Here is a 72,089-nt window from a genome sequence, read left to right as displayed (position 1 = left end):
GTTTGTTGGTAACATTCACAGTATAGGATTATGGTAATTTACCAAGACAATACCTTATAAAAAGTGAACACTGGAGGATAATCAACCATTGTTTCAGTGCATTTAGGAGTTTGTTGGTAACATTCACAGTATAGGATTATGGTAATTTACCAAGACAATACCTTATAAAAAGTGAACACTGGAGGATAATCAACCATTGTTTCAGTGCATTTAGGAGTTTGTTGGTAACATTCACAGTATAGGATTATGGTAATTTACCAATACAATACCTTATAAAAAGTGAACACTGGAGGATAATCAACCATTGTTTCAGTGCATTTAGGAGTTTGTTGGTAACATTCACAGTATAGGATTATGGTAATTTACCAAGACAATACCTTATAAAAAGTGAACACTGTGATGATAACCAACCATTGTTTCAGTGCATTTAGGAGTTTGTTGGTAACATTCACAGTATAGGATTATGGTAATTTACCAAGACAATACCTTATAAAAAGTGAACACTGGAGGATAATCAACCATTGTTTCAGTGCATTTAGGAGTTTGTTGGTAACATTCACAGTATAGGATTATGGTAATTTACCAAGACAATACCTTATAAAAAGTGAACACTGGAGGATAATCAACCATTGTTTCAGTGCATTTAGGAGTTTGTTGGTAACATTCACAGTATAGGATTATGGTAATTTACCAATACAATACTTTATAAAAAGTGAACACTGGAGGATAATCAACCATTGTTTCAGTGCATTTAGGAGTTTGTTGGTAACATTCACAGTATAGGATTATGGTAATTTACCAAGACAATACCTTATAAAAAGTGAACACTGGCTGATGATAACCAACCATTGTGTCAGTGCATTTAGGAGTTTGTTGGTAACATTCACAGTATAGGATTATGGTCATTTACAAAGACAATACCTTATAAAAAGTGAACACTGGAGGATAACCAACCATTGTTTCAGTGCATTTAGAAGTTTGCTGGTAACATTCACGTCACATGAACTACAGGGCATATCTTACTTGGTCTCTCGCATCGATGACTGCATTGTCCATTGATAAATGGATGAAGCGCCAGATGATCTGTGGACCAAAAAATATCCAATACATGCTTCCAAAGTATATAAATAATAGGCCAATGGACTGCATTAGAAAAGTGTGGTATGTTACCTACAGTATATACTTTTTTAAACTGGGTGACTGTCAGCAACCATTGGTTCTGTGCAAACGGTAAAAATGAGGGGGGAAAAAGATAAATAAAAAAAAACTATATACACACACAATGCAAATTATGAATGGAGTCGATACAGCTAGATCGCTAACATAACGTCTCATCTGCAAGTGGTCCAAACATGCCTATGCAATATCGACAACCGTGGCCCAAATACATGTGTTCAACGCATTTGTCTTGTACAGAAAACAGTGCAACTACCCATACACTATACTATACTATACTATACTACAATATACTATACTATACTATACTACACTATACTATACTACACTCAGCTAGCTATACTATGTACCGGTACACATGGTTCTGTCTGTATCACACAATGATGGATTATTTAGAAGTAATCTGTACTTCTGTGTGCCGGATTATTTAGAAGTAGTCTGTACTTCTGTATGACAACTAATAAAGAAACTATTTAGAGAAATCCCTCTTTGTGTGGTACAGAGCGAAGCATTTGTCACGATGCAGGGGGACTTTGCACGATGTGCAAAAATATCTGGTCTCACTCCTGATGCCACGCCTACTGCAGACACGACATTTCCTACACGGTAGCTTTCTCTTCGGGGTGGCTTTGTATGCAACCATTACATGCTTCACAAAGCCACCCACTAATCTGCTCTGCGGGTCCCCCAGTGGGGCCCTAGGGTCGACACGCCCCACCTGCTCAGCCCCTGCCTCCTCCTCATCCCCACCCCCTGCCTCCTCCCCTGCCTCCGCCTCCGCCTCCATCTCCGCTGTCACCCCAGGAATCTTCTTCTCCTTACCGTCTGTGTAGGTCCGCGCCACAGCCCTGGTGAACCGGAAGAGGTTGGAGTAATGCCCTTGTGGGTGCTTTTTTTTGTACAAGACAAAAGCGTTGAAGATACATATTTGGATCAGATACATCACAAACTTTTTGGTCCACTTTCCAGTCTTACGTGTAACCGGATAGTACGATATATTCTGATCCAGCTGATCGACGCCGTTCATGAATTTATTGTACTCCAGGATTGATGATGGCTTGAGCATCTCCACCCTCAGCGCTTTGCCCTTCTTCTGCTTCTTCCACACCATCGCCTTTTCCATGGTGTCCTCGTGGAAGCTGCTGATGGTCTTCACGATTCTCTTATCGCGCCATGCCACGATCAGGACCTCCTTGTTGTTGACCGCAATGCGCTCCCCCACACCGATGTCACGTTTGGTAATGTTCTTGATGATGGCTGGCTCGCCCCGGTGCTTCCTGAGGGTACCACAGACGTCGGTCCTCAACTGTCGGAGCCTGGCGGACATACGTACCGAGTTGTAGAAGTTGTCCATGAAGAGCGTATAGCCGGCCCCAGACAGACGTCCAAGCAGACCGACGACCGTGTCCCCCAGGAGCGAGCCTTCCCGACAATATGGCTTAAATGAAAAGCAATATCCTGTGCGTGATTCGCACAGGAAGTAGGACTTGATGCCATAGCGGGTGGGCTTGTTGGGGTTGTAGACCCGGAAGGTCAGGCGGCCTCGCCATGCCATCACCCCCTCGTCAATGGCGAGCTCGCGTTCAGGCTGGTACAGCTCCTTGCACCTCGCGTTTACATGGTCGACTACAGGGCGTACTTTGCACAATTTGTCTCTAACCTCCAGGGAAGTATTGTCCGCAAAGTGGAGGAATCGCCAGATCAATTGGAACCTGTTGCGTGGCATGGTATCAGAGTAGTACGGTGTGTACATCATGTCGTCAGTGGTCCACGCGAGGCTTCCGCAGGACACTGCTAAGGAAATGGAGTCCGAGGAACTTCTTCAGCTCCTTCAATGTGAGGGGCTTCCAAAGCAGTGCCCTGCTACTGGTTAGCGTGGGGTCCAGCCGGGCAATGGACTGCTCAGCGTAGAGGTTGGACTGGGCAACAATAGAGTTCAGAAAAGCATCTGTCAGGAACAGATCCATCCATTTCGCAGGCCGGTAAGATCTGAGTGCCTTGGCGTCCTGGAGCAACCCCGGTTGGGCTGTGAAGGGGATCCTTTGAGGCACCCAGCCCTCATGAGACCAGGCATTCTCCTCTTCCTGGCGGATCGCAGCCCTGCTCTTCGCTCCTCCACGACCTGTCAATTATACAAATATACTATAACACCCCTACTGTAGACATTCATATGCCACGTAGTTACAAACTGTGTGAGTGAATGAGTGAGTGTGTGTGGGGTTCAGATGTCAGAGCTGGACGTGGTGTGGGGGTCAGAGGTCAGAGCTGGAAGTGGTGTGCAGAGTGAGGCCAACTTACCGCTCTTAGATGTGCGTTTCCGCCCTGCAACGGGTTCCGGCATGTCCAGACTAGCATCCAGTTCTAGAATCACATGATGTAATACATTACACTAGGGCAACGCATTGTCATTGTATTTACCACCATCACCACCAGACCAGGCCCTGCAGCAGCCAGTCACCACCAGGCCCAGGCCCTGCAGCAGCCAGTCACCACCAGGCCCAGGCCCTGCAGCAGCCAGTCACCACCAGGCCCAGGCTCTAGCAGCAGCCAGTCACCACCAGGCCCAGGCTCTAGCAGCAGCCAGCTACCACCAGGCCCAGGCTCTAGCAGCAGCCAGTCACCACCATGTACAATTACCTGCAGGAGTAGAATGTGATCCTATGTCGTTGCCAGTCTCAGCGTCACTATCTGCAGGGTCTGCGCCAGAATCTGAATTGGATTAAATTCATTCAGTAAGTAAGTCTCACAAAACACAATAGTAATACATTTACACATACATAAATGTAGTTAGTACATACCCAAGCATGTTGGTGTATTGGCCCCGGATTCGGTTTTCGGAGTGTTCTGCTGTGTGAACACAAAATAAATCAGCGGCCATCAAAGCATGTACATGTGTGTGTGTTGTAATCAATGGAATTTTACATATGCTACACAACCATGCATTTAAATATAGGCCTCGCCATGTGCCCATGCCATTGTGTATGTGTGTGCTGTAATCAATGGAATTTGCATATAGAGGCCTCACCATGTACTGCGAAGTTCAAAGGTGTTGGAGAGGATGCATGTCTTTTGATCTTGTGTGTGTGTGTGTGTACACACACTGCACACACACACACACACATACACACACACATCAAATGGCATGGGGTGAGGCATCTACACACACACACACACACACATCCATGTAACTAAATGTAGTGGCCTGTACATGCCTACTATATCCTATATCATTCAACTATCGATTTGAACATGCACAAAACAATATTCACATTGCAACATACCAATTACCACGTCGACCACCACCACCACGTCGTATCATGCCCAGCATGCAACTATTATCACTTACATGATAGCTACACACTTCAAAGAGCCACTTCAAAGGGCGTGCACATGCACACACACACACACGCACACAAGACAACCTAACTGTAGCACATGGTAGCGTGGCCTGTACTACATGCCTACTATATCCTATATCATTCAACTATCGATTTGAACATGCACAAAACAATATTCACATTGCAACATACCAATTACCACGTCGACCACCACCACCACGTCGTATCATGCCCAGCATGCAACTATTATCACTTACATGATAGCTACACACTTCAAAGAGCCACTTCAAAGGGCGTGCACATGCACACACACACACACGCACACAAGACAACCTAACTGTAGCACATGGTAGCGTGGCCTGTACTACATGCCTACTATATCCTATATCATTCAACTATCGATTTGAACATGCACAAAACAATATTCACATTGCAACATACCAATTACCACGTCGACCACCACCACCACGTCGTATCATGCCCAGCATGCAACTATTATCACTTACATGATAGCTACACACTTCAAAGAGCCACTTCAAAGGGCGTGCACATGCACACACACACACACGCACACAAGACAACCTAACTGTAGCACATGGTCGCGTGGCCTGTACTACATGCCTACTATATCCTATATCATTCAACTATCGATTTGAACATGCACAAAACAATATTCACATTGCATTAGTAAACATGACGTACCGTTGCCCCGTCGACCACCACCGTGTCCGACTCCCACGTCTGAATCGTGCGATGAATCAGACTCATACCTCCGACCCAAGCCGAGATCATCGTCAGATGATTCCGGAGCTAGAATATAATAAATGCATATCAGCGTTAGGTTTGGCAAACTAACGTTACATAGTCACAGAATAAGCGGTAGGTAAATCATCAAATACACGTTTCACACACACACAATCACATGCATATCGCCGGCGTTGGTTTGTCGAACTAACGTTACATAGTCACAGTATGTAAATCATCAAATACACGTTTCACACACACACACAATCACATGCATATCGCCGGCGTTGGTTTGTCGAACTAACGTTACATAGTCACAGTATGTAAATCATCAAATACACGTTTCACACACACACACAATCACATGCATATCGCCGTTGGTTTGTCGAACTAACGTTACATAGTCACAGTATGTAAATCATCAAATACACGTTTCACACACACACATATATATATATATATATATATATATATAAGACCGTGTAATTACCTGGTGGTTCCCAATCGGCGCTCCCATCAGATTCGTGGGCGGTCGAATCGCTGTCCCCTGACTCGCATGAAGAAGCTATGACCACAGCGGCAGCCTTCCTCTTCCTCGAACTGCGTCGGGTAGAGCCGCTCCCGGTCCCGGGGCGAGACGCGTTACTGGGCCCAGCAACGGTCTCACGGCTCTCTCCGATCGGAGCTACCAAAGACGTTGGTGCTGTTGGTGCTGCTGCTGCTTGAACAACCGCGGGTCCAAACGCCAGCTTCGTCTGAACAAAGCGACCCGCCGCCGGATTGTCCCCTCGCTTTCCTACACTACGTCTCTTCATACTGATCTAATAATCTAAATGAAACTACTAACTGATCAAACTACTATTACTACTACTGAAATATACTACCTAGACTACACACTAATCCCTCGAATAGTACTACTACTTAGCACGACTAAGTACTTTCTAAAGCACAGCTGAAACCTTACAATTAGTCTGATACTACCACTATACTGTATAACACTATAAATATAGACTATAGGCTGATCTCAATTCAAATATCTCTCTCAATCTCTCTCTCTCTCTCTATCGCTCTATCTATCTCTCTCTCTCTCTCTCCTCCAAAACCTCGTAGATTCTGGGATCGCGCTAACGTTTTATACCTGTGGTTACATTGGCCAGGTATGCTGGCCAATCAAATGCCAGATTCATTGTGGGGTACAATATTCCCCCTATTGTGATAGTGTTAGAAAATAGGGGGACACTGCCACCTAGTGAAATTTGAGAGGAAATGCAGTTTCCGGTTAAAATTTTCTTCCAAAAGCTCGGCGGTGAAGTTCAGACGGGGAAAATCGAAAAAAGATGTAAACAGATCAAAGACGCTGTACAGCGTCCTCGGCACCTTGAGCATGGCCGGGAAAGACGCTGTAAAGCGTTTCCCGGCACCCAAAGTGTTAAGAGGAGGGGCAAATGCAAGGGAAAAAACAACACACACACATACAGTAAACAAAAACAACAACATTTGAATGACCACAGCAAACAAGAGGTGGACGCGGGCAAATTCTGCGGCATGGTCATTGTAACTGAGGGGTACAATTCCCTGACTGTATTACTAGATATGATACTTACTACCACTACCTTTGTACTTAATATTCGGCCACCCAGTACACGGCATAAATATATTATCATGAACACTCTCACGTAGATGAAACGGATCCAACACAAATGTACGAATTAGAAACAGGTCTTTATTTCTACACAGCGATGGTGTGTAGAATAAGCACTTAATCACTTAATTACATTTATGAATTGAAATAGTATGCACTTTTATGGCAAGGAGTATTCGTCGGTATATCAATAGAGAACGTCCAATCTCTGAAGGCGCAGGTGGTAAATATACGACCTGGAATAGTTAAGGAATAACAGCAATGATACTTTAATGATTATACTAGATACACTAGAGGGGTTAATCCGGTCGCTTGTAAGCCGACAGGAGTAGGAGGGGGGGGGGGGTAGAATCCGGCTGCCTCGTCCGGCCAAGGGTATCCCAGGTGAACCCACTGTAGTGCCGTTCAATGCGCCGGCGATCCTTGGACCACAGATGAAAGCAGGTGGACTCTTTGTGGGCCGGCTCTCTCCGGTCCACGGGGGAGAGACGTGAAGCGACCTCGTCTTGCAGAGCGTCTCCTCACCTTGCGTCCTCTCCAGGGGGGGGGTTCCAACACACGGCAGTGTCGGGGGTCTTTATCCATGGAATAATCAAAGTATCCAAAGCATAATCCGTGCCTGGGAAGGCGGGCTGTCGTCGGTAGAATAATCCGGTATACAGGTCCACTCGCTCGTCGGCTCTGGGGCTCCTCGGGTGCAGCTTCACATAGGGTCAACCACCCTGGGTAAGCAGCCAGTTCTCTGCCCGAAACGATGGGGTACTGACTACGGTAGTATTCTCACCGCACGAAGCACTATATATTAACAGACTATTATTAGCTTAATAGACTACGTCCAACTCGACGATATAGTGCCAAATATGACTATTCAAATATTAATATACACGATGTCTCAATACCGATGGTAGGCGAACTTGGCCTTACTCCCACACGTGGCGTCGCGGGGAGGCTTTACGTCTGTGACTCTATTGGAGGGTAAGAAACTGGACTGAAAAGGAAGTCCTACTTTAGTAGCGCAGTATATATACGCACTATGAACAAATAGTCCCATTAGTGGTGCGGTAGCCAAATTCCTACGCGGAACTAGGACTTGTTCGTACATGTCGAGCGGTACGTTTGAACTGGGTCTGAGGGGTATGGCAGCCTGGCACCAAGGTCTCGACCAATAGTAGAATGGAGACTATTATGGGATGTTCAGTAGGCTAGAATGGATATTCAATGCATATTGTACAAGGAATATACAAGGGATATCAGGGAATATTAGAGAATATACAAATACAATTAAATATATATATATAAATAAATATATATATTCGGTTTAATCTGGCCCTTCACAACAGCCACCCCCTGAATAGGTCCCAGACCTAATCAGTTAAACAGAGACAGATTAATCGCGTTGTCTATTTACACATAAGGGTTTGCTGTAGGGGTCAGTCAACTTCACAAAGTCATAGGGTTGTAGGGTCATGGTCATCATCGATTGTGTCTGGGAGTCGAGGCAGTTCTATGAGCCTTGCCACGGGACGGGTGTAAGTGCGACCCTGGACGAGCACTTCAGCTGCTCGGACCTTGCCGTCGGCACCGGTGATCACTTTGCTTACGCGGCCGGCCGGCCACATAGCTCTGGGCAGTGATTGATCAATAATCATGACGACTGTTCCTTCTGTCAAATTGTCTCTCTCCTTTACCCACTTCTGGCGGGTCTGTAGAGACGGTAGGTAGTGCAGTAGGAAACTGTTCCAAAACTTGTCGGCTAATACTTGGCTGTACCTCCACATTCGTCGGCCGTTCGCTTCTTCAGGCCGGTACATTGTCTGGGGTAATGCAGGATCTAGCCGCCCCATCAGGAGTGTGTTGGGGGCTCTGCGTAGGCGACCACCCACTCTGATGAGGGTATGAGCGTCGCTCTCGGGGGCCAGATGAATTAATCTGCTGTCGGATGGGACGGGCTTTCCTCCCTGTAGACAGGCCAATTCATCGGGGAACGAGTCTCTCTGGGCTCGCTGCAGTAGAAGCAATTCTGCTTCCTCGTAGTTAGCTGCTGACATATCAGCGGGGGACTTGCACTCCGGGTGGTACCGCAGGAATGTTCTTTGTTGTGCACTCTCTATGGACGTGCAATCGTCTATGTTAGGGTCGGTGGAGGCTACGGTGCTCAATCCACAGAACACAGACTTCTTAATTTCCACCTCCTCTGGACTTGCTTCCCTCGGGATAGGCATGGGCCACTGTCCTTCCGGGAGTCTTAGGAATGCGGGGCCGTCACTGTAGACATTGCGACGGGTGAGGTCATCCAGGGGCATCCCCCGGGTGATGACGTCAGCTGGGTTCTGTTTTGTATCAACGTAGCGCCACTCTGTTTCTCCGGTTAACTCTTCGGTTAAGTCTTGAATCTCGGTGACTCTGACTCCCACGAAGACTTTGTACTTGCATGAGTCCGATTTGATCCAGGCGAGTACCGTCGTGGAATCTGACCACAGGATTGTTCTAGACACCGGTATGGTGAGCTCACGTTGGATGAGCGTGGCTAGGTGCGCTCCGGCTAGGGCTGCGCAGAGCTCTAGACGTGGGATAGATTGTTGCTTGCGTGGGGCTATTCTCGAGCGGGCGAGGACAAATGCTGTGTAGATCTCTCCCCCCTGGTCTTGGGCCCGCAAGTAGGCTACTGATCCGTATGCGACCTCTGAGGCGTCACTGAAGACGTGTAAGTCCATTTTACATGTCTCTGGCCTCACCGTGGGTGGGAAGTAGCTTCGGCGCACATTAACGCCTGGGAGTGAGCGGAGCTCCATCTCCCACTCTCTCCAGGTGGATGCAAGGTGTGCGGGAATGGGGTCGTCCCAGCCCTGGTCCTTGTCCCACAATGCTCGTACAATCATTTTTGCCCTGGTGGTGTACGGTAGAATACATCCTAGCGGGTCATATTGTCAGGCGAGTGTTGTGTACACACTCCGTCTGGTGGTCGGCGCCACCGCCGGCCTTCCCTGCTCCGTAGTCAGGGGCTTGTGTCTGTAGTGAAGCGAATCTGTTTTGAATCGCCACACCAATCCCAGGGTCATCTCCTGGGCTTCTCCCGGGATTGTAGCCATCCAGGTCTCGCTGCTGGCTGCCTTGTCCTCGGAGGAGAGGCTGCGCAGTACTTGCGGATCGCTGCTGGCCCACTGCCTGAGATCAAAGCCGCCTTTGATCAATGAGGCGCGGAGTTTAATCAGGAGAGCCTCGGCTTCTTCCTGGGTTGAAAGGCTTTGTAGACAGTTGTCTACGTAGAAGCTGTTCTTTACGCTGTGTCGGACCTCTTCGTCCGCTGCTGGGTCCTCTGCTACATGTTTCTGTAGTGCAAATGTCGCACAGCCGGGGCTGCACGTCGTTCCGAAGGGGAGGACTTCCCATTGGTAGATGGCTGGGTGCTCATCTCCTGGCTTCTCTCTCCATAGGAACGGTAACAGGGGCTTGTCCGCCTCTACTAATCTCACCTGCAGGAACATTCCTTTAATGTCCCCGCTGATGGCCACCTTTTCCTGGCGGAAGCGGAGTAGAACGCCGAGTAGGGAGGGGCCGAGTGTGGGACCGGGCAGTAACTCTTTATTCAGATTTTGGGATCCGATCTGGTAGCTGCAGTTAAATACTATGCGGTCTTTACCGTTGTGATGGACCTTGTGGTGGGGCACGTACCACGATTCAGTGGTCTGGTCAGCCTCTTTAATGTCCATCTTTGTGACGTGTCCCGCTGTGATGAGCTTCTCAATCTCAGCGCGGTATACACTCTCTTGGGCGGGGTTCTTGGCTAAGCGCCGCTCCGTGTTCAGCAGGTACCGTTCTGTGGCGTCTGTCTTGGCGTGGAAAGTAGGCATTCCTTCTCGCCGCAGGAGTGGCGTGGCGTATCTCAACACGCCGTTGACCGGGACTCTCTTGGTCCCTGTCTCGAGGAGGTGAATGGCGTAAATGTCATCTTTAGAGCGAATGTCTTTCTTTCCGTTCTTAAAGGGCATTTGTTCCAAGGTCCATAGCCGCTCTACGTGTTGCAGGAGTGCGGTTTCTCCCTCTGTGACTCGGGAGTGGAGACATCTAGTGGCTGTACTTCGGTTGAGAGATTTGGCGAGCGGGCCTTGGAGAGTCCATCCCAAACGGGTCTCGACTGCTGCAGGACAGCCTCGGGGTCCGGTATGAACCCGGTCTATCGGGACAATGAGGTCTGCATGGTCGGAGCCTATCAACAGGGTCGGCATAGCATTGTCTATGAGCGGGATCGGTAACTTGCGCAGATGTGCATATTTCTCCATCAGCTTGGCGACGGGGTATGTGTACCGCGACAGTCCTATTTCTTGGCTGGTGAAAGCGTCTGCAATCTGGTACCGTCGCTCAGGCTGGCCGCTTGCTGCGATAGAGAATGAGACATTCTCGCCCTTTATCGTCTTCAAATCTCGTCTTATTGTCCGAATTGTCATTTGGGTTTCGCTTCCCCGCAGCCCTAGCTGGGCCGCAGCGGAGGCGAGCAGCAGGGTCTTCTCTGACCCGTCATCGAGGACGGCGTAAGTGTCCAGGACTTTATTCTGGTAGCTTAGTGTCACACGCACTACTTTTAGGAGTACTCGGGCTCCACTGCTGCTGGCGGGATCGATGTACATGACGCTCGCTTTGCGGCTGGATGGTGCAGGTGAAGGGCGCCGTCTGTTACTGTCGTGAAGTATGTCCAGATGGGCTCCATCGCACTTGGTGCACCTTTTCTTTAAGCGGCATTCGGCTGCCATGTGTGAGCGCGCACAGCGAAAACAGCGCTTGTTGGACTTTATCCATTGACCTGCTTCCTCCGCGTTCAGCTTGGGGAAGGAGTCACATTGCGCTAGCCAGTGTTCTTTCTCACAGTAGGGGCACACTATCTTCCACTTCTCCGTTCTGGAGGGGGTACTGTGGCTCCTGCTGCTCGGTACTGACTCCGATTGGTGCATCACAGTCACCGATCTTCTTCCATCATTTAGTCGTCTGGTTCCTTCTCTGGAGCCAGGGGTGCTCCGTCCGAATGTATCTAGCCGTAGGCTGCTGACTTCTCTCGCCAGGAAGTCTGCTAGATCGAGGAGGTTCGGTTCGGGGCCATTCGGGTCTCTGTGGTCCCTCTGCCGCCTAAAGCGCTCCTGACGAGCGGGCGGCAGCTTCTCCAGGATCCTTTCCACATTTGAGTTGGCGTAAAGTTCATGCCTCCCCTTCTCTCTTTGCGCTCCCAACATCCCTACCAGGGACTGCACTCTGATGGACAGGTCGTCCAGTGCTCGATTGTCTATTGCTGGGGGTAAGCGGTCGATGTGTCGGATCTCCTGGATCACGTAATCCCATATGCGCCCATACCTCTGGTCCAATGCTACCAGCGCTGCTGTGTATGGGGTGGTGGAAGTCGCGTAGGCGAGCGCTATATTATGTGCGCGGGGTACCTTTAAGTGCTTCAGTAGGATGGCGTATTTGTGGCGTTCATCCAATACATCCACCAACATGGTCTCCAGACACATGCGGCGTTCTGTATACTGGGCCCGGTTCTCTTGGGTGAAGTCGGGTACCATAGGCGTGCCAATGTATGACGCTGACTGTGGATACATCGGCGAGCGTTGGGGGAGAGGCCTCCTAGGCGAGTCTCCTCCCGCTCCTTGGTATGGGCTGGTACCGGCAGTGTACCATGGCCCGCTTGTCCAGGTGCTGTTCCTCGGTGCGGGTCGTGCGTCGTGCTCACCCGTGTATAGAATCGGGGGTCTGTAGCGCAGCTCCGCGGGAGTATAGCCTGGGCTGTACCGGACCTCCTGGTCCGGTAGAGTACTGTGCTGTCTTCGGGCGTGGTTCTCCTCCTCTTCCTCTTCGTCTTCAGTTAGGTCATCCAGTGCTTGTAGTCTCTGGTTTAGCCTCTCCACAGGATATGCTGCTCCTTCCCGGTTGCTAGGTCTCGCTTGGACCGGTGGGGGGAGGTGGTCTGTGGGGGTTATAGACCTCGTCTGTTGGTCAAGTTCAGGGTTGTTTACTCGGCTAGGGGATGCCGCCCTGGAGGTGTGTCTAGACGAGTTCCTGGAGCCTCTGGCGGAGGGAGAGGGTGTTGTCCGTCTGATCAGCTGTTCTATTAGTTGCGACTGCTGTCTGTCGCGCGCTGCGTCCCGTTGAGCACCGGCTCGTTCTCGGGCCACATTCTCTTCCATCTGAATGCGTCTTATTTCTAGACGTATCTGCTCGTGTTCGCTTCGCTGCTGGATCTGCAGTCGGTCGCGTTCAGCAGCGGCGTTCAGGCTGATGAGGAAGGCCTGCTGTAGGGTCCTCTCTGCCTCTGGAGAAGGCGGTTGTATAGGGGAGCCTTCCCTCGGGGTACTCCTTGCGGAGCCTTGGAGCTCTATCTCCACGGTGCTCTCCCCGTCTTCTTCCGTGCCGAGTTCTCTCTCGGTAGCGTTGTATTCCTCCCGGGACTCATCGGGGACTACTTCTTCAGTACTGGCGGGATGTGAAGTCATGTCTGGTTCCCACTGGTCCCCACCGTGAACTTGGTCAGTTACATTAGAGCCCGTAGGGGCCTCTATGGTCGGGGTAGTCTGGGCGTTGGGGTTAGACATACTTTTACTTTCTAGTTTTACCGTGTTTACTGTTAGTAGAAGACTAGGTTGTTGACTGACAGCGTAAGCCTCTAAGTACTGAGGGAGCCGTCGTTCGCGCTGCGGGCGTTGGTTAGGAGGATCGTTTCGTGGAGTGTTCATCATAGGCCATTTCAATATTAATAACACTATATTAATATTACACTGATTACCATCCGGCTCGAAGGACCAATTGTAACTGAGGGGTACAATTCCCTGACTGTATTACTAGATATGATACTTACTACCACTACCTTTGTACTTAATATTCGGCCACCCAGTACACGGCATAAATATATTATCATGAACACTCTCACGTAGATGAAACGGATCCAACACAAATGTACGAATTAGAAACAGGTCTTTATTTCTACACAGCGATGGTGTGTAGAATAAGCACTTAATCACTTAATTACATTTATGAATTGAAATAGTATGCACTTTTATGGCAAGGAGTATTCGTCGGTATATCAATAGAGAACGTCCAATCTCTGAAGGCGCAGGTGGTAAATATACGACCTGGAATAGTTAAGGAATAACAGCAATGATACTTTAATGATTATACTAGATACACTAGAGGGGTTAATCCGGTCGCTTGTAAGCCGACAGGAGTAGGAGGGGGGGGGGGGGGTAGAATCCGGCTGCCTCGTCCGGCCAAGGGTATCCCAGGTGAACCCACTGTAGTGCCGTTCAATGCGCCGGCGATCCTTGGACCACAGATGAAAGCAGGTGGACTCTTTGTGGGCTGGCTCTCTCCGGTCCACGGGGGAGAGACGTGAAGCGACCTCGTCTTGCAGAGCGTCTCCTCACCTTGCGTCCTCTCCAGGGGGGGGGGGTTCCAACACACGGCAGTGTCGGGGGTCTTTATCCATGGAATAATCAAAGTATCCAAAGCATAATCCGTGCCTGGGAAGGCGGGCTGTCGTCGGTAGAATAATCCGGTATACAGGTCCACTCGCTCGTCGGCTCTGGGGCTCCTCGGGTGCAGCTTCACATAGGGTCAACCACCCTGGGTAAGCAGCCAGTTCTCTGCCCGAAACGATGGGGTACTGACTACGGTAGTATTCTCACCGCACGAAGCACTATATATTAACAGACTATTATTAGCTTAATAGACTACGTCCAACTCGACGATATAGTGCCAAATATGACTATTCAAATATTAATATACACGATGTCTCAATACCGATGGTAGGCGAACTTGGCCTTACTCCCACACGTGGCGTCGCGGGGAGGCTTTACGTCTGTGACTCTATTGGAGGGTAAGAAACTGGACTGAAAAGGAAGTCCTACTTTAGTAGCGCAGTATATATACGCACTATGAACAAATAGTCCCATTAGTGGTGCGGTAGCCAAATTCCTACGCGGAACTAGGACTTGTTCGTACATGTCGAGCGGTACGTTTGAACTGGGTCTGAGGGGTATGGCAGCCTGGCACCAAGGTCTCGACCAATAGTAGAATGGAGACTATTATGGGATGTTCAGTAGGCTAGAATGGATATTCAATGCATATTGTACAAGGAATATACAAGGGATATCAGGGAATATTAGAGAATATACAAATACAATTAAATATATATATATAAATAAATATATATATTCGGTTTAATCTGGCCCTTCACAACAGTCATGCTGGACCTACAAAAGGCCTTCGACACTGTCAATCACTCCATTCTGATTGACAAGCTAAAAGCAATTGGTTTTGATAGTCTTATCAGTGAGCTGGATGCAATCCTACCTGGAGGGGAAAGAACAGATGGTGGAGGTAAACGGTACCCTACCCCCCCCCCCCCCCCCCCCCCCCCCCATTGAGCTGTGGTGTTCCACAAGGAAGCATACTAGGACCGTTACTGTTCCCAATTTATGCAAATGACATGCCGTCAGCTTGTGATTGCAACTTGTTCCTTCTCGCGGACAACTCAGCCCTGCTGGTCTCTGACAAGAACAAGTTACAGGTTGAAAAAACCCTCAGCTCGGAACTCTGCAGAATCTGCACCTGGCTCGCTGATAAACTATCATTACACCTGGGTAAACGGAGTCCATTCTCTTCTGTTCAAAAAACAAACTCAGCAAGACCGACGGCTTCTCAGTTACAGTGGGTGACAATATTGTCACATCGCTGGATGCAATCCTACCTGGAGGGGAGAGAGCAGATGGTGGAGGTAAACGGTACCCTATCCCCCCCCCTCACAGTAAGCTGTGGTGTTCCACAAGGAAGCATACTAGGTCCGCTACTGTTCCTAATTTATGCAAATGACATGTCGTCAGCTTGTGACTGCAACTTGTTCCTGTTTGCGGACGACTCAGCCCTGCTGGTCTCTGACAAGAACAAGTTACAGGTTGAAAAAACCCTCAGCTCAGAACTAGGCAAAATCTGCATATGGCTCGCTGATAACAAACTATCATTACACATGGGCAAAACAGAGTCCATTCTCTTCGGTTCAAATAACAAACTCAGCAAGACCGACGGCTTCTCAGTTACAGTGGGTGACAATATTGTCACAAGGAAAGAAGATATTACCTACCTGGGTTCCATCCTAGAGGCAAATCTTTCCTGTGACAAAATGGCATCCAATGTAATAAAAAAAGTCAACCAACGAACTCGATTCTTGTACCGGATCTCCTCACTGGTAAACAAGAATACCCTGAAGACTCTAGCAGGAGCACTCATTCAAGGGTACTACGACTATGCTTGCACCTCATGGTACCAAAGCACCTCAAAGGCGCTAAAAACAAAATTACAAACATCTCAAAACAAACTGGTCAGACTACTGCTTGACCTTACTCCTAGAACCCACCTCACCCCTACCCACTTTGACAACCTAGGATGGCTTAGAGTAGACGATAGAGTACAGCAACTTGCAATGGGCCTGGTCTACAAGATACACTACACGACCAAGGTACCCATGTACATGACAAAATACTTCCCAAAGGTCAGTGAATACCACGATCACAACACCAGAGGGAGCTCCACTAATCATGTTAAACCCAGATTCGGCTCAAACAAGGGACTAAACGCGTTTCGCAATTATGCCACATCAATGTGGAACGCCCTACCCAAAGCTGTAAAGGAATGTGAATCACTACCCACTTTCAAAAACACTCTCAAAAAACACCTAAGGGAGACTGCAACTCGAAACTGGCCCCTGTAAATGTCCGAACACAACCCCCTCCAATGTACAGTAAATTACCAAGTATGGTCTTGTCAATAATCCAATGTACAGTTGTTTGTACAGTTGTACAGTGTCCCCCACCCACCCCTCCTACCCAACCCCCCACCCCACCCAACCCACCTCCAATGTACAGCCCCCCCCCTTTTTGTAAATCTGATATGTCATAAATGTATAGATGTAGCAGTACTGTCTATCTGTATGTCGTGTATGTCATATATGTCCTGATGAATTGAAAATGGGGGACCCTTATGTAAACAAGACGAAAGTCTTTCTCTGGTCTGCATCCCCTTAACAATTGTGTGTATTGAGCTGTACTGTACTGTACCCATTCTGCAATCTGTTAATAAACTTTTCAATCAATCAATCAATCAATCTGATTAAACAAACCTGCTTTGTGTTTCTTCATCTCACTTTCACAACACTCTGAAGTTTACGGCGAGTCTCGACTTCAAATGTGTCTCCAGCAGCTGCAGTTAGTCCGTTCTTTACACAATCACTGCATCTAGATCTGTTCAGAGAGTTAACGTTAGAGATTAGCAGCATTAGCTCGTTATAGCCACAGACAACGAGGTGAATTGAAAATGGGGGACCCTGATGTAAACAAGACAAAAGTCTTTCTCTGGTCTGCATCCCCTTAACAATTGTGTGTATTGAGCTGTACTGTATTGTACCCATTCTGCAATCTGTTAATAAAGTTCAATCAATCAATCAAGCCATGGAGTGTGGTGCCCCTGGTGGCGAGGACGAGATACTGCATGGCATTTCCGTATTGCCTGGTGACGTCAGGGAGGGCGGGACCAATCAGTTACGTCCGCGTCACGCGGCACCCCACGCCGTGCATATAAAGTTTATTGATTGATTGATTGAAAACTTTATTAACAGATTGCAGAATGGGTACAGTACAGCTCAATACATACAATTAAGGGGATGCAGACCAGAGAAAGACTTTCGTCTTCTTTACATCAGGGTCCCCCATTTTCAATTCATCATAACATATATGACATACATTTAGTACTAAGTACTAAATACCTATATGTCCCTATGCCATAAATGTCATGTATGTTGAGTATGTCTTAAATGTCAATATGAAATGAAAATGGGGGACCCTGATGTAAACAAGACAAACGTCTTTCTCTGGTCTGCATCCCCTTAATTGTATGTATTGAGCCGTACTGTATTGTACCCATTCTGCAATCTGTTAAATAAAGTTTTCATTCATTTATTCATTCATTCATTCATTCATTCATTCATTCATTCATTCATTCATTCATTCATTCATTCATTCATTCATTCATTCATTCAAATCAAATCAAATTTATTTATAAGGCCCGACAACACACGTTAATGTCCCCATGGGCCGTACAGGTCTTCTTTAAACAAGTCAAGAAGAAAACATAACAATAAGTCAAGAACAGAACAAGAACACCATAAGGTCCAAAAAATTTAAGATAAATGCAGATAAATGAAAGAATGCAAACACTCCCAGACATACCCCACGCGAAGGTAAGGAAAAACTCACTAAAACCTAACAATAGGGAAAAAAGCTCCACAGGCAGTGTGGAGGAGAGAAACCTTAGAAGGGCCATTCAAGGGGGGATCTCCCTTCTTAGATGTCTAGTAGTGTTCATTCATTCATTCATTCATTCATTCATTCATTCATTCACATGACATACAGATAGACAGTACTGCTACATCTATACATTTATGACATACCAGATTTGCAAATACAGTACTCTTTGTGATACGAAAAGAGTCCAGAAAAGAGAGTATATACATTTGACGTAGAAACTGTTAACAATTGTTAATAATTATTACTTAACTTAAAAGTTGCAGTGCAGAAGTACCATTGCATGCATGAGGACCCATACAGTCAATAACATCCTATACTTATTTTTTTTTCTAGACAAACAAAAACAATAACAAGAAATAATAGATAACAAAATTATATGTTATGGTACCTCTCCAATACATCTGCATCTACCATAAAGCAAACAAATAACAAAATAATATGTTGGGGTGCATCTTCCTGATACACTCCTCCATTTACACAAGTTTCACTTAACAATTATCCCGAATGATCATTTCTATATACCTTAAACAAATGAAGATCGTAACGGTGTAATGTACATTATCCATCTTTCCCATTTCTTCCGAAAACGTATCCTGTTGCAACCTAAAAGAAAAAGTAATTCTTTCCATCTTAAAAATATCATAAATAATATCAATCCAATCATTCACTGTAGGAATTTCTGTTCTTAACCACTTTGATTGATTGATTGATTGATTGATTGATTGAAAAAGTTTATTAACAGATTGCAGAATGGGTACAGTACAGTACATCTCAATACATACAATTGTTAAGGGGATGCAGACCAGAGAAAGACTTTCGTCTTGTTTCCACCAGGGTCCCCCATTTTCAATTCATCATAACATATATGACATACATGACATACAGATAGACAGTACTGCTACATCTATACATTTATGACATATCAGATTTGCAAATACAGTACTGTTTGTGATACAAAAGTGTCCAGAAAAGGAGTGTATATACATTTGGCGTAGAAACTGTACATTGGAGGAGGTTGGTGGGGTGGGGTTGGGTGGGTTGGGTGAGGGCTGTACATTGGAGGTGGGGGGGGTTGGGTAGGGGACACACACACATTTTACACTGTACATTGGAATGTTGACAAAGCCTTACTTGGTCATTTACTGTACAACTAGGTTAGGACATTTGTAGGGGCCAGTTTCGAATTGCAGTCTCACGTAGGTGTTTTTTGAGAGTGTTTTTGAAGGTGGGTAGTGATTCACATTCCTTTACAGCTTTAGGCAGGGCGTTCCACATTGATGTGGCATAATTGCGAAACGTGTTTAGTCCCTTGTTTGAGCCGAATCTGGGTTTTACATGATTTGTGGAGCTCCCTCTGGTGTTGTGATCGTGGTATTCACTGACCTTTGGGAAGTATTTTGACATGTACATGGGTACCTTGGTCGCGTAGTGTATCTTGTAGACCAGGCCCATTGCAAGTTGCTGTACTCTGTCGTCTACTCTAAGCCATCCTAGGTTGTCAAAGTGGGCAGGGGTGAGGTGGGTTCTAGGAGTCAGGTCAAGTAGTAGTCTGACTAGCTTGTTTTGAGATGTTTGTAATTTGTTTTTTAGTGCCTTTGAGGTGCTTTGGTACCATGAGGTGCAAGCATAGTCGTAGTACCCTTGAATGCGTGCTCCTGCTAGAGTCTTCAGGGTATTCTTGTTTACCAGAGAGGAGATCCGGTACAAGAATCGCGTTCGTTGGTTGACTTTTTTTATTACATTGGATGCCATTTTGTCACAGGAAAGATTAGCCTCTAGGATGGAACCCAGGTAGGTAATTTCATCTTTCTTTGTGACAATATTGTCACCCACTGTAACCGAGAAGTCGTCAGTCTTGCTGAGTTTGTTATTTGAACCGAAGAGAATGGACTCTGTTTTGCCCATGTGTAATGATAGTTTGTTGTCGGCGAGCCATATGCAGATTTTGCCTAGTTCCGAGCTGAGGGCTTTTTCAACCTGTAACTTGTTCTTGTCAGAGACCAGCAGGGCTGAGTCGTCCGCAAACAGGAACAAGTTGCAGTCACAAGCTGACGACATGTCATTTGCATAAATTAGGAATAGTAGCGGTCCTAGTATGCTTCCTTGTGGAACACCACAGCTCACTGTGAGGGGGGGGGATAGGGTACCGTTTACTTCCACCATCTGTTCCCTCCCCTCCAGGTAGGATTGTATCCAGCTCACTGATAAACTATCAAAACCAATTGCTTTTAGCTTGTCAATCAGAATGGTGTGATTGACAGTGTCGAAGGCCTTTTGTAGGTCCAGCATGACCATGCCGCAGTATTTGCCCGCGTCCACCTCTTGTTTGATGTGGTCGTTCAAGTAGAGAAGGCATGTGTCAGTGGAGTGGGATGTTCTGAAGCCAGATTGGAATTCGTAGATTAGATTTTTTTCCGCGAGGTATTTTTCGATCTGTTCGTATACTATTTTTTCCATGACTTTCGAGATGGATGTAAGGATAGAAACAGGGCGGTAGTTACCCGGGTCTAATTTGCTGCCCTTTTTGTGCAGGGGTGTTACTCTCGCAATTTTGAAGTCCTTGGGGACGTGTCCCTGTTTTATGGAGAGGTTTATTATGTGTGTGATGACTGGGGTGATGGCTGCTGCTGAGTCTCTGAGGAATTTGGAGGGGATGTTGTCATGGCCAGTGGCCTTGTTTGGTTGGAGGGCGCTCAGTTTTTTGAGTACCTCATCTGTAGTTACTATTTCCAGTTTGAAGTCGTCTTTGTGGACGCCTAGGTTCATGTAGTATGCTACTATGTGTTCTACCCCATACTGCCCTGAGTGGGAGGGTAGTTTGTTTACCAGTGTTGTGGCTATGTTTGTGAAGAAAGTGTTTAAGTAATTGGCTACATCCAGCTTGTCTGTGATGAGCGTGTTGTCCGTCTTTATGTTTATGTTTGAGAACCTGGTTTTGAGTTTTTTACTGCAGCCTAGTTGATTGTTGAGTAATTTCCAAAGTTCACGTGGTTTATTTTTGTTTTCCTCGGTTTTGTCATTGATGAAATTTTTTTTTGCAGTTTTGATCATGGAGTTTACGTCATTTCTTAGTCTGTTTCTTTCTAGTTTGAGTTCAGTCACGTGGTCTTGGAGTTCACTGCTCGTGCTTTTGGTAAGCTTTGACTGACTTTTACGAAACTCAGAGCATTTTTTGTCTCTGGCTTTCATAGCGGTCAGTATTTCAGTGTGCATCCACTTTCTAGTAATGGCTTTCCTGCTAGCCGCACTTAATATCTGAAATATATATCTATCCCCATTTTCTGATCCCTTGCCAGCTCTATTTGTCTATGGAGAAGTTCCCCTTCTTTGCAGGGCTATAACTTTTTAAATTCTATTGCTGAATTGCCATTATTATGGCCCATTCAATGTCCTATATGTATTGTTCAGGGTGTATCAATGTTAAACTTTTTCATTCACATATTCATACTAAAATATGGTCTAAAGTATAAGTATGTTTTTAATCTTTTTCTGCAGCTTTCTCCAGAACGTGATTTATAGCCCTAAATGCATTATATTGATGATCAAATACAGTTTGGTAGGAATCTGTGCGAGATGAAAAATTTCAACTGGACGTGGTTCTAGAAGTTACTACATATCATCTGATGTTGACCGGATGGGCGGGGGGTCGTTTATAATTCCGTGGGCAACGTTATACCATTCATCTAATGTGGGTCATATGTTCATCAGATCAGTTAGTATATTAGACATTAGAAAATAACATTGAAACTCACCGTGGCTTCCTCGCGCCGCTGGCAGATGAGCGTGGAACAGAATTGTTTCTATTATGGGATGGAGAAATGCCCAATCTATTTCCAGGTTGTATAATAGTATATACGTCCAAATCATGTTGTTTTTTCGAGTTATTTCCACCGATCGATGTTCACTAGGGATGCCCCGATCGATCGGCCACCGATCGCTATCGGCCGATATTCAGTATAAATATGCGATCGGTGATGGGTGATAATGCTTTATTTTCACCGATCGTCAAACCCGATCTCACACGCTGTCGCTGAGTTCTGTCTCAGACACCGGTGGTGCGGCGTCTGCTCATTCCTCCAGCCCCTCCCGTACGCATGTAAACACGGGTCTAGTCTAGTGAGACACGGGACACGGGAGGACGCGTCTCCTTGAGCTAACGTTAACTTAGCTACCGTTACAAAATGAGCCAGTCAACTATTCACTTTTAGTTTAATACATGATGAGGCATTGTCTAACCGAACGGTATCTAGCCGGCCAGCTACCGATAGCTCCTGACATAAACAAACGCTCCACAAAGTCTAGTAGAGTGTATGATACCTGTTAGCTGTTAGCTCACGTTAGCGCAAGCTAGTTCACTGTTCAAAGCGAAATGTCCCATTGAACTAAATAATTCACTGAGGCGTTGTATTAACGTTATATATCCGGCTAGCAGTAGCTACAGATAGCTCCTGATATCAATGTCTTATAACACTGATTTGATGCGTATTCGAGCTGAGGGCTTGTGAATGTGATTTAACGTTATACCAATACTAGGGTCCAGCTGCAGCGCCGGAGAATCCTAGCCGTAGCTCGAGGCTACTTGAGTATAGGTCCAGCTGCAGCTCCGGAGAATCCTGGCCGTAGCTGGAGGCTACTAGAGTACACACAGACAGTGGAGCTTGTTGCGTGGTGGCGATGTCTCGCAGATAATACAAGTACAAGTCTAATTATATAATATATATATTTTATAAAAAAAAATAAAAAAGATTATATAAAATACACTTTAACACTTTGGGTGCCGGGAGCCGTCTTTAGACGTCTTTGCTGGCCATGCTAAAGTTGCCGGGGGACGCTGTACGTCGTCTTTATATCAATATTTCAAAAATCTGCGATCGGATTCATAATGTCCCTCCGCTGGCCTGAGATCCACCAGCAGGACCCACTGAGCTCTCTGGCGGTTCAGGAGCGCCATCTGGTGGCCGATCGGCGCAAGCGCTTAACAGGAAGCGCACTAGAGGTTTTGCTAGACGTCCGTATTGCTTCCGGCCACTCGGTACATGTCCCGTGACTCTAGCTCGTCACTCTACATAGCGATCGATTGCCAATAACTCGATAAACAACATGATTTGGACGTATATACCATTATACAAGCTGGAGATGGACCGGGTAATAATATATCCCATAATGATAAAATTTCTACTCGACGATGATCGCCCAACGGCGCGCGGAGACTGGGGTGAGTTTCAGCGTGTAACGTTACCGTCTTCGATAATAACTGATATTATCAACATTTGACCCACATTAGATGATTGGTATAACGCTGCCCACGGAATTATAAACGCCCCCTCGCCCATCCGGTCAACATCAGATGACGTGTAGTAACTTCTAGAAGTACGTCTAGTTGGAATTTTTTATATCGCGCTGATTGCCATCAAACTGTATTTCATCATCAATATAATGCATTTGGGGCTATATATCACGTTCTGGAGAAAGTGTTACTTTGGTTGCCTAAGGTTAAATTAATGATATACCATAGATTGCCAGCGCTATTTGTCTATGGAGAAAGTCCCCTTCTTTGCAGGGCTATAACTTTTTAAATTCTATTGCTACATTGCCATTATTAGGGCCCATTCAAAGTCCTATATGTATTGTTCATTGTGTAGCAACGTTAAACTTTTTCATTCACATATTCATAGTAAAGTATGGTCTAATGTATAAGTCTAATGTCATCTCTTTCTGCAGCTTTCTCCAGAACGTGATATATAGCCCCAAATGCATTATATTGATGATGAAATAAAGTTTGATGGCAATCAGCGCGATATAAAAAATTCCAACTAGACGTACTTCTAGAAGTTACTACACGTCATCTGATGTTGACCGGATGGGCGAGGGGGCGTTTATAATTCCGTGGGCAGCGTTATACCAATCATCTAATGTGGGTCAAATGTTGATAATATCAGTTATTATCGAAGACGGTAACGTTACATGCTGAAACTCACCCCAGTCTCCGCGCGCCGTTGGGCGATCATCGTCGAGTAGAAATTTTATCATTATGGGATATATTATTACCCGGTCCATCTCCAGCTTGTATAATGGTATATACGTCCAAATCATGTTGTTTATCGAGTTATTGGCAATCGATCGCTATGTAGTGTGACGAGCTAGAGTGCCGGAACCTATACCGAGTGCCCGGAAGTAATATGGCCGACCAGCAAAACCTCTACTGCGCTTCCTGTTAAGCGGTTGCGCCGATCGGCCACCAGATGGCGCTCCTGAACCGCCAGAGAGCTCAGTGGGTCCTGCTGGTGGATCTCAGGCCAGCGGAGGGACATTATGAATCCGATCGCAGATTTTTGAAATATTGATATAAGGACGCTGTACAGCGTCCCCCGGCAACTTTAGCATGGCCAGCAAAGACGTGAGAAGACGTGTCCCGGCACTCAAAGTGTTAATTTCTTTTAATCAAAAACAATCGGTATTGGATCGGTATCGGCCGATATGGCTCACGACGATCGGTGATCGGTATCGGTGGCAAAAAACATGATCAGGGCATCCCTAATGTTCACTGTGTGAAGACGGAGTCTCTCTAACATTAGCGAGTGCCCGGACCCCATATGGAGTGAGCCCTTCCGGTTCAAAGGGTGATTTCCGGTTGGCGATCTGCCGATCGGCCACCAGATGGCGCTCTTGGACCGCTAGAGAGTTGAGTGGAGCTTTTCAGTGGGTCTCAGGGCTGCTGAGGGGAAATATGATTTCGATCACAGATTTTTGAAATATTGATATCAAAGACGAGTTACGGCGTCTTCGGCAGAATGAGCATGGCTAGGAATGACGTCTAAACACGTTCTCTGCGATCATAGTGTTAAGGATGGGCCGATGGGTATAGATGTTTTATAAAGTATGTACATTTACATTTGTACAGATTTATAAAATAATTAAAATGAAAAATTATCAAAAGCATGTTTTGTACAGCCTATTTTTTTTTATCAGGATTTAGCATAGTTGTTTACATTACTGTATATATATATCCAGAATTTCTCTTTTCATTGAAGCATCATGGGACATATATTTACTTATGTTTATGGGGTCCATTTAGTAGTAATGGGGAATTGGAAATGGCTGGAAATTGAAATGGCTGGAAATGATTGATGGGCCATTTATTTTGGTGATATAATGCAAATCTTATAATATACATTTTTTTTTGCATTTCATGTGAGGTTTAAAATAAAGTTAGATGTATTGGAATATAGAGATCTTCTTCAGATTAATCACAGTATTATGTCACCTTGAAAATGATGGTAATGAGAATCATGGAAAAACATGCATAAAACAATTGGGGATATAGTTTGAACGATCGCCTCATCTTTGCATGATTTATTTCAAGCATCTGTATGAACACTGAAGATGGATTTGCCCTTTAGAGCCTTACCTGGTGTTTTAATGCAGTCCACCAAGTAGACATATAGTTCCTTTAGTACCAACAGAGAGAGGTGACTGCAAGACGCCATCTCCTCCACTGTACTGGATATCAGTGGGGCTGTGGCCTAAAAATACCAGATAAAAACAGTAACAATAAGAGTCTTGCAAAATACAACGTTCACTCTCCCCAGAGTAATTGTAGATTGACAGGTTTGGCTGAGTGTTGTTTTTTTTATGTTAGACGAATAGACATGTCTTGTCACTGGTACTTGATGATGAGAGTGTCACCTTAAAGGGATAGTTCAATAGTTTTGGACATCAAGTGGTATGAAATACTATAAGGTCCAGATTAACACTGAAAGTCTGCGTTTATTATTTTGTATAACTTATATATTTTCACGTCATCTGTTTGCCTAACAGTATTCGTCATTCGCTCTTTGTATATGTCCCATGCTTCACGCCGTAGGCGCCAGTGCGCGCGCCCCTCTAGACATGTTTCAGAACATGTTCAGACATGCCTGGACAAATGAGAGAACGCATTGATCTGTGTGGGTGAACAGGCTGAGTCCACAGGAAAACTAACAGAGTGAGAGAGAAGTAACGTTTGGCAGTTGTAAACAGGACGGCCAGGCAACGTATCGTTATAGAGAGCCGCACTGCTACTTAGATGCAGCCATAATATTGTCGAGCCATTATTGGCACAGTATGGTGACTTGTGTAAGCGAAGTAACGTGGAGAGACTTATAGTTGAACCCAGCGACGTTCTGGACATAACTACTCATTGAAGACCTCATGCGGGTTCGCTTTAAGTACAAACTGAGCTAACTAGCTATCATCCATGCCAACGGGCTTCTTGGACTAATAGCTATTAATCCTGCCATCGGGCGCTAGGAATACAAGGACCCGGTCCGTACGAGACCCCTTTCCCCAGCGACAACAGGATTATCCCACCAGTCTGCAGTTTCTCTGGAGCCGGAGCTCCAGAGAGAATTATCGTCTCCAGCCACCATCTTGCTTTTCCCTGTGCCACTTCGTCTCAATCCACTCCATTCAGAGCTCCACCGGTCGGGTACCCGTAGTATAGGAACTATCGTTACCTCTGACGTTTATGCACTGACATTCTATTATTAAAAGAGAGCTGTGTGATATAATATGTATGTTTACTATCAACATTAAAATGCTTGTTCAACTTGTATCTCTGTCCCCGCGCCGTTAATAGAGTGTCCGCCATTTTGTGTACTTATACTGTCTGGCCATTAACATTCTTTGGTAGTGGTTTAATCTAAACATTTAAATACAGTCAGGGTTGTGTAGCCCCTTAGCTACAAGTATAGTTGATGCAGTGCCCTCAGTTTACACACAGAGTCTTGTGGTCGGAGTTCTGACCTGGCAGAAGTTTTAATCACCCACAGCAGAAAACAACGTGCCTCATTTTCTATGCTTCAAGACCCAGCATTTAGCGACTACCTCACACTGAGACTAGTTCAACACATCATGTCACTCTCTGAAGCATAGGAAATGTTTTCTGCTGTGGATGATTAAAACGTTTGCCTGCAGGTTATTGTGTGGAATAACACTTTTTTGTCTCATGACCCCGTTTGCTGCCTGTCGGAAGCTTCCCGGTTCACTCAGAACAAGGCCAGAACTCAGACCACGGTACTCTGTGAGTTAAGCTAATAAATGGCATCGCCTCAACTATACTACTAGCAAGTATTTCATACCACTTAAGAGTCCAACAATCCAAACTATCCCTTTAACTCACAAGTCAGACAAGTGTTTGGCCATGCCAAGTTTCCCAACATGCTGGGGTACAAGATGGGCCAAACAGGGTATTAGGCTGCTTGGAGTTTAATCAAATCACATGCTCTCTTGGTGTCAGATTTTAGCAATGGGGAAATTCCCCCCAATCCCGTTACCCTGTTTTAGCCTGGCATGACCCGATACCCGTGTCAATACATCCCTGGAAGACAATCGTTCACTAGGTCAAACTTTGAATTTGTTCATGACATATTCACTTATGCTCAAACAATGTATTGAAGAGTATACACTTTGTTTGGATTGTAATAAGGGGGGGGGGGTGGTGCACAGATAACTGGTTTGTCAGCTAACCACCTATTTGAAATCAACCAGGGATTCATAACGGTTCATTTAGAAATGATTTTAATACTGATATCAAATAGATGTCATATCACATTGTAACTGGTATTGGAAAACTCAATACCATAATAATGTCAAAACTAGTAATGTCATATTCCTGATGACTTGTCGTACAGAACTTGTAAGTCGCTTTGGATAAAAGCATTGGCTAAATGTAGGGCTGTCTTAAATACTTCAAAGCTTTGTTTGATGGGCACGGGATTCGAACGGGAAAAAAAATTTGAATATATAAAAATATATATATATATATATAATGCAAATCTTTTATTATTATTAAAAAAAAATTCCACCTGCAAAATCTTGCGCCTGCAATGCAACAAACGTCACACGCCTCATTAACTCTGCCTCTCTTTGTTAACTACAACAAGCAATGCTGTTTCTTATTCAAGATGAGGTCGGACAAGGCACTGACAGACTTGTGTTCATTGTGCTGCTTTTATAAAGCCTTAAATGACGGTGTAAGGGCCAAAATGAATGGATTTAAGGTGCAATGGATTTATGTGACCATGGGGTGGCGCTTCTGTTATTTAAGCACCAGGTACGCGTCTATATTAATCCCAGCCGAAGAGTGCAAGAGCGCTTCCGCATTCTTCCCCATTCGCCGGCAAGCAATGCGCATTTCCTTTTCCTTCACCCAGGTACTCGCCGCGCATGCGCATGAGGTCCTCGCTTGGTTCAGACCCCCATTCAACACGGTTAATCACAGATGCCAGAACACGCCATATTAAAGCCTTTGGTTCATATTAGCAACGCTGGTCGCAACGCTGGTCAATCACATTAATCACAGAACACGCCATATTAAAGCGCTACCAGATTCATTCGCAACGCCATAACGTTATTTCCCTGTACATTGCAACGTTAACACAACGCAGCTGTCAACTGTACTTTACATATTATCCAAACGAGGACCACATAACGCCATAACATTCGCTCTATTAAAACAACTGTGATATATCTCCTGCATCTTCTCACCGGTCTCTCATCTCGCTAGTGCAACACAGTCAGTCACACAGGTTTCCATAGGCGTATATGTCACACTGCTATAGTACGTAGCATCAATGGACTTGGAACTCCTATTGTACATTTGACTGCTTTTAATCCTTGCCAACTATTTACTGACTCATTGTTACAAAGTACAGTTGCACGTTACAATGTACAGTTGACAGCTGGGCTACAATGTACAGTCGCGCGAAATAACGTTATGAATGCCCAAAATAACATAACGTTATAAAGTACAGTTAACAGCTGCGTTGTGTTAATGTACAGCGAAATAACGTTATGGCGTTATGAAAGTACAGTTGACAGCTGCGTTGTGTTAATGTACAGCGAAATAACGTTATGGCGTTGCGAGTGAATCTGGTCCGCGTCGCAATAATATACATGTATTCCATTTCCGGCGGCTACGTGGCGTAGTGGGCAAGGCGCTCGCCACGAATGCGGAGACGCTGGGATCGCCTGTTCGATCCCAGCGCTCCACATTGCTTTCAGTTTAGCTGGTCGTCCGTACTAATACACATCGGCCGTATTAGGGGGTGGGAAACTGATGGGTGGGGATCGGGCGTTGTGGACAGCGACTCCTACAGGTCGGTTGGTGCGCCTGCGCAGTAGAATCAGGAAGCGATGGGGGCGGTGCCCCTCCAAAGCGCTGACCCCTGACGCTGAAAGATCGCGCCGCCGCGCAGGTGAAAAAATGCAACTGCTGTTACCTCGAGTATCGGAGGGGACTCGTGCTATGTATGACTTAGTCCACATTGCAGCCGGCTTGTGGGAGGCAAGAAACAGCGTTCGAGACAGGGGAGGGTTGAATTGGATGATATGAAATTGGGATGGGAGAAAAATAGAAAAATGGGAGAAAAAGTGGATCAAAAAAAGAATATATTCCAAATCCTAACTGTTACAAAGGATCAGATTAAACCGAATATATATATTTATTTATTGATATATATTGCATAGTATTTGTATATCGTTTGATATCCCCTGTATATTCCTTGTACATATACACGGAATATCCCTTTAGCCCAGACCATAATATTTCATTCTCCTATTGGACAGCGGTCCACCGGCGCCAGGGACCGGCCTCCGGAGTCAGGTTCAAAGTCACCGTCAAGACGTGTCTGGACATGCCCGGCCTTGCCCAGGGATACGCGACAGAAATGAGATTGGTACTAGTTTGTTCACCGTGCGTATAAATACGGCGCAGGTGAATATAGAAGCCTTTTTAGCCCTTCTTGGCCTTAGTATGTTACCCAATAAGTTGAAGCCTCACCCACGATACAACGTGCGGTGAAGTATGGCCTGTTTGGCCCCAGAATAGAGCATTGAGACCGCGTGCGAATTAATAACTGAATTGTCAGAGTTTGGCGCTATACCGTCGAGTGCGACATATTTCTATTAAGTCATTAATAGTCTATTTGTGTATAGTGTATCGTGCGGTTAAAGTTCTACAGTGACCAGCATCTCCAACGCTTCCTCGTATTAGCTAGAGTTCTTATCCAGGCTGGGCTGACCACATGGCGCTTTCACCCGAGGAGACCTAGACGAGAACCGTATGGACATGTACACTGGATTAATCTACCCGACGACTACATAGCCCTTTGCGGCTGGAATATATTTGCTTTGGTCCTGTGATTTATGGAGCGGATAATCGCCGACGCCTGCACGTGTTGGATTTACCCCGCGAGGAGTCAAGTCGAGTCGGCGCCTCAGAGAGCCTGAGGCCGACTAGCTTTCTTCACTGTGGAGCTACAGTCTACGGAGAACAGCTGTATTCGTCTGTGGATCAAGAGGCTATTGCACCGGCTCCTGTACCTGGAGTCTCCTTAGTCATCGTTGACCAGACGTTCTACTACCGACAGATCTTCTACCCCTGCTGGCTTACAACCAGGGGGACCCTTCCAGTATCTCCCGCTATATTACTAGTGTACCATAGATATAATTCCCTAAGATTCAGGTTGTATAATTACCTCCTGCGTAACCAGAGAATGGACATTCATTGTTGATTTGCCTACGCACATTCCTTTGCCTTACAAGTGCATTCAAAGAATAATGTAAAGTATCCTATGTACCTTTTGCTCCATTAAATACTTGATTATACCTTTGTTTGGAACCGATTTCATTGTGGGAAGTGATCATCATATTCATATATCGTGTACTGTATGGCCAGTAATTAAAGTACATAAAGCGGTAGTGGTTTAATGATACCATACTTATCAATACAGTCAGGGAATTGTACCCCTCAGTTACACTAACCAATATTGAAGCAGTGGTTTCACCCCACCAAGGGCGTAATTTTGTTTTCAATGGTGGAGGGGACACATTTGGGGGCGTGGCCAGTGGTGCATTGGTGATTTCATATTGCACTGTGTTTTAATGGCCGTGGTCCGGCGAAAATGTTGAACATTTAGAATTTTAAATGCATCAATCTGGTGCACTTTGAGGGTCAAGTAGACAACATACTGTATGTATAAAACAACAGCCTAGAGGCTTTTAAATACAACGAGGTCATAGACCGATATTTCACAGACACCAAGCAATGCTGTAGCATTTCATAGCAATCACACAGACCGTCGTTCACACCAAACTTTGAGGGGAGGGGGCAGGGAGCTCTGTGTGTTCTGTCCTATGTATTTGAACACACCTGACGACCTGAGCTATTGTTATGCAAAGACAAGTAGCCGGGTCACCTGTAGCCTTTCAACGCGTTCGTGTTTCCACGTCTCTGATTGGCCAGGTCATGTGACATGTACGCCCAATCGTGGGACCGCAAGTTTCTACACTGGTTAAGCTTAGGCGCTCTTTCGAAGTTGGTTAAGGTTAGAGTTTGTCTTAGAGCAGGGCGATAGAACACCAGCCCTGATTCCAAACTCTAACCTTAACCAACTTCGAAAGAGTCGCCTAAGCTTAACCAGTGATACACTAGGCGTTAGGTAGTTTGCAGGCTGTTCGACCTGGAAATAGGCGCAGAACTTGCCGTCCCACGATTGGCGCACATGTCACATGACCTGGCCAATCAGAGCGCAAAACGGGAACCCGGAAACACGGACGCGTTGGAGAAAAGCTACACGCAGCCGGGTCGGTACTTGGCGCGTGTACACAAAAAATGCGACTCGTCCCTCGCCAAGTACTCACCTGGCTACTTGTCTTTGCATAACAATAGCTCAGAGAGGGAACAAGCAGACGTTTTCCGCGTGGTCCTAGTGCCGATTGATTGAAAACGTTATTAACAGATTGCAGAATGGGTATTGATTGATTGATTGAAAACTTTATTAACAGATTGCAGAATGGGTACAATACAGTACAGCTCAATACACACAATTGTTAAGGGGATGCAGACCAGAGAAAGACTTTCGTCTTGTTTACATCAGAGTCCCCCATTTTCAATTCATCAGGACATATATGACATATATGACATACAGATAGTCAGTACTGCTACATCTATACATTTATGACATACCAGATTTGCAAATACAGTACTGTTTGTGATACAGAAGGAGTCAGGAAAAGGGAGTATATACATTTGACGTAGAAACTGTACATTGGAGGAGGTTGGGTGGGGGGGGTTGGGTACACTGGGATATTGACAACCATACTGGGTAATCTACATTGGAGGTGGTTGGGGGGGGGGGGGGGCACTGTATAAACAAGCAAAACTGTACATTGAGGGGGGGGGGGGGAGACACTGTACAAACAAACAAAATTGTACATTGGACTATTGACAAAACCATACTAGGTAAATGACTGTACATTGGAGGGGGTTGGGTTAGGATATTTACAGGGGCCAGTGTTGAATTGCAGTCTCCCGTAGGTGTCCCTTGAGAGAGGTTTTGAAAGTGGGTAGTGATCCACATTCCTTTACAGCTTTGGGTAGGGCGTTCCACATTGATGTGGCATAATTGCGAAACGTGTTCGTACAGTACAGTACAGCTCAATACATACAATTGTTAAGGGGATGCAGACCAGAGAAAGACTTTCGTCTTGTTTACATCAGGGTCCCCCATTTTCAATTCATCATAACATACATGACATACAGATAGACAGTACTGCTACATCTATACATTTATGTATTATTTGCAAATACAGTACTGTTTGTGATACGAAAAGAGTCCAGAAAAGAGAGTATATACATTTGACGTAGAAACTGTACATTGGAGGAGGTTGGGTAGGTGGGGGGGGCGGGGGGTACTGTACATTGGAGGTGGTTGGGTGGGGGGGGGGAGTTGGGTAGGAGGGGGACACTGTACAACTGTACAAGCAAAACTGTACATTGGAATATTGACAAGACCATACTTGGTAATTTACTGTACATTGGAGGGGGTTGTGTTAGGACATTTACAGGGGCCAGTTTAGAATTGCAGTCTCCCGTAGGTGTTCTTTGAGAGTGTTTTTGAAAGTGGGTAGTGATTCACATTCCTTTACAGCTTTGGGTAGGGCGTTCCACATTGATGTGGCATAATTGCGAAACGTGTTTAGTCCCTTGTTTGAGCCGAATCTGGGTTTAACATGATTTGTGGAGCTCCCTCTGGTGTTGTGATCGTGGTATTCACTGACCTTTGGGAAGTATTTTGACATGTACATGGGTACCTTGGTCATGTAGTGTATTTTGTAGACCAGGCCCATTGCAAATCCATGACTGTATTGTGACCTGTATCCCTATCGTATGTCTATGTGCTTTTGTTGTGTTTTTATTCTAATGTTATTTATCTTGATTTTATTCTGTTTTTATTGCTAACCATTTTTTCACACAGGATTTTAGCCTGTACCTTCTGGCAGGGGGACTGCCAATGGAAATTAGCCTTTTGGCTAAAATTGGGTGCATTTACATTGTAAAATGTTTTATTAATGTACACTGTCCCCCTTGAACAAATAAAGTAAACCTAACCTAAACCTACACTCAGTAGTACTAATTCTGCACGGCTGCACCACACCTGTGGAACAGCCTACCCATCCAACTAAGGGCACCACAGAGCCTGGACTCTTCAGCAGGCCTGAACACCTTTCTATTTCAAAAGGCCTTTGATTGCTATAGCTATTTCTTGTGATATTGCTTTTTTCTTGTGTTGTTGTTTTTACTTTATGTTTATACTATGTTTTTAACTATGTTCTTTAACTATGTTTTAACCCTGTAGCACTTTGGGATCTTAGTGAACGAAAAGTGCACTACAAATACAATTTATTATTATTATTATTAATTTGTATATTTTGTACCCAGTTTAATCACCTGTACATTGTATATTTCTGTTGCACTTTACTGCTACATTTACACTCTGGTTGGATGCCAAACTTCTTTTCATTGTACTGTACTTGTGCTGTATAATGACAATAAATTAGAATATGATCTAATCTAATCAGATTCGTGCCTTCTCATATCACTGCTATGCTGATGACATTCAACTATTCCTCTCCTTTCCTCTATCAGATACCCAAGTCTCAGAGTGAATCTCAGCCTGCCTGTCCGACATTTCCGCCTGGATGATGACCAATCACCTCAAACTGAACCTAAGCAAAACAGAGCTACTTCACCTGCCTATCATGCTAATATGTCTATACTGCTATGCACTCAGAGTGTAACATTCAAGTTCAACACTGTTTGATGAAGAATACCACTTACACTTACCCTTAACTGCCAGAGGTGTTCCCTTCCTGGTGACTTTTTGTTTGTCACTTAAATCGCTTTGGCGTTCAGCTAAATTACTAAAATGTAAATGTAATTGTAAACTGAAACATAAAGAAATGGCACTAAAAGATGCCAGTATCCTGGCATGGGCGGTTTGAAGGGTCAAAGTGGGTATCAAACAGGAGGGAAGACTGTCAGGTTTTAAACTGTGGATACTAAACAGAGAAGGTAAAGATGACTTTTAAACTGTTAAACAGTAATCCAGAACTAATCATGGCTTAAATACTATGTGGGTTCCAAATTTAGTGAGCCACTGGTTAACAAATAGATGATCAGACAGGCTTGGTCGTATATGGTCATATGTGGGGTTATATGTGAGCTGTTGCTGAATCTGATAATATGTCCATCTTTGCTCCTCTCACAGAGGTCACACAGGTCAAGGTATTTTGGGTTCCTGGCTGCGTCAACATTTTAGGCAACCAACTTGTGTTCAGCATTTCTCTGATTGGCCAAGACGCCCATGTGACCGCGGCAGCGCGAGACAGCGGCAGTGCGGAAATAGGCTGCATTCTATTGCCATGCTCTGCGACAAACTCTAACCTTAACCAACTCCGAAACAGCGCCTAAACTTAACGCTAACCTTAACCAACTCCGAAAGAATATTGCCATGCTCCAAGACAAACTCTAACCTTAACCAACTCCGAAACAGCGCCTAAACTTAACCCTAACCTTAACCAACTCCGAAACAGCGCCTAAACTTAGCGCTAACCTTAACCAACTCCGAAAGAATATTGCCATGCTCCAAGACAAACTCTAACCTTAACCAACTCCGAAACAATGCCTAAACTTAACCCTAACCTTAACCAACTCCGAAACAGCGCCTAAACTTAACCCTAACCTTAACCAACTCCGAAAGAATATTGCCATGCTCCAAGACAAACTCTAACCTTAACCAACTCCGAAACAGCGCCTAAACTTAACCCTAACCAACTCCGAAACAGCGCCTAAACTTAACCCTAACCTTAACCAACTCCGAAACAATGCCTAAACTTAACCCTAACCTTAACCAACTCCGAAACAATGCCTAAACTTAACCGGTGAAAGAATGCATGTTAAAAAAAAAATAGAAAATTGAAGGGATTCGAACTTGTCACCAATGCACCGCAGGATCCACAGCAAGGCGGCGAACCAGTTGAGCTAATGCCGCCCGCTCTGCCGCTGCCGCGGGGGCGTGGCTAGACGCAAGCTGGTTGCCTAAAATGATTAAGCTTCCTGCGTGGCGTCGTCACTCGACCCACTGGCACAGTGGGGGAGATTATGCTCTCACCAGAGGAGCTAGATCTTAGATCTAAGGATCTGTAATCCTTCAGTGAAATATTAATGAATATACATTACAGTGTTATGTGTGGGTCTATGTTTGTGCCCTGATCAGGCGCTCCTAATGTGATTTGTCATGTCTAGTTGTAGTTCTCTGTCCTGGTGTTGTAGTCCCTATCGTTCTTTCCCCAGCTGTACCCACTTACAATTAACCCAGGTGTGTCTTGTCTCGTCATCCCCTCATGTATAAGTATTCTGTCTTCCCCTTTGTCTGGTGCTGATCCTGTCTGTGTAGTATGTGTTCTTGTCTGTCGTTACTTTAGTTTATTCTTCATTTCATTCACGGTAATTATTTCATTAAATATTTATAAAACTACTTTGACTGCCGTCTCCTTTGTTGTGTTTCATTGACTCGACATCGAGCTTAAAGAATGTCAATGACAACGTAACAATGGTATACTTTATTTAATACTGTAATGATCGTGGTTCGTGGGTTTAAATAAACATACTTACAACAAAATAAACTTTGGTCTGGCTTTTATTTAATGATCATTTATTGATAAGACACTTGTAGAACTTTGAACTTAAAGGTTTATTAGAAATCTGAGAGCCTCATTTATCAATACTTAAGTATGGTATGTGTGAAATGTTGATCAATTATTGTGCCACGTTTACTTTTTTTAACAATGTATGTTGACATAAAATTACCCAAAATGTTAGAACTGTTGTTGTCGTTGAGACAATTATGACTAAATCCCTTTGCTCTCTATCCCCCTGGATATCAACAAAGTAATTTGACATGTGGGTTCCAAGTCATTCTTGATACAACACTCACTGTGCCGTTGTTTTCATAATCTTTAACCATTACTGAAAATGTGGTGCTAATTGGCTTCCAGTGTATCTTTAAAATGTGTCTTAAACACATAAAAATCACCATTTCACTAAAATGGAAAAACAATGCATCTCAGTGGTGACTTTCATCAGTTTATGTGGAGTTATTTTATGTATGGAAAAATATGTTGTTGGTGAGCTGTTTTTGTTTACTGTGTGTGTGTGTTGTTTGTTCCCTGCCCTTCGGCTGGGCGATGAGGTGACCCCCCCCCCCCCCCTTGATTGGTGCACACGTCTGGTCAGCCCTGAATCAAAAGCTGTAACTTCATACTGAATATGCATTTCAATGGACAATGATGGAAATTAATTAACTTATATACTTGTCATAAAACTGCCCTGTAGTTTGTGAGGTTAGCTGCCGACAGAGATAGACAGGTGGACAGAACCGACCTGATAGGAGATATATATTATATATAGTGTAGAAGCACTAAACCAACATTCCTCTCTGTGGGGGAATGGTAGTCCAGCAACGGAGAATGAGACACTAGTTTTAAATTAAACCATTATTTAATTTTTCTGCCTAGGTTACGTCTCTAAACTTTTACTGACATAAAGACATGTTTTAAAAATCACATCACTCCCTGTTCCTTATATTACGGGAAGAGGGGCTAATAGGTTAGACCCATGTGATGACATTAAGAGATTTCTCACAAATGAATAATATAGCCATACCATCTGTAATATGAATAAAAACAAAATCTTTGTATTCAATTGTGTAAAAATTTCAATTAAATAATGTAAATGTAAAGTCTCTAAACATTGACCACTGAAGTCTTGCTAGGGATCAGAGCTTCAAGCACGTGACCCACCAGTTCTGTGGTGAAACAGGCTGAGGTTTTGTCAGATGGTCTCTGGCGCCACCAGTTATTGAAGGAATACACTGTTGCTGTCACACCTCAGTCTTCTGACTGCTACCTGGAACTACTTATGAGCGAAGCCCACTAGAGCACGACATATCTGCAGTAGAGATGTCTGCTGTCACTCCAATACAATGGAGCTAAATGGCACCGGGTTTGTGCCAAAATAATACATTTGAAAAACTCAACAATGTCTTTAGACCCTTTTGTTTAATTTAGCAACTATTTTCTGTAGAGTATTTCTACTTTTAACTTAAGTAAAATATCATGTCCTAATGCAGGGGTCAGCAACCTTTACTATCAAAAGAGCCACTTTTCCCCCGTCCCACAAAATAAAATGCTCAGGGAGCCGCACAACCTATTTACCCTTAAAATGAAGATAACAGTGTATAACGTTTTATATATCCCCAAGCATACCCCAGATTTAGCATAAAACACCTGACAATTGCATACCCAAAGTAATTTGCGATTTATTATACTTTATACTTATAGCACACAGTTTGTTGCATTAATGGGATTATAAAGCAACAAAAAGAAAAATTTACTTTTTAATTGCTGTTTTTACCTGTTATAACAAAGGAAAACCTCAAACTCTTATGGAGAGGAGAAAAAAGGCTGGCTGTGTAGACCTATTTTTTTTATAAAACACAGAAGAGACAAAACACTGGTGTCTGTAGACAGACTTTGAAATAAAACCCTGAACTATTCAGGTATATTTGAGTCCTTCCCTTATTTGTGGAACATTTATAAAATAGAAAGTAGTCCACTTTGAAAAAAGAATACCATGTGTAGACCTACTTTGAAATAAAACACAGAAAAGGAGAAAAAACACTGGCATCTGTAGACCTACTTTGAAATAAAACCCTGAACTATGCAGCTCTATTAGAGACCTTCCCTTATTTGTGGAAAATCTATAAAATAAAAAGTACATTTTTAATTGTTCGCAAATTTCGCACCACATATCAGGCATACAGGTAAGCCTTTTGTTGACTAAATATCTTAGTTGAAGAAATATTTTTTCATTTCAGTGTCACAGTATGACATCGATCTTCAAAATAAGAAAAAAAGAAAAAGAAAAGTAAAAAGAAAAAAATAATAATAATTATTTTTTTGGCCAGGGAGCCGCAGCTGATTGGCTAAAGAGCCGCATGCGGCCTCGAGGCCGCAGGTTGCCGACCCCTGTTTATGGCTACACAGATTTTTTTTATTATAACACTCACAATGAATGAGTCAAAACAATACAAAATATATTTTATTGACTAAATCAAAAAAGGAGGTACAGAATCTTTGTGTTTGATATGAATGAAGATAAACAGAAATCAGTGACAAAACAAAAAGTCCTAAGGGTTCCTATTGGGTATACTACTTAGTATAAGTACACTGGGTTCCTATTGGGTATACTACTTAGTATAAGTACATGGGGTTCATATTGGGTATACTACTTAGTATAAGTACATGGGGTTCCTATTGTGTATACTGCTTAGTATAAGTACATGGGGTTCCTATTGTGTATACTGCTTAGTATGGGAACAGAATTTTTGGGCGGCACAGTGATGTAGGGGTTAACACTGTCGCCTCACAGCTAGAAGGTCCTGTGTTCGATTTTTTTTCGCTTGGGGACCAGGTTGCCGCAATGCCAGGTACCCAGGTGGGGTATCTCCCGGGCCTTTCTGTGTGGAGTTTGCATGTTCTCCCCGTGCTCGCAAGGGATCCCCCTCCAGATAAAATAAACCCAAAGGAAAAACATGTAGAAGAGATCGCTAACGCTGTAACGTCCCTGACAAAGAGGGACAGGAGCACTTGGATTGGTCCCCGGGCGCGGCCCATGTCTGCTCCCGGCTGCCCTTGGGGGGAAGGATGACGAGATGGGAAAAGTGCAGAGAGACATTTTCAGTGCATGTGTGTGTGAGTGTTCCTGTGTGTCGCCCATCTCTCATGTGTGTGTTCTTCTTCTAAAGAAGTACATGGGGTTTCTATTTAATATACTGCAAACTGTGTTTGGGGACCTGCTCTCTTTATTCTTTTCAAGTCTACTCTCAGCTTAAACGGAACAACTAAATTGTTTCTCTCCTGTATGAGTTCTAGTGTGTTTCTTCATATTTCCTTTATCACTGAACCCTTTCCCACAAACTTAACAGCTAAATGGCTTCTCTCCTGTGTGAATTCTCATGTGTGTCTTCAGATGTTGCTTCCTACTGCACCCTTGCCCACAAACGGAACAAATAAATGGTTTCTCTCCAGTATGAATTCTCATGTGTGTCTTCAGATGTTGCTTCCTACTGCACCCTTGCCCACAAACGGAACAAATAAATGGTTTCTCTCCAGTATGAATTATCATGTGTGGCTTTAGATCTCCCTTCCTACTGAACCCTTTCCCACAAACAGAACAACTAAATGGTTTCTCTCCAGTATGAATTATCATGTGTCTCTTCAGATCTCCCTTCCTACTGAACCCTTTCCCACAAACGGAACAACTAAATGGTTTCTCTCCAGTATGAATTATCATGTGTGGCTTCAGCTGGTCCTTCCTACTTAACCCTTTCCCACAAACGGAACAACCAAATGGTTTCACTCCGGTATGATTTTTTACGTGTATCTTCACATCGCTCTTCTTGCTGAATCCAGGCCTGTTAGACAACGTTTGTATTTTCTGTGTCTTCTTTTGTTTTAGTGCCATCAAACCTGGACCTCCACTCTCCTTCCATTCATCGCCATCGTCGGTCTCAGTTCCAGAACTGTCATCACCGTCATCAGTCTCAGTTCCAGAACTGTCATCATCACTGTCATCAGTCTCAGTTCCAGAACTGTCATCATCACTGTCATCAGTCTCAGCTCCAGAACTGTCATCACTGTCATCAGTCTCAGTTAGAGAACTGTCTGAAGAGAGAGGCTGGCTATCTCTAGTTGGTTCTAAATCACCAGCTGGATCTAAGTTACTGGCTAGTTCTGCTACTCCACAGTCCTCTCCTTCAGGTTCTGTTTTCATGTGTTCAGTTGAGGTGCTGGGTAAAGAGTATGCTTCTCTGTTTTTCTCCCTTTGGGTTTGAAGAGGCTGGAAGGACAGAGCGTTCTCTTGACCATCTTCACATTTCAATGGGTGAACTGTGATCTTGGAGAGATCAGCTTCTTCCAGCCCTTGATCTAGTTCATCTTTAATCTGCTCGGGGTTCCGGTTTTGGCTGAGTTGTGAGGACAGAGTGTTCTCACCTTCATTTTCACATTTCATAGGTTGTAAGGTCATCTCGGAGCCATCAGCCTCCTCTAGATCTTGACACAGTTCCTCCTGTTCCTCTTTAATCTGGAGGGGCTCTGTGTCCTGGGTTTGGCTGAGCTGTGAGGACTGAGGTTTCTCTTCATCATGTTCACTCTTCACAGAGACAGGAAGCTCCTCTCCCTCCTGACTGATCCAGAGTTCCTCCTGTTCCTCTTTAATCTGTAGGCGCTCTGGCTCCTCCTGGACCAGACTGGGGCTCCTCTCCTGCTGCTCAGGGGGAACCTCCTCTTCACAGATACACAGCTGTAAGGCAATGGAGTCTAGAAAGAAGGGCATACAATCATTTAAATGTAATTTGTTGTAACCATTGCTTTTTAAAGTAACGAAGGGACAGGTCACTAATTCACACTACACTCTTAACAGGCCAGTAAGAACACGCTGACTGCTTACTCTTACAGAGAGAGACGTAGAGGAGGGGACAGGGACTGCTTACTCTTACAGAGAGACAGAGGAGGGGACAGGGACTGCTTACTCTTACAGAGAGAGACGTAGAGGAGGGGACAGGGACTGCTTACTCTTACAGAGAGAGACGTAAAGGAGGGGACAGGGACTGCTTACTCTTACAGAGAGAGACATAAAGGAGAGGACAGGGACTGCTTCCGCTTACAGAGAGAGACGTAGAGGAGGGGACAGGGACTGCTTACTCTTACAGAGAGAGATGTAAAGGAGGGGACAGGGACCGCTTACTCTTACAGAGAGACGTAAAGGAGGGGACAGGGACTGCTTACTCTTACAGAGAGAGACGTAGAGGAGAGGACAGGGACTGCTTACTCTTACAGAGAGAGACGTAGAGGAGGGGACAGGGACTGCTTACTCTTACAGAGAGAGACGTAGAGGAGGGGACAGGGACTGCTTACTCTTACAGAGAGAGACGTAGAGGAGGGGACAGGGACTGCTTACTCTTACAGAGAGAGACGTAAAGGAGGGGACAGGGACTGCTTACTCTTACAGAGAGAGACGTAAAGGAGGGGACAGGGACTGCTTACTCTTACAGAGAGAGACGTAAAGGAGGGGACAGGGACTGCTTACTCTTACAGAGAGAGATGTAAAGGAGGGAACAGGGACTGCTTACTCTTACAGAGAGAGAGAGACGTAAAGGAGAGGACAGGGACTGCTTACTCTTACAGAGAGAGACGTAAAGAAGGGGACAGGGACTGCTTACTCTTACAGAGAGAGAGACGTTTTCAAAGCCCTCGACAGGGCAATATGAGATTTTATCTGGAATAAACGCCCAGTCAGAATAAATAAAATGGCCCTCCAGAAGCCTAAATCGCAGGGAGGCTTTGCACTACCCAATTTCTTGGCCTACTATTGGGCTGCAAATATTCACAGCATTCTCTATTAGAGTCATTCCCATTACGGACTCTGTCAATGGGTGCCGGCATGGGTGGACATGGAAAGGGCATCTTGTTCTAGAACATCTTTGCAATCCTTAGTTTGCTCTTCGCTCCCAGTCACAACCGCCCAGTACACCAACAACCTCTTATGCCCCTTTTCCACTGCATGGTACCTACTCGACTCTACCCTACTCTACTCTACTCTACTCGCTTTAGGTACCTGGTACTTCGTTCCTTTTCCACTGTAGGTACTAAGTAGTAAGTACTAGGGATGGGTACCGAATTCGGTACTTTTGAGGTACCAAACCGAAACACGTCGGTACGACCGAGTATCGATTCAAGTGAGATACAGAAAAAAAAAATATTTATTTTATTTTTTAACCTTGTTTCTTTTCATGTCAACGTTCACACGCACAATATATGCTTACCTAGGATTTGACTTGATTCAACAACAAAGCAGTCTGAGCAATGGCAAGCCGAAAACTGTCGAAATTGTAGTTATTTGAAGTTTGGATTTTTTTTCACGGCTGAGGTAGGTAAATAAAATTTCTTGAGACTAAAGTACCGAAAAAAGGTACCGCTGGGTACCGGTTCAAATGTGAAAGGTACCCATCCCTAGTAAGTACTCAGTTTGTCTCCGTGTGGGGAGGCGGGGCCGCTGGCGATCAGCATGAGAGCTCCAGCATAGCTATGTCCGTGAGCTTGGCAAGCCAGAGTAAAACAGTTTCCAACCAATCAATCAATAACAACATTAACCAGACTCTCGTTGTGTCTATTCTGCTAACACTAACGTTACCTCTCATTGTGTCTATTCTACAAGCTTTAACGTTACCTAGGCTCTCGTGTCTATCTGCTAACGTTAGCATTAGGCTAACTAACGTTACCACTCACGTCCCTAACCCCAACAACAAGCGTAACTAATCAGCGATCTTTTTGTCAGACTAAACTCTCCGCTCAGTGGCAAATTTTGTTGATGTCGGTTTTGTTTCATCAATAAATGAGGCAGAATACACAGTGACTATCCTTTTTTGTTTATTGCACTTGTTTCCTGCTGCAAACATATAATGACATCCTACGCGAGCCATTCAAGATGGCGGCTTTCTGTTTTCGTTCAGACTCTCCAACGAGTGACGCATCTCTCTTCTGACCAATCAGTGGTCTGCAGTGTTTCATGTGACTTTTCTGGTACCAGTTCTACTCGCTTGGCACGCGCTAAGAACCTCGACAGAGCAGGGACTAAAAAAGTACCCAAAAAGTACCTGGTACCAGGTACTTTGGTAATGGAAAACCGAAAATGCCGAGTAGAGTAGAGTCGCTGTACCATGCAGTGGAAAAGGGGCATTAGTACAACACTCCCTCCGGATCTGGTCCCAGTTCAGAAAACACTTTGGTCTCCACGCCATGTCACCATCGTCACCTGTCCACAAAAACTTCCTTTTCCCTCCCTCTATGGTGGATGTAACCTTCAGCAACTGGTTTAAGAAGGGCATTCTGAGCATTTATGATTAGTACCAAGACAGTTCATTTATGTCCTTCACACAACTGTCCCTAAAGTTTAACTTACCAAAAACAAATTTTTTCAGATATCTACAGATACGTGATTTTGTTAAGAGCAAATTTGCTCAGTTCCCCCATACACAATATCTAAACTATATAACATCATATCCCTATCCCTACCCTCCTCAGTATTGGCTATAAGACAAAACTGGGAGTCCGATCTAAATCATCAATTTACAGACAAAGAATTGGAAAATGCTCTTGCCCGAATACACTCTTCTTCAATATGTGCCCGCCATTCACTGATACAGTTCAGGCTCCTCCACCGTCTATATTGGTCAAAGACTAGACTTGCGAAGATAAATCCTGGCATGGATCCCACATGCGACCGGTGCCACCAAGCCCCTGGCTCACTTATTCATATGTTTTGGCATTGTCCAGCACTGGTCCCTTTCTGGACTTCCATTTTTAAATCTTATTCAGAAATATTTTTTATGAATGTTGACCCATGCCCTCTTATTGCACTATTTGGTCTGACACCGGAGAACGCTGCAATATCTATTGGGCAATCCAATGCCATGGCCTTTGCCTCACTCATTGCCAGACGCCTCATCCTATTCAACTATTACAACACAAGGCCACAGGGCTGTACGCTAAGCTTTTTCACTAGGGGCACACTTTTTTTTTTTTTTTTTTCAAAAAATATGTTTTAGGGGCACATTTTTAAATAACAATTTTACCATTATAGTGCAAAAAAAATATGTTCCTCCTGCCTCATTACTGTGGTCCTTTTATTTAACATTTAAATGCTTTTGTTGTCAGGTTTGTATCTTTTATAATGAACCAACTAGGGCTGGGCGATATGGCCTAAATATGATATCACGATATTTTCTGACCTTTCGGCGATACACATCACGATGTTTCTTTTTTACCCCAAACAATTCATTATGAGGCTTACCAAGACAGTATTTGAGTTTGCAAGCTAACATTAAAGACAAAATAAAATACCCATGCATTTAGCATTTTTATATTATATATTAGATTTAGATTATTGGATTATTAGATGATATATTGCATATATTTAGCAATGAGATATTATATGATTTAGATATGAAATATGATGAATTGAAAATGGGGGACCCTGATGTAAACAAGACAAAAGTATTTCTCTGGTCTGCATCCCCTTAACAATTGTATATATTGAGCTGTACTGTACCCATTCTGCAATATGTTAATAAAGTTTTTAATCAATCAATAGCATTTTAATGAAACTACTGTATATTTGTATGTCTCTAAATGTTTTGATGAATTGAAAATAGAGGACCCTTATGTAAAAAAGCCGAAAGTCTTTTTCTAGTCTTCATTCTCCTGTACTGTATTGTACCCATTATGCAATCTGTTAATAAAGTTTTCATTCATTCATTCCGACGGAAAACAGAATAATTTTGATAATTACGTCACACCGCTTGCACCCGCCCTGCTGTTCTTAGCACCAATCGGCAAGCGCTATTCGTTTTTGACTTCCTGAAGTCCTGTGTGCTGACAACAACAAAGCTACTAACATTAGCTCCCCGCGGCCGACGAGTAGGAGACCAGTGCTCCGCAGGATGACTAAATGAGGCATAATGATTTTACCTCAACGAATGTTATAATAAAAGCCTTTCCATACATCTGTCTGATTGAAAACTTTATTAACAGCCCCACCCCTTGTTTTATTGTATTTGTACCTGTACTACCTGCTGTCCGCTGTTTATCTCTCTCTGTGAGCTTGATTAGCTAGCGTTAGCTCCGCGGCTAACCCTGAACCAAATCAATGACTAGGTTCTAAAGCATTTCGAGTAGTTTTCACTGCACATAGAAGCAGCGAGCATATGACCAAAACCCAGTTAGGAACCATCGATTCCCATCCCTACTACTAACTTTACTTTTCTTCATAGCTAAATCAGACAGCCAGTCTATCAGAGTGAGTGCTCAGTTGATTTTCCCCGCTGATCATACCTGAGTGCTCAGCGTCATCACACGCCTTGCATCATTTAGGAGTGAAATGCGAATGCAAGGCTTGAAATCACTACTCGCAAGCCCGCCCCCAAATATTATTTACCAATCGCAACGGCCAATTAAAGGGGAAATTTGCGATAATCTCATCGCAGTGTACAGCCCTGGGCCACACGGATACCTTCCACAAAACATGGCAACCCTTCCTATCTCATTTCAAAACCCATATGACTCCTTCCAAACTTGGGACCCCATGACCCCCCTCCTTCCCCTATCTACCTTCCTGACACTGCTAGCCCACGTATGGCTGGGGAGATGGCATTGTGGTGGTCTGCTAAGGGTGTTAAATTTACTTTCCATTTTATTTGTTTTACCATCTGGAAATTACGCTACTAAAATGGAGAGCATTACTTATATTATATATTATTATTACATTCTTTCCTATTTATATTTTTTCTTTAGTTCTCTTTTAATTTTACTTCATTTCTTTTTGCGTAGCTTTGTCTGTCACATCTGTATTTATGTTTAATTATTTAAATGTTTTATTTTTATTTTACATGTATGTTTGTCGTCGCCCTCACTGGGTGGGATGGGGTGGGATTAGGGGATAGGAATGGGGAAGGAAATGGAAGTTGTATAATTTGGATAACTGAAATGTATAAATATGTACAAATTCTTCAAATAAAAAAAGATAAGCCTAAAAAAAAGAGAGCGAGACGTAAAGGAGGGGACAGGGACTGCTTACTCTTACAGAGAGAGACATTATATGTAAAGGCCAATGAGTGTTCTTGTTATAGATTATTATTATTATTGTTAGTATTATTATTATCTATATATTATATTATATATTAGAACTTTGCACTGTTTAGACTGTCTTATTTATGTTTGGACACTAGAGGGCTCACCACCCATTACAGCCCACTCCTATAAATAGCCAAGGTGATCACTGCAGTCTTTGTGCACCTGTGTATTAGGATACAATTTTCTACCTGTTTCACTGTTGGATCTGAGCACTTGACAACTGTTCTGATTTAACCCTTCATTCACCATCATTCACCTTTGGACAACAATAAACCCTGTAAACCGAACCGGCGGCAACTTTGGACATTCAATTCATTCAACATCACAACTTTGGGACTGAGTAGGATAAGTAATAGCGGTGCATCGTGGACGCTTGTCTATTCATTGGGGAGCAACAAGCGGCCACTACAATACAAGATATATATAACGTTAGCTGGTAGACGTTCCTGTTTATGGTCAGTTCATTGTCTTGCAACGTAGACATCTGTTTAGGTCTCCTGGTGTGTGAGGTTATGAATTTACTCACACGGTTGGTGCCGATTCTTGAAAGTAAATGTGATTTATTTTATTCACTTTTATTCTCACTCGCCTCTGAAGTACTGCTGGCGACTATAGCGACTTGTCAATACACATGACGGGGAGCTGTAGTCTGCAGCCTTAGTTCATCAAAAAGATTTACAAGAACCTGCGCCGGTAAATTCATAACCTCATAGAGATGCACCGATATGAAAATTCTCGACCGATAGATTGTTCAAATAACACAATCGGCCGATACCGATATTTAGTTATTTGTGTCCTGGCACATTTAAATATATATATATTTTTTAATACTTAATAATAATTAAAAGTGTATTCAATTGAAAATGGAGAACCCTTAAGCCGAAGGTTTACAGGAGTAAAGGAGTAAGCAGGGTTTTAGTGTTCTGTTCAAAGTTCTGTTCAGATTGACGAGATAAAAATGTTGTACATTTTGATTGACATCACACCACTTGCACCCACCTCTGCTGTTCTTACCACCAATCGGAAGCGTTTATTTGCTTTTTCACTTCCTGAAAGTGACTTTTCTGAGACTTTTCTGAGACAGTAAGTTAATTTGACTTATTCTAGTCTAATGACACCTAGATTTATCAATAGCAAATTAGCAATAGTAATATATATGTAACGTTAATGCCAGAAAATGAATGCCTTCGTTAATCATAACGTTGATGCAGTAGCGGTACCCACATGAGACATTTTGCGTGTGTGTGTGGGGGGGGGGGGTTGTGCAGTTCATAACTGAAGGCCTTGACTGAAACCCCACGGTATGCTACTGAAATTGACAAATAATTATCGCCCACTGCCATCGGTAAATTGTATCTTATCGGCCAATAAGCCGATTGTAGTCAACAAGGCACATATCGGCTGATATCGATACGCGACCCATATATCAGTGCACCCCTACCTCACGCGAGATCTAAACAGATCACATCAGGAGACCTAAACAGATCACATCAGGAGACTTAAACAGATCACATCAGGAGACCTAAACAGATCACATTAGGAGACCTAAACAGATCACATCAGGAGACTTAAACAGATCACACCAGGAGACCTAAACAGATCACATCAGGAGACCTAAACAGATTACATCAGGATACCTAAACAGATCACACCAGGAGACCTATACAGATCACAGCAGGAGACCTAAACAGATCACATCAGGAGACTTAAACAGATCACATCAGGAGATCTAAACAGATCACATTAGGAGACCTAAACAGATCACATCACAGGGCTCGAAATTGCGACCGAAATTGTATCTGTGCAACCTCAAAATATAATTGGGAACATTCGTGCAAGTGAAAATAATTGTTCTGGTGCGTCCCCCCCTCTTGTTGACGCAGATTAGCTACGGAGCTAACAGAGTGTACCATCCATCTGCGACGCGAACGGTGGCAGCAACACTTGAAACGGAGTAACGTACAATGTCGAGTTCATACTACACTACACGTATGAACTCGACATAACATTAACGTTACTCCGTTTCCATGAAGTGTTTAATTAGCAGCAATCTGTTCTGTTGTTGAAAATGTAACGTTAAGTTAGCAGGGTTTGTACACCTTTTCCAAGACAAAATGCAAGCACTTTTCAAGCATTTTCAAGGTGTATTTTCAAGATTTTCCAGCATCTTATGCGGCTGTGGTAAATTAAATATTGACCCAAAATGATTATTTCATTTCTTCCATCACATTAAATCAGATGTTATTGTGCTATAAACAACCAAAATTATGTAGACTTGGCATCATATATAATACATTATATTAACTTGTCAACCTACCTCGGGCAGCAACAGAATCCAGCAGCAGTCGTGATTCTGCTTGCAGCGAGAACACTAGGGTCAGCAGCTGGTTCAGGCGGTTCTTCAGCTGCTGCTCCCGGCGGTTCTTCAGCTGCTGCTGCTGGTTCAGGCGGTTCTTCAGCTGCTGCTCCCGGCGGTTCTTCAGCTGCTGCTGCTGGTTCAGGCGGTTCTTCAGCTGCTGCTCCCGGCGGTTCTTCAGCTGCTGCTGCTGGTTCAGGCGGTTCTTCAGCTGCTGCTCCCGGCGGTAACTCAGCTGCTGCTGGTTCAAGCGGTAACTCCGCTGCTGCTGGTTCAAGCGGTTCTTCAGCTGCTGCTGCTGGTTCAGGCGGTTCTTCAGCTGCTGCTCCCGGCGGTAACTCAGCTGCTGCTGCTGGGCCAGGCGGTTCCTCAGCTGCTGCTCCCGGCGGTAACTCAGCTGCTGCTGCTGGGCCAGGCGGTTCCTCAGCTGCTGCTGCTGGGCCAGGCGGTTCCTCAGCTGCTGCTCACGGCGGTAACTCAGCTGCTGCTGCTGGGCCAGGCGGTTCCTCAGCTGCTGCTGCTGCTCCAGGCGGTAACTCAGCTGCTGCTGCTGCTGCTCCAGGCGGTAACTCCGCTGCTGCTCCGGGGACAGACCCTGAACCACGGCCTCCCACTCTGGTAGGACCTGCTGCTGCTGACGCTGGACCATCACCTCTGCTAGGAGGGAGGGAGAGAGAGGGGGAGGGGGAGGGAGAGGAGAGGGGGAGGGAGGGGGAATACATGGAAGGGAATTAGCTAACGTTAGGCTAGGCTACATGCTGCCTATTTCAAAACACTGCAGTGAAAAACAGAGTCCGGTAAACACGAGTTTGTAATTCCAATAGTGCATTCTGCCTGTTACTTGACTATTTCGATTATTGAAGTGGTATTTTTATAACGAACATTTACGGAGACAGGTGTGGAGCACTTGTAGTCTCGAACTTAGTAGTACCTGGCGAGCCAGGCCGAGACACGTTAATAACATCCATGGCTCATTGGCTCACCTTTCATGTGGCTCGAACGTGCAGACTCCCCCATGGTAAAAATCTGCAAGTCCTTTCTGCATATTTTGCACACGGCTACTCTGGGATGTTCTCCTCTTTTTAACCATGAATTATATTTCATATCTCCAAGCCAGAGCTCATTAAAACGGCAGCCTCCCGGCATGTTGGCCACACACACACAGGCGTGCCGTTCTCAGATGGCACAGGAAAAAAAACACTACGGGTCGAGCCCAGCCACATTTAATTTTGTGTGAAAGGCGAACGCAATTAGGCTCGCTCGAGTCGCTCCGACTTATTTTATTTCTTTATCTAAAAACCAAACTATTCAGTCAGATAGCGATTTATTATGAAAGTATAAAGTGTAATTACAATTTCAATAACTTTCCAGCACTTTATACACAATTCAAGCACATTTAAAACCTTGAAAACAGCACATTGAAATACAAGCATTTTCAAGGATTTCCAGCACCCGTACGAACCCTGAGTTAGGTATCCGACGCACTTCCTGCGAGGACAGGAAGCCGTCATGAAATCGTTGTAGTCATATTGTAGTCTTTTAGTCTTATTAACCAAAACATTTTAACAAAATAAAAAGCAGCAGCACTATTGGATAACGGAGTCATGTTTGCTATGTATTTCTTTCTTTAGGGGAGTAGGACATTTGTTTCACAGTTTTAGATGGCTAGGTTAAACACAGGTTTTTGTTTTTAAGAGGGGGGGGGGGTTGATTTGATTGAAGTTTATTTCAAATATGCAACACAACAAACAAACATCAAGTACAGATATAGCCTTAAGCCGTTCAAATAATAAATGTATATATTTTTTTTATAAAATAATAATAATCTAAAAGAACAGATAAGAGTATTGATAAAGTACTGAACCGTTAAGCAGTATCGATAAGAGTAGTAGTATCGATAAAATCCTAACGATACCCATCCCTAATTACAGTTAGGGATGGGTACCTTTCACATTTGAACCGATACCGGTACCTGTGAATCGATACCGGTACCCAACGGTACCTTTTTTCGGTACTTTAGTCTCAAGAAATGTAATTTACCTACCACAGTCGTAAAAAAAAATCCAAACTTCAAATAACTACAATTTCGACAGTTTTCGGCTTGTCATTGCTCCGACTGCTTTGTTGTTGAATCAAGTAAAATCCTAGGTAAGCATATATTGTGCTGTGAACGTTGACATGAAAAGAAAAAAGTACAAAAAAAAAAAAAAAAGTAAAAAAAAGAAATTAATAAAAGATTTTTTTTTTTTTTTTTTTTTGGTTTCTCACTTGATTCGATACTCTGTAGTACCGACGTGTTTCGGTTCGGTACCTCAAAAGTACCGAATTCGGTACCCATCCCTAATTACAGTAGTTATATATATTTTTTTTTATCAATAACAAATATATTATATATATATATTGTTGGTGCTCCTTACATTTTGGTGGGTGCTCCTAGAATTTTGCTGGTGCTCGCAACTTTTCACATCAGGATACCTATAAGGGCCAACTTGACTTTAACAAAACAATAAAAACTATAAGCCCTTGAGGAGGCTGCTACCGGCTAAAAACCTGTAATTGACGCGTCTGTGGCCGCTGTTGTATACCGTCTGGTGAAAGGAATGAATGTCCACAAGGTCCGTTCCACTAGTACCCCAAATGGGTTTATTTACCACATAATTAACGTATGCACCAATTGCATGCGATACAAAGCAAATGCCAACGATACCTTCAAAAGAACAAACAAACACTATACACTACAAACAAAACGATAACAAAACAACGTGCCGTGTCGACGTGACGACTTGACGACTTGACGACTTGACGGTCAAAAACTGTTTGGCTCTACCGGTAACCAAACACACCTGCCTGTCATCAGTCCCGTTACTCATTAAGTAGCTACGTATGTCACCTACTGGTGAGCAACGGGAACTGATGCCACAAACTCAATTTGGCAGGCTGGCAGGCACAATGTATTACAGGCAGAATTCATCATAAATACATAAATCCAAACAAATGCATAAAATATAACATATGGCACTACAACCATGTAAATTGGCTCTTACACGCCGGCCTCTAATTGTTAAATGTCATAACATATAACAATTATAACATAAAATGAAAAACAAAAAGAGCCAAAGTGTGCCATATAACCACAAAACAAATCAATGCCATATAACCACAAAACAAATCAATATTTGAGACTATCGCCTCGTGCATAACAAACTTCCAAGCCCGGTCAATGGTCATTCCAAGATCAATGTCTTGGCCTTTAAGCACCGAGCACCCCAAGCCGTTCTCGTCTGGGAAGGCCTCTAAAAACTCTGCAGAGGAGCTGCAGAGTTGCAAATGTCAATGAAATCTCCCGCCATCTTGTCCATTGGCGCTCAATGTCATTGGGAATGTTTTCATCCCAGCTGCACACTCTTCTCCACAGTTTGAGCAGCATGGACTTGGCAGGAAGTGTAACTGGGCCAAGGAAACTCAAGGGACGGCACACCGAAATCTGGTTGTTCAGTGAAGTTCCCAGGTTGCTCAGTGTCTCTTCCAATCTGCTCACGGAAATCATATTGACAGTGGCCACTGAAATCCCATTTTCAGGACCATTATTTTCTTGCAGGGGCCCGTTGACCACCCAGCCCAGAACAGTTCTCATAGCATACGGACCATTTCCACGGCCGTTGATCACCTCCCAAGGTTCCAATAACCTGGGAGCATTGGTACCAATCAATAGATCAACATTTGCCTTTATGCTGGGAATTTGGACATGGGACAGGTAAGGCCACTTCAGCAAATCTTCCTGTGATACAACATTGTCACTTGTCACAGGCATTTTCCTTTGTGAAAGGACTTCTGGGAGGCTATAGAAAGTGTCCCCATTGAGACCAGAGACCTCCAAACCTTTCAGTGAGGTACTTGATACCACCTGCTCCTGGCTCAAAGTGCGCAGAAGGAAGTTAGTCTGTGGTCCAGTCACATCCAATGCACTCATTAAATGCTCAGAACAAAATGTTGCAGAACTGCCAGGGTCGAGAAAGGCGTATGTTTGCAGTATCTTTCCATTTGTGGACTTGACTTGGACTGGCAGAATGGACAGCTTACAATTTCCTCCGCCGGCCCCAGTAAGACCACACGTCTGCGTGGCTATAGTGACACTTGACTTGACAGCTGAAGTGACACTTGCAGATGAATTAGGCTGCTGGTATGTGCTGAGGTAAGGCCTGTCAATGTGAAGTACGGTTGGATGTTTTTTCTCACAAACCTTGCAGGTTAGGCGCTTGTCGCAACCAGCACTCATGTGACCGGAACACAAACATCCGAAACAAATCCTATTTTGCTTTATGAAAATAATTTTATCATTGTGGTTCTTGCCTTTCAGCAGCGGGCACTCTGACAGAGAGTGATCCTGAAAGCAGCATACACAAGACTCAGATTTCTCCATTTCAAAATCCTGCCCCCTATGGACAGAGCCTGAATTGACTTTGAAATCATGTCCCCTATGGACAGAGCCTGAGTATGCTCTGCTATCCTGTCCTCTATGGACAGAGCCTGAATTGGCTTTGGAATCATGTCCCCTATGGACAGAGCCTGAATATGCTCCGCTATCCTGTCCCCTATGGACAGAGCCTGAGTCTGGGTCCTTGGAGTCCAGACGTGTGACAGTTGTAGCAAAGCTGTTGCCTTCAGCTCTGCCAAACTTGTACTGAGGCTGGAACTTGCTCCTGTTGCTCAATCCATCCTTTATGGTTGGTTTATCCTGGATGTCACCGAAAAGTGGGTCAGAAAGGATCCTGACCTGACGTTCCACGAATGTGACCAGATCATTAAAAACAGCTCTATGATGTCGTCGCTCAAGTAGCTCATAAGCTGTTGTCCTCCATCTTTCCCTAAATCGGTAGGGCAGCTTGGTTATAATCATGCGCATGTTGGTAGGCATGTCAAGCTCCTGCATGTGTTGCATCTCTGTCATCACGTTGCAACAGTTGCGCAGGAACAGAGAATAGTCCTGTAGTGCCTTTACATCTTCAGCCTTAACTGCGGGCCAGGCCAAGGCCTTTTCGATATATGACGTAGCGATCTTAAATTCATTCCCGAAATGTTCTTTCAGGAGACCTTTGGCCATGTCATAACCACGGTCTGGCATCATGTGCTGACAACTCCTTACCAGCTCACGTGGTTGTCCTTTTGTGAACTGTTCCAAAAAATATAAACAATCAGCTTTGTTGGCCTTTGCTTCAATATTGTGCTCAAAGGATCTTATGAAGCTCCTGTAGTGAAGCGGGTCACCATCAAAGGCAGGGATGTCTCTGGATGGTAGAGACATTGTGAGCTGTTGTTGCACAAGAGCATTAGTGATTTCATTCTGCCGTTGCAGGACTGTACTCAAGTCTCCTTGAAGTTGTACTTGACAAGGTTGATACAGTTGTGGTTGCACAGCAGCTCCACCTTGTGGTGGCATTTGAAAAGGTTGATACAATTGTGGTTGGACAGCAGCTCTACTTTGTGGTGGCATGTGAAAGAGGGGTGGTTGTGCAGCAGCTCCACCTTGTGATGGCATGTGAAAGAGGGGTGGTTGTGCAGCAGCTCCACCTTGTGATGGCATGTGAAAGAGGGGTGGTTGTGCAGCAGCTCCACCTTGTGATGGCATGTGGAAGAGGGTTGGTTGTGCAGCAGCTCCACCTTGTGATGGCAAGTGAAAGAGGGTTGGTTGTGCAGCAGCTCCACCTTGTGAGGGCATGTGGAAGAGGTGAGGTTTAACCTTTGGCTTGACAACAGGCTCTGGCATAGGAATGCTGAATTGCTGTGCTGTCGGATTTAGCACAGTATGGCTTGAATGAGGAGGTCCGGTGTGATTTCCCACATGCCTTTGGCTAGAGGTTCGTGACCGTCTCCCTGCATCTGACGTAGTATGCAGAACAGCCAAATGGGCAGTGGATACAGCCAACTCAGCCTCCATTTCAAGCTGCTCCTTTTTCCTCCTTAACACTTGCTCTTGCTCCTCCAGAGCTTGTCTCTCCTTTAAGTACGCTGCTTTCACCAGCAGTGATGCTCTTTTAGCCTCTGCTATGAGGCGTTCAGAGCTGGCACTGCTACCACTCTTTCTGCTGCCTTGTGAGCGTCCAAAGGAGATATTTGAAATACTGTCATTTGGTTTCACATCATCAACCACTGTTTGTATGTTGTCTGGGCGCACGTCATCTGTGGGTGCACTGACAGTGTGCACCTCCCTTGTGTGCACATCCTCTGTGTGCACAGCCTCTGTGTCTACACAGACGGTGTGCACATCCTCTGTGTGCACAGGTTCTGAGTGCACTTCACCCTGGCTATTTGTAATTGCCATATTTTGTGCCAGCCAACTCTCAACATGCACGTGGAAGCTTTCCAACGTGTTTATTCTTGACCCAAACCAGGCAGTTTGTAATGCATTTTCGTCCGGGGACATAGTTGACGTATTCATAAATTCATTTTGTACAGATTTGGCTGTCTCACACAGCCTAACATATTCACATAATACACCTTGTACCCCTGTCACGTCAGCATTGTGCATAAATACCTCCATCATTTTGTACAACTTTTTTGCCTTATTTAATTTATCTGATCTTTTATTTTCCAATTTTCCCAATTTTTCCATTACAGCCTTTAAGGTCAGTTTAATTTCCCTTTTTTCCATTGTGACAGTTTTCACAGCCGCCTCTGCACCGACGAGTTGCTCATTATTAATGTCTTGATTGTCATCCGCAACGCTCATGATGACAATCAGCAGTGAAATGATTGAAGCAATAACGTTATGCCCGGCGCGCACGAAGGGATTCAAACAGTCAACGATAGTTGTGCGTGTCGCACATAAACGGATTCAACGCCAACGGTGGCGCGCACAAACAAATCAAAGTTAACGGTAGACTGGTACGCGCAGTCTATTTTCAGCTACCAATGCATTGGACTTTATGCTCGCAAAACGTAAGAGTTGTGTGCACACATTTACTATGGCCAAAAAAAAGGGTAGCGCTACCTTACCTCGGCTTGTAGCCTACCACGGAAAATGTTGGCAGCTGACGTTGGGTACCGTTGGTTGTAGTCGGAGCTCTGATGAGTAGGTTGACGTTCAGCGCTTCTCAGCTCATGGCTATGTTGACATCCAACAGCTGGAACTGCGCAAATCCCACGCAGTCCTCAACGCATCAGCTCCGCGCGCGCATCAAAGCGAGGCTGAATGGCTTCCCCGCTGTCCTCAACGTTTCTTGTTGCGCAAAGCTTAAACCTACTTTGCTCGTCTTGCTGTGGTTCTGGCTGATCCACTTTACTGATGAGCAAGTTTTTGACTTGCTTTGCTCTTGGTGTGGTTCTCAATCCACCTTTATACTAAAGAGCACTAGTTTTTGACTTGCTCTTCATGTGTTCTCAACGAGCACTAGTTTTTGACTTGTATAAGGGCCAACTTGACTTTAACAAAACAATAAAAACTATAAGCCCTTGAGGAGGCTGCTACCGGCTAAAAACCTGTAATTGACGCGTCTGTGGCCGCTGTTGTATACCGTCTGGTGAAAGGAATGAATGTCCACAAGGTCCGTTCCACTAGTACCCCAAATGGGTTTATTTACCACATAATTAACGTATGCACCAATTGCATGCGATACAAAGCAAATGCCAACGATACCTTCAAAAGAACAAACAAACACTATACACTACAAACAAAACGATAACAAAACAACGTGCCGTGTCGACGTGACGACTTGACGACTTGACGACTTGACGGTCAAAAACTGTTTGGCTCTACCGGTAACCAAACACACCTGCCTGTCATCAGTCCCGTTACTCATTAAGTAGCTACGTATGTCACCTACTGGTGAGCAACGGGAACTGATGCCACAAACTCAATTTGGCAGGCTGGCAGGCACAATGTATTACAGGCAGAATTCATCATAAATACATAAATCCAAACAAATGCATAAAATATAACATATGGCACTACAACCATGTAAATTGGCTCTTACAATACCTAAACAGATCACACCAGGAGACTTAACTCCAACATTTTGGGAAATTAGCTTATTTAACTCTTTCAGTGCCACTCACAAGATTTCTCGTGTTTTTTTATAGGTGGTTGCTAGCCACTCACGAGATTTCTCTGATTTTTATTTTTTTTTGCGATCTGAAAAATGATTGCATCACCCGAGCCTACCCGAGTATAGCCGAGGGGCGCCGACGATCACTGTGGAAAAAAGCGCCCCCTGTCGTCTCCCAGATGACATAAGTGATTTTGGAATGGACTCAATGAAAATGAATGGGGAAAAGAATCCGGTACTCCACATTTTCCAGTTCACTGATCCAGCCGGGGTTACTAGAGTTCATTCTGGAGCCTCAGATCCCCGCGGATCATGGAGTTCTACTGTATCGCGTTGGATCCATACACGTATCGATTTTTTCAAACGGTGATCAGGAATTGGAATATACCAGTTGGATACCATCTGATGTCAGGTAAGGACTCTATGTTATCAGTGGTAGGATAATCAGAGTAAGTTTGATGAAGTTATAAGCTGTTTTGTGAAATGTCTTCTTTCGGTTTCACTGTAAAAGTCTGTGACGAAATCAACGGAGCGATTATCAGTGCGCGGCCGTAATGTGCGTGCGTGCACGTATAATATTGATCATCTAGCGTTTATTTGAAAACGATTCATAAAAAGGCAGACGAATATCAACGTTGTGGAATATTCCACTAAAAGACGATTTTCATAGAATGCTCCAGAATGAGCTGTTTTTTATATCAAAACGGGGGCTTTTCTAACTGCTCTGAAACGGCAACGACGCGATAAAAAAACAATCTGTCTTCACAGCACTGACTGGAAAATAGTCTTTGATAATGCGATGGGCAGATTAGACACATAGCCATAATTTAAAACATAGATTAGGCGATATTAACGTTAACATTGGCGCCGATGGTGGCATTCAAGCGGTAAAACGGAAAACCAGGCGTGGCGCTGAAAGTGTTAACATCTTCCCTGGAGTTAGACAAGAAGATACATATCTTTTTTGTATCTGTGCGTGCATTTAGCTTTGGGAACAGTAGCTCCGTTAGCGTAGCTTAGCTTCATCACTGGAAGTGGAGGGGTGCAATAGCCTGACGTTCCCTACAGAGTCCTACAGTCACCAAATACACTCCAAATACAACTCCAAAATGTTCCTGTAAACATGTTGTGACCTGTGTATTTACCACATGGAGAAATAAAAAATAATTGAATTCGACAATTACGTTTTCTAAGCAGATATACTCGGAACTATTTTTTGCCTAAGCACTTGTCTCTGTGCGCAGTGATTTCAGTGCTACTTTCTAACGTGACGCCGTGTTTGTTTACATTCTCATTTCATTCAAATGATCCGAACCGATTGAAGTTTATGGATACCATGAGTCCATGACTTAAAATCCTCTTACCTTGACGATTAAAAGCCTCCCCAATTTAGAAAACAGTAATCCAATGGCTGGTATTGATAATATAATACTAACTACTGCACGAAGCTAACCGGAGCTAACACAGACCCGGATGGTCGCTAAAGCAAATATAATGACTTCCTTTCTGGGGTTTTCAAAATAAAAGAGCGACGTCTATAGCATCGGAACACGTTTATTTTGTACATTATCTAACGTTAACACGAACCTAAACTAACGTTACAACTAACCTAAAGTTAGTCCGTGAGAATGCTGCCTGTGCCGTCAAGCGGCTCCCACGCCACACGTTCTGCGTCTGTGTTTGGTGAGCCTGGTGTTGTGTCCGTCAACGACGAAGGTTGTCAGCGGGGGAACTCGAGGCCCAGGGGGTCGCCCAGCCCGCCCTCGTCAGGCCGGGTATCACGTTAGTGCCTCCCACGGCCGGAAGACCGGCGGTGGTCAGTCAGGCGCGCGTGATTTGGGTGGTAGTAATATCACTGCAGGGCTATGGTGTGTAGGAACTAGAGCTGGGCCGTTAACGCGAGACTAGTATCGCGCGATAACATAATTGACGCTGTTAATCTTTTTCTCAACGTTGGGTCTGTATTGTCCTTAAATACTTGCCGTAGTTCCCAGCTGTGGTACCCGGAAGTGATTGCACAAGTATGTACCGGAGCTGTAGTCAGAATAATGTGTCAAACTAAAGTAGTGGTCCGGTAATCATTGTTATACAGGTGAGGTTAAGAAGTCCTCAGGATATAACACAATTCGGCGATGAGGAGGTCTGAATCTGCGCAATGCAAGAAAGAAGAAGTCCGTCGCAAGCTTTGTTTACATTATTAACGCTAGCTTAGCGAGTTAGCATGTTAGCTCACGTTGCTCGGGCGGCACTTGGAAACATCTACAAGAGGAGGAAATCCACTTTACACACTAAAGGAAGGATCGACTGGACTATCGTGAGTGTTTACAACAGAAATGGCTTGGGTTATTGGAAATATTGGACCGTTTGATGACAATGTGGAGCAATATGAAATGAAAATGGGGGACCCTGATGTAAACAAGACAAACGTCTTTCTCTGGTCTGCATCCCCTTAACAATTGTGTGTATTGAGCCGTACGGTCAGTCCATGGCTGACAGATCCAGTGAGAGAACAAAGACAGGTCCTGAGAGCAGCTGAAAGGAAGTATAGAAAGTCACGCCTCACTGCTGACATCGACACATATCACAACCTCTTGTTAACATTCTCCAAAACCATTACTAATGCCAAAGCTTCTTTCTTTCACCATAGGATCGAGGCCTCTGCCAAGAATCTTCGCAAACTGCATGCTACCATGTCCTCCCTCCTCACTCCCCCCCCACCCCCCCCTCCCTCATCTTTCTCTGCCGAAGACTTTGCGATCTTCTTTGAGGAAAAAGTGGAGAACATCCGCAGCTCCTTCTCCCAACCCCCACCCATTCCAAATGCTGAATCGAGAACCTCATCCTTCACTCTGTCATCTTTCTCTCCCATTACAGAAGCCGAGACCCTGACACTGGTAACGTCGAACCGTCCGACTACATGCCAGCTGGACCGGCTACCTTCCCCACTCCTCCAGTCCATAGCACCAGACATCCTCCCATTCCTAACTGCAACCATCAACTCCTCACTCAACTCGGGGGTGGTCCCCACCTCCCTAAAACAAGCCAGAGTCACGCCCCTCATAAAAAAACCATCCCTGAACCCTACCGTCATAGGCAACTACCGTCCTGTCTCTCTTCTCTCCTTCCTTTCTAAAACACTTGAACGTGCTGTATCCAACCAACTTACTGCTTATCTCTTACAGAATGACCTCCTAGACCCTAATCAGTCAGGCTTCAGGACTGGTCACTCCACAGAGACAGCCCTCATTGCGGTCACAGAGGCACTTCACTTAGCAAAAGCGAAAGGCCTCTCCTCTGTCCTGATTCTCCTAGATCTATCTGCAGCCTTCGACACAGTCAACCACCAGATCCTCCTCGCGGCCCTCGCAGGAATGGGAGTGGCTGGCTCTGCGCTGACATGGTTGTCATCATACCTCAATGACCGCTCCTACCAAGTGTCATGGAGAGGGACCCTGTCGGCCACCCGCCCCCTGCGGACGGGTGTCCCCCAGGGCTCGGTTTTAGGACCCCTTCTCTTCTCCCTCTACACTAAATCACTGGGTAACATTATCACGTCTCATGGCTTCTCCTACCACTGTTATGCCGACGATACTCAACTCTTCCTCTCCTTCCCTCCCTCAGATATCCACGTCTCTGAGCGGATCTCGGCCTGTCTGTCCGACATCTCCGCCTGGATGACGACCAACCACCTCAAACTGAACCTAAGCAAAACAGAATTGCTCCACCTGCCGGCCAAATCCTCCCCCCTGACCGACCTTTCCATCACAGTCGAGAATGCAGCTGTGACCGCATCCCCGACCGCCAAGAACCTTGGTGTTGTCCTCGACGACCAGTTGAACTTCTCTGCTCACATCGCAGCGACAACCAGAACCTGCCGATTCCTCCTGAGCAACGTCAGAAGGATACGCCCCTTCCTGACAAAAGAAGCCACCCAACTCCTCGTCCAATCAACAGTCATCTCCCGCCTCGACTACTGCAACGCACTGCTCGCTGGCCTCCCGGCCACTGCCACTAAGCCTCTTCAACTCATTCAGAACGCAGCGGCCCGCCTGATCTCAAACCTACCGAAGTCGGCCCATGTCACCCCACTTCTTAGGGACCTGCACTGGCTCCCCATTGCTGCACGAATCCGCTTCAAGGCCCTTGACCTAGCATACCGTGCGGCAAAGGGAACTGCTCCCGCCTACCTCCGGTCAATGGTCTCTAACTACACACCCTCAAGACCCCTACGCTCTGCATCTTCTGGCCGCCTCAGACCTACTCCTATCCAAGCTCCGGGAGGGTCATCAAAGAGAAGTCGCCTATTCTCAGTCCTTGCCCCACAATGGTGGAATGAACTACCCACCCCAGTTAGGACAGCCGAAACACGTCCAATCTTTCGCCGTCGACTAAAGACTCACTTCTTCAACCATTATCTGAATTAAAAAAAAAAAAAAAAAAAAATCTAACCCTAACTAACCATACTGTCATGCACTTGTCCTAATAAACTAACCTACACTGTAGCACTCAACACTTTGATGAACATTGTTACTCAGCTGATAGAGTTGTGCTCTTCCTGATGGCTTGTCGTACAGAACTTGTAAGTCGCTTTGGATAAAAGCGTCAGCTAAATGACTAAATGTAAATGTATGTACTGTATTGTACCCATTCTGCAATCCGTTAAATAAAGTTTTCATTCATTCATTCATGGAACTGTTACACTGAGCTTGCACTGAATTTGTTGAGAAACCCGCTTCTGCAGCAGTCTGTGTGTGAGCAACCAGTCAGCAGCATTGTGAATTTAGAGATTCACTAAAAGACACATTGAGAGACAGGTTTGTGTGTGGATTAAGAAATGAAGGTGCACAGAAAATTACGATAAATCTGGTTTTAAAAGAAACACTGGAAATTACAAAAAGAAGAGACATGTTCATGCTGTTGAACAAGGAGATAGAACTCTAGTGACTCCTCAGATGAAGAGGAGAGGATAAATCTCCTCCTCTGGTCATTATTTGGGTAGAACTAGGGATGCCCCGATCACGTTTTTTGCCACCGATACCGATCACCGATCGTCGTGAGCCATATCGGCCGATACCGATCCGATACCGATTGTTTTTGATTAAAAAGAAATTAAAAATTATTTTATATAAAAAGTTTTTTTTTATAAAATATATATATTATATAATTAGACTTGTACTTGTATTATCTGCGAGACATCGCCACCACGTTTAAGTCAAAATGCTCGCTATCTGCAAACAGCTCCACTGTCTGTGTGTACTCTTGTAGCCTCCAGCTCCAAAAAGGATTCTCCGGCGCTGCAGCGGGACCCTATTGGTAACATTACTGTGCTTTGGTCATTTCACATTCAGCAAGCCCTCAGCTCGAATACGCATTAAATCAATGTTATAAGACATTGATATCAAGAGCTATCTGTAGCTACTGCTAGCCGGCTAGATGACGTTAAGACAGAACTTTAGTTCAATGGGACATTTCGTTTTGAACAGTAAACTAACGTCAGCTAACGCAAGCTAACGGAGGTATGAACATGGACTACTAGACTTTCTGGATCATTTGTTGATATCAGGAGCTATCGGTAGCTAGCCGGCTAAATACCGTTAGACAATGCCTACTAAACGTGAATAGTTGACTGGGTAATTTTGTTTAAACAGTAACGATAGCTAGGTAGCTAATGTTAGCGCAGGTCGAATGCACTACAGACTCGAGCAGAGGAGCCTCCTCTCAGTCCTCAGTGTTTACAAACTCTACACGGGGGCGGGCGGGGCTAGGGAGGAGGAGCAGCGGCAGTTTGCAGGTTGTGTGTGTCTGAGACAGACAGCGAGTGAGAGCTTCGCTTGATCGGTTTCCACTATCGGCGAATATGACTCATTATCGGAATTCACAGATGCATATTTATACTGAGTATCGGCCGATAACGATCGGTGGCCGATCGATCGGGGCATCCCTAGGTAGAACACATTCTGAATGCCTTCGGCAGACTATTTTGTTTTTGGGAGCCATTTTAATCTAGATTAATTCCAGGATTGCAGGTAGATTAATCTAGATTAAAAAATGTAATCTATGCCCAGCTCTAGTAGGAACCCAACCTATCGGGCAGTGTGGGGACCTCACGCCTTGCATGTCCAGCTGTGGAACAGTTCCTCAGCAATCCATGCCGGGGAGGTGTTCAGTGGGCGAGCTTTTGTCACCCAGTGTGATGTCAGCTTCCCCCGTATCAAACCGGCCCTTTCTGTCGGGGTCCCCCCTTGGGTGCGATTGCCTCGTTGGTAGTGTCAGGGTGCGATATCCCATCTTCATGAGGAGGATACAGAGGTGGTTTTTTCCAGTATGGAAATGGACCCCGTGTGTGACATGTGGAAGCGGCTGAAGGTTCCCATGTCAGTACTGGGGGACCTCGTCTTCTGGGGAGGGTCTGGTGCCCTCACCTGCGGGGTGCCCGTGGACAGCAGGCTGCCACACGTCACGGTCTTCACCGACGCCTCCCTCATGGGATGGGGGGGGGGGACGTGTCGGGCCAACGCAGTAGGGGGCAGCTGGCAAGACCATGCTGCCCGGTCTGCGCTACATTCAATGTGTTGGAATTGAAGGCAGTCCTTCTGCATGTTTTGGTCAGGACGGACAACACGACGCCAGCGTCGTATATTGTCAGACAGGGAGGAGTGCGCTCCCCCCGTCTGCACCGGGCGGCGGTCGGGCTCTGGCTATGGGTGTTCTCCATCTGCTCTGCCTGAGGGCTCTCCACATCCCCGGCAGGGAGAATGTGGGTGCAGGTGTGAATTTCGCGGGACGGTCCTCACCCTGATGACTGGGGACTACGTCCAGATAGTCGGGCAGGTCTGGGACCGATTCCGTGGCCGTCCGAGATTCTGAACGCATTCCCCCCTTACACCTGATAGCTCAGCTGTTGGGGCGGGTACGTCGGGAGCGCGGGACTTGGTCCTGGTCGCGCCGGGGCTCAGCTGTGTGGTCCCCGGCCCTGATTCAGCTCTTGGTGGCCCCGCCGTGGCCTGTTCCGTGGTCACGCGGGCCCTCTCTCAGGCACGCGGAACTCTGTTCTGCCTCCTGTTCTGGGGCAGCCTCTAGGCTTGGCTGCTGACAGGGTGAATCTGGTGGGGATGCGTCTTGACTATTCTGTGGTTAATAGGGATGGGTATCGTTAGGATTGTATCGATACTACTACTCTTATCGATACTGCTTAATGGTTCGGTACTTTATCGATACTCTTATCGGTTCTTTTTTATTATTTTGCAAGGGAAAAAAACAATTAATTAAGAACAGAATCGACATTGCTTTATTATTCTTTTATATAACTATATAAATATAAATAAATATTATTTCTTCAGCAGCAACAGCAGCAGCAATGTTTTAAATGTGTCTGAATTATAGACTTTTTATAAAAAAAAAATTTAAACTTTGGCCATTCCGCTGGCTCTTTTTTGCGTTTATCGCATTTACTCTGGTCAAGGATGACCGACAGAAACAGGCTGAATGGGGTACAGATGGGGGGAAGACACTCTGGGAAAGGCACGGCTGCAGTCCGGGATTCGAACTCGCTAAACCCCAGATCCGTGACGAGCACGGTTGTCCCCGGCGCCGAAATAGCGCTCGAGGTACGCGGTGAGCTACTGGAGATCCCCTAGACTTTTTATAATTAACAACAAATGTAAGATACAATTTTTTTTTTTACTGTTTTACAGCAAAAGTTCAAACAAGCAGTTGCATGGCAACAAATAAAATAATAATAAAATGAATAAATAAAATATAAAATAAATAAATAAATAGGCTACACATCTCTCTTTTTGTGTTACAAATTGTGCTCACTGATATGAACATAGGCCTCTTTACTTACTTAAAAAAAGGAAACATCAAGAAATATGTTTATGGTATTCCACCATGCCATGCGAGTCATACAATTATTTTGATTGACAAGTCGATTCTGCCAATTACATCACACCGCTTGCACCCACCTCTGCTGTTCTTACCACCAATCGGAAGCTCTCATTCATTTTTTTACTTCCGGAATGTCGGCCATTACTCTACTGGAGAGACTACCGGAGCTCAGGCTAATAACGTTAGCTCCCCGCCAGCCACATTGACAAGTACCAGCGCTTATACATTACTGGCAAATGTCTTGTTGCACTTGTGGCAACGAGCGTTGTCAGCATCGACTTTAGTAAAATAGACCCAGACTTTTGAACGTTTCGTTCTGTCCGCCATGATGAGAGCAGAGCTGTCTGTACTGTAGCCTACAACAGCACCCGTGTGTGAGTGAGAGCACAGCACAGCCCGCTCCTCGCGCAGGCACAGAGAGACAGAGGGAGGAGAGATATAGAAAACGGCCAACAAGATTAGTTTGTAACGTTTAAATTCCTCAACAAAAGAAATCCATAATTTCTCGAGTACCGATAGCAAAACCGATAACGTCGGAGCTTATCAATACTCAATACTTTTTTCTAATTTAGTACCGGTTCCCGTTTAGAACCGGGTTTCGGGGGGCATCCCTAGTGGTTAACGCTATCCGGTACGCGCGCGCTCCGTCCTCTACCGCGGCTTACGCTGGGGAGTGGCGTATTCGTGGAACATTCCTGCTTGGCGCTCTGCGTCTCAAGCCTGTGGAACGTTCTCTGTCTCCGAGTGTGTCCTCCGACTGGTCCTGGGCCGGTTGTCGGAGGCCCCGTTTGAGCCTCTTGAGCCGGCGCCATTGGATCTGCGGTCTTTGAAGACTGCGTTCTTTTTGGCCATCGCCTCCGCTAAACGCGTGGGTGAGCTGTGTGCTCTCTCTGTGCGGCCTGAGTGCCCGTCTATTTGGCCGATAGCGGTGCGACTCTGAGGCCTAATCCAGTCTTCGTACCAAAGAATATCCGGAGCTCTTTCGCTCCAGGGATATTGTGGTTCAGGCGTTCGTCCGCCTCCTCGCGCTGGTGAGTTGGAGGCGGGCCTTCACCTGTCGTGTCCTGTCCGTGCACTGGGGGTTTACCTTAGGACTCGGGCTCTCAGGGCTTCCGTTCAACCGTTTGTTTGTTACGGTGGCCCTTGCGCGGGTGAGGCGCTGTCCAAGCAGCACCCGTCACATTGGTTGTGCAGGGGCGTTGCCTTTTGCTGCACGTTGGCTGGACAGGTCCCCCCTCGGGCTGCTGCCCTGTTAGGGGGGGGCCTCGGTGGAGGACATCTGTGCTGCGGCCTCCTGGTCCTCCCCGGGTCCCTTCGTTAAGTTTTACCTCGTGGACATGACTGGGGGTTCTGATCGCATAATCTGGTGCAAGCTGTTTGTTATGAATAGGCCTGCTACCAGCCAGTGCCATTCTACTTAATCGCATCTGATGAGTCTAATCACTGTAAAATGTAAATTAATGTATTAGTTATTGCCATTATGTCATTGTCGCGTGGCAATTAAAATAGTACATTTTATAGTGCTTTCCTATTCTTTCTTTCGAATGATCAACTACTACTTTTAGGATTCAGCACCCAGCTGTCAAAAGTATCTAAAATGCATTTAAAATGTAGCTAGCGTCTTGGTAAGATAACTCTTTAATGATTATAGTTGTTCACTGCAGAAGGAGAGCTCTTCTTTGGAAGCAGTTCCACTCCTCTCCAATGATTCTGTATAGTGGGAGCATTATTTTTATAGAGTTATTGGTGTATTGAAATACGCTACCCCATAAATCTTACATACAAATGTTATGATAAGAGTATACAAATATGCTCCCCATATGCATACAGTATACATGGAGTGAGTAGTGGGGTAATATAAAATGATTCTGTAGTGGGAGCATTATTTGATAGTGATATATTGGTGTATTGAAATACGCTACCCCAGAAATCTTACATAAAGATGTTAAGATAAGAGTATACAAATATGCTCCCCATATGCATACAGTATACATGGAGTGAGTAGTGGGGTAATATAAAATGATTCTGTAGTGGGAGCATTATTTGATAGCGATATGTTGGTGTATTGAAATACGCTACCCAGCAGAATTCGGCAGAACCGGCTCGTACCGAACGCCCCTGCCGACGAGCTCAAAGACGGCCAGGCCGACGCGAAACGGCAAGCAACCGAGGAACTTCGCGGTCGAATCGCCTGCTAGCCTAGCTACTGCTACGCCACATCAATGTGGAACGCCCTACCCACAGCCGTAAAATAATGTGAATCCCTACCCTAGTACCCACCTTCAAAACCACTCTCAAAGAGCACCTACGGGAGGCTGCAATTCGAAACTGGCCCCAGTAAATGTCCAACCCCCCCCCCCCCCCCACCAATGTACAGTTTCTTCCACCTCAAATGTATATTCTCTTTTAGAAACTCTGTCTGTAAATAAACAGTACTGTATATTTGTATATCTTGTATGTCATAAATGTTAGACGAAAGTCTTTCTCTGGACCGCACCCCCTTAACGTTTGTGTGTATTGAGCTGTACTGTATTGTACCCATTCTGCAATCTGTTAATAAAATGTTCAATCAATCAATCGTGTGTGTGTGATACTGTGATATGTCTGGGACTGAAGTCTATGTGTATGCAATTATGCATGTGTGTGTGCATGTGGGATAGTAAGACTAGAGACAGGGAGAGATAGTGTGTGTGTGCATGTTGTGTTAGAAAGAGAGTAGTTGAGCCTTGTGTGATCTAATCTCCTCCATACTCATGTGTATAAAGTGATGCCAGCCTCCTTGTCTCTCTGATCATGTTAGTACACTAACTAGGCTGCACTAGTCTCTCTGATCATGTTAGTACAGTAACTAGGCCGCACTAGTCTCTCTGATCATGTTAGTACAGTAACTAGGCTGCACTAGTCTCTCTGATCATGTTAGTACAGTAACTAGGCCGCACTAGTCTCTCTGATCATGTTAGTACAGTAACTAGGCCGCACTAGTCTCTCTGATCATGTTAGTACAGTAACTAGGCTGCACTAGTCTCTCTGATCATGTTAGTACAGTAACTAGGCTGCACTAGTCTCTCTGATCATGTTAGTACAGTAACTAGGCTGCACTAGTCTCTGATCATGTTAGTACAGTAACTAGGCTGCACTAGTCTCTCTGATCATGTTAGTACAGTAACTACTAACTAGGCTGCACTAGTCTCTCTGATCATGTTAGTACAGTAACTAGGCCGCACTAGTCTCCCTGATCATGTTAGTACAGTAACTAGGCTGCACTAGTCTCTCTGATCATGTTAGTACAGTAACTAGGCTGCACTGGTCTCTCTGATCATGTTAGTACAGTAACTAGGCTGCACTAGTCTCTCTGATCATGTTAGTACAGTAACTAGGCCGCACTAGTCTCTCTGATCATGTTAGTACAGTAACTAGGCTGCACTAGTCTCTCTGATCATGTTAGTACAGTAACTAGGCCGCACTAGTCTCTCTGATCATGTTAGTACAGTAACTAGGCCGCACTAGTCTCTCTGATCATGTTAGTACAGTAACTAGGCTGCACTAGTCTCTCTGATCATGTTAGTACAGTAACTAGGCTGCACTAGTCTCTCTGATCATGTTAGTACAGTAACTAGGCTGCACTAGTCTCTCTGATCATGTTAGTACAGTAACTAGGCTGCACTAGTCTCTCTGATCATGTTAGTACAGTAACTACTAACTAGGCTGCACTAGTCTCTCTGATCATGTTAGTACAGTAACTAGGCTGCACTAGTCTCTCTGATCATGTTAGTACAGTAACTAGGCTGCACTAGTCTCTCTGATCATGTTAGTACAGTAACTAGGCTGCACAGCCGACAAACATAGTTGCTGCCTAAACAATATCCAGGTAAGATGGCGGACGGTTATCCCATGATTTATGGCGTAAAATGTCGCATCTAATGTTTATATATGGCAGCACCGCTGGTCTAACTGTTGGGTACATTATTTAAGGTTAGGCAATTGTGAAATACTGTAATCTCAAACGGGAACATATACCTATTGATCAAAGAATAATGTCCAAAGGACCTTCTGATTAAACAAACCTGCTTTGTGTTTCTTCATCTCACTTTCACAACACTCTGAAGTTTACGGCCAGTCTCGACTCCTCCTTAGTTCAGATGTGTCTCCAGCAGCTGCAGTTAGTCCGTTCTTTACACGATCACTGCATCTAGATCTGTTCAGAGAGTTAACGTTAGAGATTAGCAGCATTAGCTCGTTATAGCCACAGACAACGAGGTGAAGCATGGAGTGTGGTGCCCCTGGTGGCTAGGACGAGATACTGCATGGCATTTCCGTATTTTCCTGATGACGTCAGGGAGGGCCGGACCAATCAGCTACGGCCGGGTCACGCGGCACCCCACGCCCCGCCCCTTTGTAAATAAACAGCAGCAGATAGTTAACACCATATAGATATCATAGATATATATAGAATATATCTATAGATATAAAGACACGCTCGCAGCAGCAGCGGAAGTTGGTCTTCTTCTTGGCCTTTTTTTCCTTTTCTTAATTTTACACAGTTCAATAAAAAAAACATTCAAGTCAATCAATCACTATCACATAGTGATTACAAAAAATTATATACAAAGCCAGAATAATGTCCATTCATACAAATACATTAAAAGAGGTGCACAAATTAATTGTCTTATTAATTGTCTTCTTGTTTTTGGAGGAGAAAATTGTTTTCATGATTTGCTAGGTTTCATTTTCAAATAATAAATAAGCGTTTTATTCAATTTGGATTTGTGGATATGGAATCTTGCTAAAATAATGATTCGATTAGATTGATTGTATTGCCATTACATGTATTGAAACCAAACCAAACATTCTCTAGGCATAAAGTGAACTCGGTCTCGGTGTGTGGATTTGACAACATAGGAAACAGAGACAACATCACTCTGAAATAAACGATGTATAATGTTGTTATTTCTGGTAGACAAAGGACTCTCGACTTGGACTTGAGCACTGATGACTCGGACTTGGACTCGAGCATTGACTGCATTCAGACTCGGAAGGTGCAGACGAGGACTCAGACTTGTTAATTGATAAATATATTGTATTTATCAATACAAGGGGTGCATCACCTCTGCCTGTAATTAGTCAACTCCATTTGAACTTCCCATACACCAAGAGAGCACCCTCAGGTGGAACACCCTCTTATACCTTCCCACAGGTCAGCCCCTGCCCCCTCCCCTCTACCAACCCCGGGCTTGTGCGACCAATAGCGTCGCCTGCCAGCCCGCGTGTAGCTTTATGCCAAGCAAGCAGTGCAAAAATTTACCGTAGTGGCATGCAGTAATGCGCCTTTCATTTTCGCGGAAATAGGCTGTCTATTGCCATTCTCTTTGACAAACTCTAACCTTAACCAGCTCCTTAACAACGCCTAAACTTAACCGTTCTAACCTTAACCAACTCCGAAACAATGCCTAACCTTAACCTTAACCTTAACCATGCCTAACCTTAACCATAGAAATTATATTGCCATTCTCTTTGACAAACTCTAACCTTAACCAGCTCCTTAACAGCGCCTAAACTTAACCGTTCTAACCTTAACCAACTCCGAAACAATGCCTAACCTTAATCGGCGAAAGAATACACGTTAAAAAAAAATCACGTTAAAAAATATTTTCGATGGGATTCGAACTCGCCAGCAAACAAGCCATAGGATCCACAGCCATGTGTCCTTGCCAATTGAGCTATTGCTAGATACTGAATAAGGGGCGGTGACTTATATATATTGAGCTCCGCTCGTGTCGCATGCGCGGGCACCTCGCGCGAGCACGCCGGCGCACGCACGCACCTGAGCGAGCACGCTGCCGCCGGTGCACGCACGGTAGCATTTGTCTGAAAAGAAGGGCGCTTTACCGCACTAGCGTGCGGTGACGAATGCGGAAGCATTTTTGCACTGCTTGCTTGGCATTAACGTACAGGCTGCCAGCCCCAGGTTGGTAGAGTGCAGAGTGACAGCTCAGGATGTGCTGTGCTGGTCCGATGAAAACGACGTCCGGTTTGGACGTTTAGCCTTCAAAATAAATGCGTGAGAATAATGTTTTAAAAACGGATTGATTGATTGATTGATTGAAAACTTTATTAATAGATTGCAGAATGGGTACAATACAGTACGGCTCAATACAAACAATTGTTAAGGGGATGCAGACCAGAAAAATACTTTTGTCTTGTTTGAATGAATGAATGAATGAAAACTTTATTTAACAGATTGCAGAATGGGTACAATACAGTACGGCTCAATACATACAATTGTTAAGGGGATGCAGACCTGAGAAAGACGTTTGTCTTGTTTCCATCAGGGTCCCCCATTTTCAATTCATATAGACATTTATGACATACACAACATACATGACATTTATGGCATAGGGACATATAGGTATTTAGTACTGATACATTTGTGACATAAGCAGTATTCAAATATACAGTACTGTTACCCCTAGATCCTGACAGAGTATATACATATGATGGGGAGGGGACTGTACATTAGGAGGGGGTGGGTGGGTGGGAGGGAAATATACATACGGCGGGGAGGGAATATATACATGCGGTGGGGAGGAGACTGTCTATTAGGAGGTGGTGGGGGTTTTGGGCATTTACGGTGGCCAGTTTCTAATTGCAGTAGGTGCTCTTTAAGAGCGGTTTTGAATGTGGGCAGGGATTCACATTCCTTTACAGCTTTGGGTAGGGCGTTCCACATTGTTGTGGCATAATTGCGAAACGTGTTTAGTCCCTTGTTTGAGCCGAATCTGGGTTTAACATGATTTGTTGAGCTTCCTCTGGTGTAGTGGTTGTGGTATTCACTGACCTTTGGGAAGTATTTTGACATGTACATGGGCACCCCGGTCGTATAGTGTATCTTGTAGACCAGGCCCATTGCAAGTTGCTGTACTCTGTCGTCTACTCTAAGCCATCCTAGGTTGTCAAAGTGGGCAGGGGTGAGGTGGGTTCTGGGGTTCAGGTCAAGTAGTAGTCTGACCAGTTTGTTTTGTGATGTTTGTAATTTTGTTTTAAGCGCCTTTGAGGTGCTTTGGTACCATGAGGTGCACGCATAGTCATAGTACCCTTGAATGAGTGTTCCTGCCAGAGTCTTCAGGGTATTCTTGTTTACCAGAGAGGAGATCCGGTACAAGAATCTATTTACATCAGGGTCCCCCATTTTCAATTCATCAGGACATTTATGACATACATGACATACGGATATACAATACTGTTTCATCCTGACATTTATGACATACAAGATATACAAATATACAGTACTGTTTATGAGAAAGAGATCATAAAAAAATGTATACATCCGAGGGGGAAGAAACTGTACATTGGAGGGGGTTGGGTGGGTGGGTGGGGTGGGGTTTGGACATTTACAGGGGCCAGTTTCGAATTGCAGCCTCCCGTAGGTGCTCT

Source organism: Notolepis coatsorum (assembly GCF_963971535.1).
Source record: "Notolepis coatsorum genome assembly, chromosome: 12".
In the NCBI taxonomy this organism is placed as follows: Eukaryota; Metazoa; Chordata; class Actinopteri; order Aulopiformes; family Paralepididae; genus Notolepis; species Notolepis coatsorum.
The sequence above is the reverse complement of the archived record's forward strand: the minus strand, read 5'-3'. Positions refer to the sequence as shown.